Source organism: Coptis chinensis, chromosome 9 (assembly GCF_015680905.1).
Source record: "Coptis chinensis isolate HL-2020 chromosome 9, ASM1568090v1, whole genome shotgun sequence".
NCBI lineage: Eukaryota > Viridiplantae > Streptophyta > Magnoliopsida > Ranunculales > Ranunculaceae > Coptis > Coptis chinensis.
Window position 1 is genome coordinate 52,232,024 of NC_141464.1, and position 72,089 is coordinate 52,304,112.

The window sequence follows — 72,089 nt, forward strand, 5'->3', positions numbered from 1 at the left end:
GGTGTAGACAATCGATCGCCTTGTTATCTGAATCTGCATTATCTTTGGTTCCAAGACGGATAGAAGGTCAACATCCGGTTTATGTACTTTCTTTGGGTCACACCTGATATCTTGGAAAAGTAAGAAACAAAATGTTACCTCGGATCTTCTCGCGGAGGCTGAATATCGTGGTAATGGCTCGAGGAACCCGTGGAGCTTCTTTGGTTACGTTCTCTATGGTGAGTTAGGATTTCCAAGTAGGGCCTTCTTCGGGTTATTCTCAGCGATAACAACTCGGCTATCATGCTTGCTTCCGATTCGTGACTTCATGAGCGGATCTAAACATATTGAGGTAGATATACATTTCATACGAGAAAAGGTCAAAGCTGCTATTATCATTCCAGTGTTTGTTCGATCTGTAGAACAAACGGCTGATATGTTCACCAACTAAACTACTCAACTAAACTTTGTTTGGATCCATTCCTGCGTCAAATTCCTTCATGATGAAGAGATGACCAAGAACATGGAGAGGCTGATCAATAAGAAATCTCATTCTTTCAGTGAAGTTGTTAAAGTTTAACATAAACAAATTTATCTTCTAGAACAAGGATGTCCATTCCATTTTGTTTCTTCAGTTGTGTTCGGATTGCAGTCATGGCGTTGTCAACATCAAACGGAATTGTTGTGTTGAGTTTACCGATAATACTGAAATTCCATTTGTTGTGATTTTGGAGTAGAGTCCCATGTTGCATCAACATTTTTCCTTGGTTTATGCTGAGAGTCTTGGAGAAAGATTTAGTAATAAGATTTTCTATTTATGTACCCATCTCTGTTGAGAGATGCTTGTTGTAACTCTATGGCGGTGAGTAAGGAACTAACTATATGTTGATCTTCTGGGATTCTGTAGAGGATTAACCGGCCTGCAAGCATAATCAAAAAGAAATCTAAGAAGTGGAAAATATATATTAAAAAATAGTGTCAGCTGAGATGGTTGTAGAGTTAGAAGTGGACAGAATAAGATATGGTCAGAGGAAGGATCTGTTGTATTAGGTGGTTTTTGTTGGCGGTTGAAAAGTTTTCCTAAGCTTTACCCCCGGGGCGGAAAGCTATCTCGAAAAGAGACAAAAACTTGGTCCCCATGAACAAAAAACTCATATAGTAATTAACACTTATCTGCCACTAATAATATATCTTAGACATCCTCAGAGTGGCAACTTAAGATTACAAATATTTTAGCAAACTACTTGATTCAAGTGCATGCAGTAACAATAATATAAATTCAAACTATAACCCACATGTTTCAACATCTACTAATAACAATAATAATATATCTATTTTGCATTATCATATAAGTAACATCGCTCACATGCCTGATTCTATAAATATTAGGTTTGACGTTGCTTTCAATAAGAGATCTCTGTCAGGATCTACTACTGCTATGGCTTGGAATAGGAGCTTTACTTGCTGCTGCAGTGAGGAGATTCACAGTAAGTCAGTAGAAGAGAGTGAACTTCTTGCAGCCGAGGTAACTGTGAAGCTGGTCGCAACACTTAGGAGGAGGAAAATTTCTTTTTGAGGGGGACAACATCAACATTATCAACAGTTTGAGCTCCCATGAGTCTAGTATTGTTTGGTCTTTACAAAGCATTACGAAAGCAATTATCATAATTGCTAATAAATTTAAGTTTTCATGTTTTAGATGGTTAAGAAGATGTTATAATAGTGAGACTCATGATGTAGCTAAATGGGCTTAGCTCTTCTGATATGAGTACTCTACCAAAATGTTGCTCAGACTTTCAGTGTATCCCTTTAATTTTATAATATATAAATGTGTGATTTGTAGTGGAAAAAAAAATGCATACAGTAACGGTGTGCCGATTATAGTGGTGAATGGTGTTCCATCAAGGCCCAAACACTTTCAATGGATATCATCAGTACTCACAGGCCAGTAACCTTGAGAAGTATGGAGTACATAATAGACTATTAAAGCATTAAGTACCCCCTGTACCAGCATCAGTCTATAGCTTATATGGTGAGATGTTCTAGAACAGTTGAACTGCTTGATTGCTTACAATATTATGATCACAGATTACAGATTTGCACTAATATAGACGTATTACACTTGATCACACTCATACTGTTACAGTGTTACTCTTACATATTGGCATATTGCACTGGTATTGTAAGTACAAAACTTAAGATGCCCTTGATCTCATATTCTCAATTCTTGTTTTACAAAATCAAATTCAAGAAGGCAGCAATTATTTAAGTACCAACGGTAGTAGATGACAGAATCACCGTCCACCACCGGCTCCAACACCAACACCTTTACCAGCACCAACTCCTACTCCAACTCCAACACCAACACCTCCACCCCCGCCATGACCACCACCGACCCCACCTCCTAAACTACCTCCACCACCTAAACCAACACCACCTCCTAAGCCACCACCAGCGCCAAATCCACCACCATGACCGGACCCTCCTCCAGCACCACCCCCACCCCCACCGCCTCCACCACCACCTCCTCCAGAAGCACCCCCACCTCCGACACCCCCACCTGCACCGAATCCTCCACCTTGACCCGATCCCCCTCCAATACCGCCGCCGCCACCTCCTCCTCCACCACCACCTCCTCCTCCAAGGCCTCCAGCTCCACTTCCCACACCACCACCAGCTCCAAAGCCTCCACCATGTCCAGAGCCACCTCCAATGCCACCTCCACCGCCACCGCCAGCACCACCTCCTCCTCCTAGACCTCCTCCAGCACCACCACCTACACCACCACCAGCTCCAAAGCCTCCACCATGTCCAGAGCCACCTCCAATGCCACCTCCACCGCCACCGCCAGCACCACCTCCTCCTCCTAGACCTCCTCCAGCACCACCACCTACACCACCTCCAGCTCCAAAACCACCACCACGTCCAGACCCACCTCCAAGACCACCTCCACCGCCTGCACCACCACCTCCTCCAATGCCGCCTCCAGCACCACCACCTACACCACCCCCAGCTCCAAATCCTCCACCTCTTCCTGAACCTCCACCGATACCACCACCTCCTCCACCCCCAAAGCCTCCTCCACCTCCAACACCCCCACCAGGCCCACATCGTCTACCTCCAACACGACACCCATCGTCATCTCGTCCACCACCAAAAAGTTGCTTATCAACTCTATCATCTCCAAGAGTAAGTACACTCAATTGCAAGAAGGCAATGCTCAAAAGAAGCAACAAAGACCAACATTTGTGAGAGACACCCATGACTCAACTCAACTCAACTCACAAATATACACGTTACTGATGCCTCAAATCTTTCTTTCTTGCCTTTCTACTTCTTCTGATCTTCTGCTTTTATAAGCTTAACCCACTTGTTTGCTTGAACCACTACACCATGGTTGACTCCATGCATTAATAAGGTTCATATCCATGATGAACGCGTACGAAACAGTTGGGGAATTGGCGGGAGCATTAAAATGTAAAATTGGTCAAAAGTCAACCATACCGACTCGAACCTTATTAGGCGCGCTTTGGTTCTCATTGGGTAGTTTGAAAATGAATGAGAAATAAAACAAGTAAATCATTTTACAAACATTGTGCAAATTCTATAAACATTCAATTTCTCAAAAACTGTAAAGTAAGCACCTTACAAATTATTGAAGTTTTATTTTTTTGCACACAAGTAAGGAGTAGTATTACGAATAAAAGAATGTGTACAGAGAGATAATAAGATTACATTTCATCTGACTTAACAGAATCTAAAATAGGATCGAAAGGGGCACTCCACTCTTGGGACAAAACCTGGTCGAATGTCACTCCAAACAGCTTGTCTATTATCAAGAGTTGAAGCATGCCTTGCTGCAGCTTTTACCACATAATATATGTCCATTGAACTTTGTTCATCAAAGGAGAACTAGAGTAAAATCCGTATATTTTGAGCGTTAGATTGTTTTTCCCAAAAAAATTAGCGTAAAAAGTAGAAATCTAAAAAACTGGGCTTCTCTTGCATTTCTGTACTCCACAAGAATTGTAACTTTGTTGGCTGCATAAGCATTCGTGCATAACACAAGTTAGTTCGGATTCAAGGCGCCTTTCTGGAAATTTTACTGTATAAATTTAGTGAGAAGCTGCACCAAATTCCCCCAGCATCAAAAAGTCTAGAATTAATTCTTTTTCGAACCACAACAGAAGATTCTTTGAACTAGACATTCAGAATTTCCGATAGGTACATACCTTTGGCCTTGTGCCTCATAGACGAGACTAAATAATTCTACAATAGTATATGCAAATTAGATACAAGTCAAAGGATTGAAGGAAACAGAAATCAATATATAATAGTAAGCCATACACACTAAACTCTAAGATGAGTTGTTTTCTTTCTTAATAGTAGGCCGATATTGTGTATATGACAACAATAGGAACATCCCAAAAACTTGTTATTTATTAGTTACACAAATACTTGTCCTTACATCAAACTGCGTTATGGAAGAGATCGCCAATCTACCAATTGAAACAGATTTTAACGCTACGAAATGAACTAAGGTCATAATATTTTGTCCTTCTTTCTCTGCTCATAATCTATCTTTGAACTCATGAAGACTCTGACGATGAAGGGGTTCTCCCACCTCTTCTCAAGCTATCTATGGCTACTTCTATCATTAGTGGCAAGCAACAAAGCATTGCCGACCTCGGAAGAAGCCCAGACTTACATCGTCCACATGGACCACTCATACAAACCAGCATCCTTCTCAACACATGAATCATGGCATCAATCCACCCTGGCATCACTCTCATCATCTCACGCTACCTACAATGAAGACACATTAATTATATTACTCTACTCCTACATCTATGCGATGCATGGCTTCAGTGCCAGACTAACACCATCTCAGCTATCTGAGTTGGAGAAACTACCAGCTCATATTGCCACATATCGTGAGGCATATGGTAAGCTATTCACCACTCGCACCCCCAAATTCCTTGGCTTGAAACATGGTTCTGGACTATGGCCTGCAGCTTCATATGGAAAAGATGTGATTGTCGGAATACTTGACACTGGCATTTGGCCAGGCCAGAAAGCAATAGTTTCAACGACAGAGGAATGACACACCAGTGCTAGAGAGATGGAAAGGCATCTGTGAAAATGGAACGTCATTCAGCCCTTCCAATTGTAACTTGAAGCTTATAGGGGCTCGGTCCTTCAGCAAAGGACTCCAAGCTTGGGGTATAAACATATCCAAGGATTTTGACTATGACTTGCCAAGAGACTTCAAGGGACATGGAACTCACACATCCTCAACAGCTGTCGGTAACACTGTAATCAGTGCAGGACACTTTGGATATGCCATGGCCTGGGAACATATAGAGGAGTAAGCCCCTGGTGCACCCCTTTGCCATGTACAAAGTCCTTTGGCAATGGACTTTAGAGAGTGCTGCAACTGATGTGCTTGCTGGAATGGACCAAGCAATTGCAGATGGTGTCGATATCATGTCTTTGATGTCATTGCCATTCGTCACTTTCAGCGATTGAGAAAGGTATTGTTGTAGTCTGTGCAGCTGGTAATGATTACTATCCCAATACAACATACAACGGAGCTCCATGGATAATAACAGTGGGGGCAGGCACTGTTGATCGAAGTTTCTTAGAATATTGACTCTTGCCAATGGTCAAACTCTAGAAGGAACATCTTACTTCCCTCGAAGCATTTCTATCACTAATAACACACCTTTGAACTATATATGGAAAAACCAACATAAGCAAGCAAAGCAAACTGTTGAGTTCTCTGCTTTGGATACAACTGAAGTAACTGGTAAGGTGTTTTTGTGCGACACCAATCGTGGTGAAGACATTAGGGGGAAAATGTCAGAGGTTGGAGCTGGCGCACTTGCTGGTATATTTTTAGCTGATAAGCCAACTCTAGCCCTGGACGCAGATGGGTACTCCATGCCTACCTTTATTTTAGAAATGAGAGTTGGTTCTCTAGTAAGGAATTATGCAATGGGTACAAATAATTCAATGGTGAGGGAGATGAAATTTGTGACAACAAAGGTAGGAATTAAACCTGCACCTCAGGTTGCAGATTTTTCTTCACAAGGACCAGACCCGATTAGCCCAGGTGTTCTAAAACCGGACATCCTAGCTCCAGGACAGGACGTGCTAAGCAGCGGTAGTCCCAAATAAACCAGTTATGGATGTGGGAATATATTCTTTGGTGACTGAATATGCACTAAAGTCGGGTACATCAGTGGCGGCACCTCATGTGGCAGGAGTAGCAGCATTGCTGAAGGCCGTTTACCAATATTGGAGTCCAGCAGTGATTCGTTCGGCAATAATGACCACTGCAAGTGTCACTGATAACACACACACAACAATAAAAGATTCGTCAACTGGATTGCCGGCTACACCTCTTGACTTCGGGGCAGGCCATATCAACCCAAATAAAGCTATGGACCCTGGGCTAATATATGATATTTACTTCCTAGATTACGTTGAGTTCTTATGCAGCCTTAATTACACAAATCAGCAGATGAGTACTGTCCTTAGACGAAGCCAATGGAGTTGTTGAGACAACACACCTGATCTAAATTATCCTTCTTTTGTTGTTGTCACTTCAAAAGATACTATTTTTCCAATGGTGAAAAACTTCACCAGGGTTGTGACGAACATTGGAGATGACAATTCTGTCTATCGAGCAGCAGTTTCAGAGTTCCCTAATGGAATGAGAATCCACATAGAGCCTAAGTGCCAAACACTCTTATATTCACCAGCAAAGACCAAAAGCAAAGGTTTGTTGCAAGTGTAGTTGATTGACGAAAAAGAACAAAGCCCAATATATGGCTACCTCAAGTGGGTTGATGACAAACATGTAACACCACCTCCTTTTGATGACAAACATGTAAGCTCTGATAAATTTGCTTTTCTATAAAAGCTAGCTGGATATCCCAATTACAAGCACGAAGAACATGGTAAAAGGAATTTTCACAACTGTTCCAAGCATTACTCGAAGCTAAAAGCACTTGGAATTACATTGAAGAGGAGAAGGATTGGTTGATTATACAAAAGCCTAGCCATATATGATATATTCTCTGGTTTCATTGTCTGCAAGATTAAACCCTTGTTTTTGTTATTATATAAAAAATTTAACGAATTTTTTTGCATCGTTTTTAAAATTTGCCTTCACTGTTCAGATTTGGCTCTCATTGGCACTGTTCTTCTTCTTCTTCTTCTTCTTTTTTGGAGGGTTAAAGCTATTGGGTGCACCACACAGTGTGCCTTTGTTTAGTTGGGGACATATCTTTAGATATCTGTACTGTGTGTTATTTTCTTCTTCGCTAGAAACTTCACCTTTAACCACTTTTATTTGTATGTTATTATCTGACCATATTGAACAGAAGATTATATATACCAAAATAAAAAACGTGTACCTGCATCCTTTGTGTTTCAATAGAGGTAGAAAACTCAATAGTATGCTCCTGCAAAAGCAATCACTCCTTCACCTAAGATATTTAAGGAACCATACACGGCACTGATCAACTGTATCACTATAGTTCTAATTCTAAAGTCCCAGAGCCAAAACCAAATGCCATCTCTCATTTTAAAAATGGGTTTTACAACAATAAAGATACAATAGGAAGTGTTACAACACGTAGAAACACGACATTTCTGTGAGCATGTCTGTAAATTAATTAAAATTATTAGAAATCCCAGTAAAACATAAGCTCCAAATTCCACACAAAACAAAATAATCAGAAATTTATCTTTAAGACTAAGTTTTCCAGCAAGTAACCACTAACCAAACACGTACACCTTATCAGGGTTTAAGTAAAGAAGTGATGTAAATTGTGATAGGTGAAGATTAGTACTTTAGCATCTATATTTTAGGCAGACAACCTTACGAAGATGGGCCCAAAAAGGGCTTTTAAACTCCTGTACAAAATCCAAATCCAGATCTTTCCATTTTCTCTTTTTTCACCACAAAAGTCCAAAAACTGTGAAAAAAACGGAAAGAAGTGTCATTATTACCTTTTTCTCTTTCTGGACACCTGCTGAAACTTCTGGAACATTCCACGCCCTCCACATTAATTCCAGACATACCCTCACTGCTGCTGTTAAAACAAGAAGAGATATAGCAAAAAGATTATATTTTTATTAAGAAAGAGAAGAAAAAGAAGATATGGGTGTTGATTATTACAAAGTATTAGGAGTTGATAAGAGTGCTAAAGATGATGACTTAAAGAAAGCTTATAGAAAACTTGCTATGAAGTGGCACCCTGATAAGAATCCAAATAATAAAAAAGAAGCTGAAGCTAAGTTCAAAGAGATCTCTGAGGCTTATGAGGTATGTTTTTTTCACTCTTTTTACTTCTTTAATTTGTTCAAAATCTTAAATTTGATATTGCTAACTAGTCTAGTCTGTTGTGTGACATTTTATAGGTTTTAAGTGATCCACAGAAGAGAGCTGTTTATGATCAATATGGTGAAGATGGGCTAAAAGGCCAAGTTCCTCCACCAGGTGCAGGTGGACCTGAAGGGGCAACTTATTTCCACACTGGAGATGGACAGACAACTTTCAAATTCAATCCTAGAAGTCCTGATGATATTTTTGCTGAGTTTTCGGATTCTCAGGACCCTTTGGAGGAATGGGAGGTGGTGGAGGAATGAGGGGTGGTAGGTTTGGTGGTATGTTTGGAGAAGATGTATTTGCCTCGTTTGGAGGAGAGGGTGGTTCGATGAGTCAAGGTGTGAGGAAGGCTCCTCCAATTGAAAACAAAGTGCCTTGTACTCTTGAGGAGCTTTACAAAGGGACTACTAAGAAGATGAAGATATCTAGGGAGATTGCTGATGCTAGTGGGTGAGTGCTTCTGCTCTCTTAATCCCAATATCTTTTAATACATAATCATGCTTTATGACATTGTTTTAATAGCCTTTTTCATGAAATTAAGCAATTGAATCTTTTTAGTAGTCATAGTTTCTGCTTATTTAGTTGATAATATATGGTTTTATACGTTTGGAAGATACAGGGATTAAATGGTAATTTGATTGACTGAATTGTGTATTGGCTCATGCTTGCTTGATTGGAATTTCTATATGCAACATCAATGGTCTCAATGATTAACTGGATTGGGTGAAATTCTAGCTCTATGTTGTTTAGACATACTTTACATTGTTTATTTCAGAGTTTAGTTTTGACTGCTTTTCTTGAAAATACCGTAGGATCTGAATCCCTCATTCAGACTATAAGATCGAGCATCTCTGGTGTTGGATCTGAATTGCTATATTTGGTATCAAACTATCAATTTTTTTTTTTTTTTTTGCTCCAATGGCAGTACCCCAAATTGGCACCATTCAGTTGCAATAAATAGAACCTGTTGTGTTTATCCTGATTAGAATTAATATGTTGGTCAGATTTTCTTAAATTGTAAAAATCATTTGTTGGGTATCCAGTTCTAGATGCTAGGTGCTGGATTCTGGGCATGGAAAAGTGTTGCAGGACACTCTTCAGGGTATGACCTCCTGTGGTCTAGCCCGAAAAGTGACTTCTATACATGATGATAGCTGGCATCCCTCGTGTCCCAGGAGTATTAGTCCCTCTACAAGATTTTTGTATACCCTTGAAGATATTTCAGCATGAAACTATTTAGATTATGTTCCATTTATCAGTCCAGTCTTTAGCTTGAGGATCGCATGTAAAAATTGTATCCCTTTTGAGCAGGAGTGGCTATTGAAAAAGTGGTCATCTCAAGTCCAACCAGGCGTGAAGAGTCTAAACCTAAGTTACATTGTCCGTGTGTCCGTATCCAACACGGATACGTAGTGTCTGACACGGCTAAATATCAGAAGTTGAGGTATATCACATACAATGTGTCCGTGTGTGTCCGACATGGACACATGGATACATATTCGGCACGGATTTTTTTAAAATATGGAGTGTCCATGTAACATAGGTCTAAACAATTTTGGCACCGATTGATGACTTATTATTTATTTATTTCCAATTTCTGGTGTTGTATCGTTATTAAGTTAAAGCTGTTGAATAACAGAGTTGGTGACAAGTGAGAGAGCTGGGATTTCTTCAAACTTGTTGTGTCTTTGTTCCATCTCTTCCTTATGTTTCTCCTGCATTTGTTATTTACTACACCCACTTTCTTCACCTTTAACTAAACATAGGCTAGAGTTTAGGTAATCAGAAACACAAACAAACAGTAATGTTGTGTACTTTAGGTGTTGTCACTTATCAGTCTATGACAATCTTACTAATTCGTCCTCCAACTGGATGTTGATCAGAGGTCTTAATGGCCATTACAATTTTGTACATAATAACTTTAATTTGAATTTGTGTTAGCAACTTTGTGATTTTATTAAGAAAGGGAATGGGAGTGAAAGAGCTGCAAAATTATTGAACTATCTATGTCTTCTTAATATAAGATATTGGTGTTCTTGTGTTGCTTTCTGCTTGATCAGTATTTTTTTCATCGCATAATTTCCCTGGGCTCTTTAAAGGAAATAAACCCTTCTATTTTGATTTTAGTATCTTACCTGTATGTGTTTATTTTGTGCAGGAGAACGATGCCAGTTGAGGAAATATTAACTATTGACATCAAGCCTGGTTGGAAGAAAGGTACAAAGATCACCTTCCCTGAGAAAGGGAATGAGAGGCCAAATGTTATCCCAGCGGACCTTGTCTTCATCATTGATGAGAAGCCACATAGCCTGTTTACAAGGGATGGGAATGACCTTATTGTCACGCAGAGGATTTCATTAGTTGAAGCTTTGACAGGATACACTGTGCATCTCACAACACTGGATGGGAGGAACCTGACTATTCCCATAACAAATGTGATCCATCCAACTTATGAGGAAGTTGTACCAAGAGAAGGAATGCCTATTCCAAAAGACCCCTCAAAGAAGGGTAACTTGAGAATCAAGTTTAACATCAAGTTTCCTGCAAGGCTTACAGCAGAACAGAAGGCTGGAATGAAGAGACTGTTGCCTCCAGCTTGATTATCGTCACCAGTAATCAAACTATGACAAGAGAACTACTGTGAATATTCTGAGTTTGGCTATAATTTTCTGTTAATGTGTTGCTTGTTTCATTACATTTGTAATTTTATTAGTTAATAAGCAGAAAAATGATTGCTCGAGAACATGTATTGCGTGGTTGCTATTGAGGATCCCATTTTCGCCTCTTGAGTGCACAGAGGATAATAGAAACCTATTAGAAACATAGAGAACAATTTTCTTTTCAGAGTATTCTTTCTGGTGAACCCGGCTTTGTGCTGTCCCCTTGTCTGCGGTGCCTACTGAAGTACTGATACATTGCTAAGTACACCAACCTCCTGCTATGCCTACTGGTAGTCACTTGACCTGTTCTTCAGAATAGCTGCAAATTGTAGATGGCCTTGTCAATACAGAATTATACTAGTTGGGACGAATTCTGCTTCTGTGACCTCATTTTAATGATGCAGCTTGGGGTCTGGAACATGTTTGATAGTGATCCGCCCAAAGGTTCCTACAAGCACGAACTCCACCTGCTTGCCCATTGCCCATGGGAACCTTAAAATTCGTGTATGCTTTTTTTGTCCCGTTTTTATCCTTTAATCAATTCCAAACAACCGATAAAACATTTAATTGCTATGGATAAATATGTAATTCCATGTTTCCATCCTTTTAATTTTCTCGCACAAATTGCCTCAAACCACTCAGTTTTCTCGTAAGTCATGATCTACTATGTTTCTCTCTCTTTTTCCAGGGTTCTATGTGATGTTAACTGAAAAGAGAAAACTATGAAAAAAAGAAAGACAAAAGAGAACACAGAAGACGTAAACAAAAAAATAAGTCCTACTTCCCATCTATATATTGCGGATGGACTTGAAGGTAGGACAAAGTTAGCCGCAAGAAAACACTCACCACCAAATCTTGTTCGCCAAGTCACTACATACGTACTGGAAACCATGAGGAACAAAAACAATAAAAATAAAGATTCATCACACAAAACCTTAAACCCATTAGAAGTGATTAAACAAAGACAAGCAGAAGAAGAAGAAGAGGAGCAGATTCAGCGATACGCTTTTCCTTTCGATTGTTGCTTATCTTGAACGGAAAGGTTCTACTAGAACCCTAGCTGCACTTCAGGCTGAAGCTTTTTTTGCTTGGTAAGTGAGAATATATTAAAACTTGAAACAAAACAAAGATGTTGTATAGGGTGGCCAACATGCTGACCCCCCATTGCATGCTCCTAGCTACTTCATGACTATAACCATAAACAAGTACGGTGTATCAATATAAACAAGTACAGCTGAAGCTGATGAGGGATATATGTTTATTGTGATTAACTTTAGGAGCATCTATTTTTTTGCTTAATTTTAGCAGATCTAAGAGGGCTTTGTTTATTGTTTTGAAAACCTTTAGGATCTAAGTGATGATGAATGTGGTGGTGAAGACGAGATTAAAGGCCAAGTTCCTCCACCAGAAGGGGCATCTTTCTTCCACACCGGATACAATCCTGGAAGTCCTGACGATACTTTTGTGAAGTTGGTCCGTATTCTGAGCCTACTTGCAGGAATGGGAGATAGTGGTGGACGCCAGAGGGATGATAAATTTGGTGAAGATGTGTTGATTGCCATGTTAGCCGAGGGTGGTTCGATGGGTCAAGGTGCTCATAAAGCCACTGCAATTAAAAACAAAGAACAACATTGTAGCCTTGAGGAGCTTTATGAAGGAACTACTGAGAAGATGAAGATGTTAGAAATTAAACCAAAGTCATATTGTAGCCTTGAGGAGCTTTATAAAGGAGCTACAGAGAAGATGAAGATGTTGAAAATTAAATCAAGGTCATAGATAAAGTTCTAGGTATCCTAAGAGGATCTAGGACCTTCTAAGTTCTAAACAAGTACGTCTTGTGATCAGGTCATTTTGTATTAAGAACTTCAGAATAATTCAAGAGTTTCGTCTCTTCAATCTCCTTGTGTGTGTGTGTGCACTCATCCAAATTTCAGAATATCACAACTGAAGATATGTAGGGAGATGGGTGATGCAATTGCAAGTGGGTAAGTATATGGCTACTGCATCTTGTTACTCTTATATCTTTTGGAAGCAAAATGATGCTTTGTGGCTTTGATTGCTTCAAGTAGTTAGATTTGTATGTTACAGCCTTGATTCATGAAATTATAGTTTTTGGATTCTTTAATTAGTTCATCAATTCAGAAAGTACATTTTGCTTCTTTAGTTGATTATATTATGTCGTTTGTATGTTCTGTCATATGGCCTCGTTGTGCTTTTTGTGAACTTGCATGCTGTAGTATTTAAGCCTTTGAGGGGAAGATGCTCGAAAGAAGGTATATATGGGGTATACATATACCTAATCATGAACTTACGAGAAAACTGAAAAACAACCAAAATTTTACAGTAGAAAACTCTGCTCAAACTATGAAAAGAAAATAAGAATCAAGAACTGGTGGGTCAATCTGCAGCTTAAATGATAATGTTGACAATGTTCTATTCACAAACATGTTTCTAACACTGCCAAAAAACTCTTATTAACTCCTGACAGTTAATGCATGATTAGAGATAAATACTGCGAGACCCTTATTTTCTGTCCGCATGGGAGTGTATTCCAAATCAAAGTAAGCAAAAATTACAAATAACTGTGAACCACAAAGATGAGATTCTGAAATTTACACCACAAAATGTTTCTCCGAATACATATAGCTCGTTTGCTCTCAGGTAGCTTTCTTTTGCTGCCACCATGAAAACAAAAAGTGTAAGTTAGATGCCTGACCCAGTGACCTTTAGGTATGGAGTAAGTGATCAGTACCCTGAAATAGTATTCTGTTTATAGACAAATTAAAAAAATCTGTCCGGAGTTCAGGTATGTAATTCAATTATAATGGGAACTCAAAACCGGAGTACTGCCAAAGGCACTAAGAATCCAAGCATATACGGAGGATGTGTGCTGATGGGAAGCTCATGAGGTAAACCAATAAAAAGGTTGATAAGTCAATTTCACCCTTTATAGGTCTTGGGGCACCTATATATGGAAGGAAACAAGTGTCAAGACTTACCCGCTTCTCTTCTTCTATCTTGGCCTTGAGGTATGAGTAGATTGCTACTCCAGCAATTGCAATGGCTGTTCCAATGCCTGTTTGTGTCGAAATCTTGTTGCCTGTACAAAGTTTAGGGTTAGCCTGTTCGGCACCTCGTTTGTGAATATTGACGAATATCTGGGGATCAAGCAGAACCGAAACTGGAGAACCAAGCAAGAGAAAAGTGGATCTTACCAAAGACAACAATTGAGAAACCTATCACAAACACACGTTTCAATACATTGCCAACTGCGTGAGTAAGAGGTGCCACTCTCTCGAGGGTGTTGGTTGCCAACTGAAACAGTCACGGGGGAAAAAGGGGTTCATCGTTGAGATCATCATTCGAAGCAGATAATACAACATTATGCATCATGAGACTACTATGACAGAAGATAGTAATATCATCTTTCGGTACAGAGATATGTATAAGTTTGTCATGGTTGCTTTCTAAATGGAAACTTAAATGTCCAGGTAAATATATTTGTCCTATCCCTTAAAATGAGGTTGCCAACATTACCACCATGTTATCAGTTCTTTTTACAATTGTGTTGCAGTATACTAGTAAGATAAATACCTGATTGTAAAGGTGGTAAAACATTCCAACCCAAAAAAGATCCGAAATGAACTTGGTCATACCAACTTTGGCTATTGCATCACTAATGCCATGTTTCATCAGTTGAGGTCCCTCCAACTGTACATCAAAGCCAACAAGAATATTCGATCAGGAAAAATATCTCCATTATATAAGAGGAAGACATCCTTTGAACTAGGAAGTATCATTTGTAGTAGGAATAAGTACACATTAATTGTAAGACTTATGAAGAAAAGCTAAAACTTAATTAGAATGATAAATTAAGATCATTATCAAATGTGTATAGACATATGTCTAATTAGTCAGCATATGAAAAAATCTGACACGGAGAATTGACTGAGGATACTCACAATGATAGCGATGGAATACAGACAATAAGAGCAATGATGGAAATGTAAGCATACAGATTGGTGCTATCCATATCAGTCTGCAACAAGTAAGTATCAGCAAATAAAATGAGAGCAAGTAAAGTCTAATTAGGTAATAGAAAACATAAAACATAAAACAATACAAATCATATGGGAGATAACCATGGCTTTCTTTGAGTAGATACTCCTGTAAGTGAATGAAATATTTGAAATCATTGCGCTAATGAAGCCAAGCCAGTTGAATGAGAGCTCAGTCAAAGATGCCATAGACACACCTGAATTTCCCGAAGATACAGTTCATAGAAAAATAAGTAACCTTGCAGTTAATTTTTACCTATAACAAACTGAGAAACGCTTTTAGCTTCTAAAGAAAAACCCAGTTGTTGCCAAGACACAAATAGATACTCTCAGGTTTTAGTACAATTACTTAAAATGCATTAGAATAACATTCTTAGCATCAGGCATGTCTTCACACATACATATAGCCCGACTACAGAATAGTTACCACCGTAGAGTTAAACCACGAAGGTCAGGTCAGGAAGGATCATGTAGTTCCTCTACACCAAGGACACCAGAAATATCGAACCTTGATCGTAGGAAGGCATGACTGACAACCATGTCCCCATTCTTACTAGAGGGGGCACCAAGTGCCCCTGTCCTTGAGGGAGTGCAGAGCTTTTCGTTTTTTTTTTTTGTTGTCAAAGAGTTGAAGAACGATGATAGATGACGATATCTGAAAAATATGTTGGTATGGATTGCAATGTTTTTGGCCTGATAAAAAGCTAACAACATTGTGGTTCACTAGTACACCGAGAAATATTTTAAAACTTCCAGTGAGAGGAGGGGAGTACAACATTGGTTTGAACACCAGACATAGAAATCGTTATAATTATCTATTTAGTTTCAATACAATCTTGTCAAAGCTCGTTATAGTATGACTCAAAATTTTCAGAATGGAAACAGACTTGACCACTAAAAATCAATGGCTTTCTGAAATGTATAGATGCCAGGATAGATAACAAAAAGTTTCCAGCTTACCAATCACAACGGGGGCTAAAGATAGCCACAGTGAGAGGGTATCTGCTGTCCAAGTATGAACTGAGATGCAGATGCATTGAAGAAGGGCTCCAAGGCTGCAATGAATTGAAGTCAACCTGAGGAAGTTTCCTGGAGAGCTGAATTTGCTATAATTTCAATCATAAGTAAGGATTTTATGCGTACATTTGATTGTATGAGTGAATGAAACTGCAACTGCAGCAAGCGAGGCGTTGCTAGTCACATGACCCAATGCATGGCATACGGCAACAGGAATGAGCAATTTGAGTTGGTTTGAGTCCATTGGCTACATTTACAAAGGACGTTAAATGACATTGTACATAACATATGAGAGTATAAAATGATGCAACATCCGTAATAGGGAGACTGAAAGCCTTGGGGGAAAGCTATCACCAATCCGATAGGCTTATAATACACAGTTTCACTGCCAAACTTCCACAACTTTTCTAAACCCAACTTATCTGTCCATCAATATATTCTACAAAATAACAATTTCTTCAACATTAGAATGAACTACAATCTCACTTACAGCACGCTTTGGAAGTCCCACAGCCCAGCTGACCAAACAGTATACCACTCCAACAGCCAAATGAATCACAGATACAAAACTGCACATTCCCATAGTAGAACATATTAATAGGTCTATACTAGAAACGTAGAGAATAGTCACAAAAGGCCCTAACAAATGCATTTATGAAATAATAACGAACTCTAATATCAAACCACAATTTCTCTGATACACTTGACACTGAACTAGGTAATGATTTTTTAGTATGATGATAAATATTAGTCTTACAAGATTGAATTTCTTTAAGGTACGATATATATTATACTAAGAATACCATTGTGAATTCCTAACTTTAGGAGAAAAACTTTAAAATCCATTAAACAATTGTGGCAATTGCCAAGTCATGCACATAATAGGTCCAAAAAAAAAAAATACAAAAATACAAAATTGAACTCGATAAAAAAAATAGATACAAGAAAAGGGCAGAGAACACATACTAAGGGTATGGGAAGTAATTATAGATCTTCTTGTTAAGTATATTGAAGATCACATTCAAAAAGTACCTGCAAAACAACAAAAGTCAATTCTGTCATTTCACCAACGTAAACAAATATTAAATCACACAAACACACATAATAACAATTGACTAATTATAACTAAAAAACAGTGCTAACATAAAATAATGAATAAAAAAATAAAATAAAATTGCACATACCACATGAAGAAGAAGAATCCAGTAATTAAAAATGGGTACTTCTCCAAAAACCCAACCTTCACTACCCTACAATAAATAAACAACAAAAATGAAGCTTGGGTCAGATTAACTAAGCTGAAATATAGACTTGTACTAAATTCATCAAAAAAACGGACCTCACCCTCCATCGCTTCCTTCAGCCGGAGAAGAAGAAGACGCAGCAGCTAAACGTTTTACAGATGAAGTCTTAATAACTGGTGACTTCTCAAGTAACAATGCTGGTCGAAGTTGTCTTCCCCATATTAAATTCCCACCACCAGCTACCTTAACATCACGTGCAATGGGTTTCACTACTGTAAACGTAACACTTTTCCCTCGAACTGGTTTTCGAAGACGAAGTAGACCAGTTGGAATGGTGGTAGTGTTAGTTAACACTTTTGACTCCATTGAAGAAAAATGGATTGAGCAAAAAAAAAAAACAGAGTGAAGAAATAAAGAGTGTTTTTTTAAGACTTGCAAAAACGGTTGGTTAGTTTTAACAATAATTTCATGATCCATTGGTTTGTGTGTTATATTTAAGTTACAACCTTCATCTATGACCGTTGGTGTTTGGAGATAAAGGTAGTGAGGAAGCGGGAGTAGTTTAATATGGTGAGTGAAGGAGTTATGGGATAGGAATGGGATATTATTGGTTGGGGTGGGCCATGGCCTTATCTTGAGGGAAAGGTCCGAGTGAAAGGAGGTGTTTTGTTCTTCAAAATCTGAAAATCCTTATCACCTTTTTTGGTTCATGGGAGTAATGGGAATGGAGTTTTTGTGGATAATGAGATATGAGATATTTACTGTTATTATCTCAAATTTTGTCAATCCCAATTTGGTTTAATTTGCAAAGAATGGGACCATATTAGGAGGTTGCCACATGTTAGATCAGACAATATTTAATACACTCTTTTTGTTGGAAGAAAATAGGAAGGCTGTGTTTGGTTCTTTGAATTTTGTTTCAAATGGAAATCAGAAACCCTGAAATTGAATTCAAAGAATTCGCTTAACAAAAATATGTTTTCCAGTTGTTTGGTTGTTATTTGAAAAGTGGGAAAATCTGTTTTCTTAAGTTATATACTTAGGGTGCGTTTGGAAACGAGAAATGGAATTCTCGTGAGAGTTAAAATTCTAATGGAATCCGATTCTCATGATTATGTGAGAATTATAGTTGTTTGGCAAACTGTGAGAATTCTCGGTAATTCTCACTGTCAATTTCCCACATGTTGTTTGGCTGCTAAGAATTCTCACATCAATTTCCCAAACCATTTTTGTTAATTTTTTTTTTGTCAAGTATTTCACAAAACCAAAATAATAGTCTTTCCAAACACAATATATAAATCTGAAGATCAAATTTTATACAGTACAACATATTATACATCGTCAATTATAATTTATCTAAGCTAACATATAAAATGGGCATTGTCAAAATTATAGAACATCAATTTATTTAAAAATAGTTGTAGCATAAAAATAAGAAACAAATGTCCTGTCATAGAATTTTTCACATACTTTTAGACAGAAGTACATAAAAACTTATTGAAATTAAAAAAAAATGGTGAAATTCAAAATCAACTAAAAATATTTAAAATAGAAGGGTATTTCTTCAATCGTCGGGTTGCACTTGATCTCCAAGCTCCTCGGATAATTGGTTTTCAATAGGGGTTCATTCTCATTCATTATTTTGATCGTTAAAAAATTCAAAAGCGTTGGTATGGAAGTGATCTTCCAAGATATCGTAGCAAATGCCTTCTCTCTGTTAAATTTACAAAATGTGTCAATCATATGTGTATTAACTAAAATGGCATGTAGATAGAATATTTGTATATATAATTTGGTAGTACCGGCATTGTTGATAGAGAGCTCCAAATAGCTTCCTCGGCTTGTACGATTTGTTTCATCATCCCATGCAAACCCGCAATTGACATCAATTTTTGTATATCCTCATTGATCTTTTTCCATTGACGAACCGACACTGTATCTTGGGACCTGAGGCGTCAACACCGCGATATGCAACTCACTTTATTGGCAATACAAAAAGAAATAATTCTAAAGCCCCTTCTATTTATGTCATCTTCCAGCTCTCTCAATGTGTCCACCAAAAGCGAGTCCATTTCGGTTGTCCACATAACACCCACCGGCGGCGTGGTAAAAAGTTGGCATACTGTCTAAATAAGTATTAACACCAAATATTTATATATGTAAATATTTCATATAACTAAATAATGTTTAACAAAGCAAAACACAAACACTAATAAACAAACATCATTAGCACATCAATTATTTTAAAGACTTAATAATTAAAAGACTACTTATTAGCCTAAGCAATGTAACCATCTCCTAACGCCAGCTAGGAATAAAAAGTTTAACGAACCTAAAAATCATAAATCCTAAATGTTAAACAAGTGTTTTCCACACTACTTTATTCTACTAAACTGTAGTTCCTTAGTTTATACCAAATGTCAACTAAAATTGAGTTGGATATGGCATCGGGTTGTAATTAAACTTCCTAACGAGCCATCGTTGGCGTTGATGTTAGATCCATATTGAGAAACATTCTTAAGCTTCTCAACATCTTGAGCAAACCACTCCATAGCTTCAATTTTAATGTCTTCATCCACATCAGCAAAGGCTTTTAATTAAAGCTTCCCTCACACAGGGGCCCGAGAGAATCATTCATTTCATTTGTCGACTCCATAGCACCTGCAATGCGACCAATTTCCTTACGATTCCAACCATCTCACGTTGCACCCCCTGCAATCATAGACCGACGACCCTTTAGTTTGTCATTTGGTTGAGCAAGGATTGGGTTGGATGAGGACCGAATCGGGGAGTAAAGCGACATTGTGTCCTCATCCCCAACATTATCATCGGCATCCTCCATGTTCACATTGTCTTACAGATCATCATTAGCATGCATGTCTTCATCAGCCATGGTTGTAGTTGTCTCTCTCAAGCCATTTGCTTGATCATTCCCTACCACTTCAAGAAGTTCTCGCATAATTCTCAATTCCCTTGCCCTTTAGTTTTTTCAAATGTTTCCTTCCTGTCAAATATGAAATAACAAGTGTTAAATGTTTACTTCTTATTGGATATTAGGAAAAAAAATATGACACGTAATACATAAAACTAATACCTTCAAAGCATCAGTCCAAAACGGACTTATCGGCATAGCAGTTTTCTTCTGATCATCCCAGCCAAAACCACTCAAACCTAGTAATTCTCACTCCGCTCACAATTTTCTTCCATGTCTTCAAACGGTTTCTAGCATTGGTACTTTCGTGATTTTCATTCTCGCATATGTGCAACACATTGTTAACCACTGCTGTATATGCTACAACTTTCCATCCCCTTGGCCTTTGTTACCAAGCGGCGCTTGTTCACGGCGTGTCCAACATCACTGGTCCATCCTGTCATTCCAAAATAAATGACCGAATTGTTGAAACTTCTGGTCCGAGATTCAGATTGGGATTCCATACCTATTTAATAAAATAGTTGAAAATATATTCATCTAATTTACAATGTAAAATTAGTCCTATTAATTATTACCCGACCCCAACAAATAAATGGATAAAAAATGAAACCAATAAAGTTGTTCAAAATAATAATAAAAAATACTATTAACATACCACAAAGATGAAATTTCATAAAAAATATTTATCATAAAATCATATCATATAAAGACAAACTAATTATTTCTACGAGGGGGCGTTCATTCCACATTGTCGTTGTAAGTTGATTCCTAAAATTTGTCCATCATTATTTGGTTCAAGTCTTTGCCATTTCCTCGGCCATTTACTAAATCATTGTGTTGCTCCTCAGGCTCGTCTACCCATTCATTGCCATTATCATTTGGATCATCATCTAGTATTATGTTATGCAAAATACAACAAGCAAGTATTAGCTTTATCTGTGTATCAACAGGATAAAACGGGGTTGTCCTCAAGTAAGCGAAACGTTTTTTTAACAACCCAAATACACGCTCAATCACATTGCGCAAAGATGAGTGGCGATAGTTGTATAACTCCTTGGCTGTTTCTGGTTCTCGTCCTAGACGTTCAGCCAGATGATATCTAGTCCCACGATAAGGCGTCATAAAACCAGGAGCGTGTGGAAAACCCGCATCACCAAGGTAATACTTGCCTACGAATCGAATTTAGGAAAATATATGTGAACATGAAATCGATTATATATAATAAGTTACAAAAAAAAAATACAGTTGAGAGGTATACCATTTGGAACAATTAACTTGTCTCTAACTCTTGTTAGAGAGGATCTCAACATCCCTCTTGTCATGAACTGATCCTTCCCACCCAACTAAAGCGTATGTTATCTTCATATCAAAAGAGCAAGCAACCAAAACGTTATGTCTAATATCACCCTTGCGGTTCTATGCGTAACGTGGTTGGTCATCTAAGGGTACCATTCTTTGGCATGAAAGAACCGTCTAGTGCACCAACACAATCCTATAAAAATTTAAATGTGAATGGTCTCTAAGAATTTGAGTGCCCTTAAACTTTATGATGTACATAACTAGTATTTACCTTGAAATATCTCACGGCCCAAGGTCTTGGGTGTACACTATGACCCATTTGTGGAGAAAAACTTGCACGTGCAGGCTTCACAACTTCTTTTCCAAGTTTTAGGATAGCTTGCAAGACATTGTGAAAATGCCGATGCTTGTTTGTTTAAGATCTTATGACACCAAATGCACTGTGCCTATTACGTGTGTCATGGCCAACAATGAGAAGGAATAGAGCCACTTGCTCCTCTACATCAACCCACCTACTAGATTGCAAACCCTTTCCCTTTAATCGTGCACACAACCTATGAAATGCAATCCTATTCATTCTGAGCATGTCATGACAATTGTTATCACTTTCCATGTAAAGCCTCCTAAGAATTTGATGTCTCTCTAAATCCCTATTCCTAGATGGTTCTCGATCTATGTATACAATAGACAATCCAATCTGATAATAAATCCATGCAACAATACAACAAATCCATGTAATAGCTCGGTAATCATTTGTCATTTCCCTACATTTCCAGAGCATATATACAAAAGTAAGTAACAAGTTATGAGAAAAAAATATATAAACAGTAGAGCATATCATCACTAATAATTTGGCTGCAATATTATTTAGTAAGTAAGTAACAAGGTTGTGATAAGCTAGTCAAATGCAAGGTTCAAAATATCGCCGATATATCCGATATATCGCCGATATATATCGGTATTTTGGTACACCGACATCGATATTTCCGACATTTATCCACCGAATATAGTATCCCTTTTTTTCCGATATAAAAGTTTATATCGCCGATATAATCGATATATCCGATATTTACGATATATATCGATTGACTTTTTGACCATTTTTTAATATAAATCCGATATTTCCAATATATTTCCGATATATTTCCGATATTTCCGATATTATATTTCCGATATATCCGATATTTCTGATATTTTAAATAGTTTGGACTGGTCATCAAAAAAATGGATATATCCGATATATCCGATATTTCCGATATATATCGGTTTTTGGGTACACCGATATATTGATCGATATCGATATTTTGAACCTTGGTCAAATGTATATCTTACTTTCTTATAACATGATTGACTAAATGAAATGTAGACATTGTAATAAACAGTAGAAACAATGTTCATATCTTATGATCATTCATTGGTTGATTACCCTTGCTTATCGCATTTGAGGTAAGCTATGTTTATTTTTCCTGCGTTGTTCAATTCTTGATTGTCTTCACTATCTTGCATGTGCATTAAAGGCTTAAAGCCATAGTTCTAAGACAAAGTTTACAAGATTACTTTTCTAGTATTCCGGTTGTTTAGGTTCCAACTTTAGAAGTCTTAAGTGTCTTTATATTTCCTATGATCTAATATTTGGAAGTTATAACAAGGGGATCCGAGAAACAAGTTCTTCTCTTTCGAACCCGGTGATCTCATATTAGAACTAAACATTATACCGAGAATCATTGAGAAACAAGTTGTTACATTACAGCCTTACAGAAACACCGGTGATCCTTAGTATTTGAAGCTAAACCTAAACTTCATCAATTATAGGCTATATGACAAGATATCAAAAGTTCAAAACAACCCCACGCATTTCGGCCTTTCAAAGAAAAATGAAAATGAGCTTAATCCTTTGAGAAAGAAATAATTAAGTGTAAATAAGCTAATCTATAGGAACGTTTCTTATCTTTGGAATCCAGTCTAAATGATGTTTAACTAAAAAGTACCTATGTTGCAACGCTAACTCATTGAATATAGAACCCGTAGTAGAAGACAAGGGTGGCTATAAACTACCCTTTTGATTCCAAATACTAATCCCGGATAAAGAAGGACCACAAAGAAAAAGATAATGCGGATACAAAAACAAAATGTTGATACTTGTAAAGTTTTAACTCATTGCTAAGTTTTAAGGTTGTTGAAAAGTTATGGGAGGTGCCACGCAACTCCATTGTATAAATAAGACAAACGGTGGACCGAGTAGGTAGGACTCTCTCGCCAGTGGCGGTTCCAATACCATATGCTTATATACTTTTTTTAGATTTTAAACAACACTATCGGTAGCACTAATTCAAGAGTGTAAATCTTGTGCTTTTGTTTCTAACCTATTTGATTTCTTTCATTATATATAGGGGCTTCAGTTAGTTAGGAAGACACTTGATCATCTCGGTGGCTCTAAATGTTTTCTCCCCTCGATAACCTGGCTCCAAGTTTCAAGCATTGGGGAGATGGCCAAGTACATTATGACACAAATGTCCACATTCTTGCTAATAACCTTGTGCATGCTCGGTGCCCTCACAAGAAACAACGATAATGGCTTCCGGACAACCAACACAAATACAAAAGAGCGGTTTCCACCAAGTCCAAATCACAACAATTATGAATAAAAAAAATAGGAAAAACTACCATTACGGTGATCGTTCTTATAATGACTACAATTATAATCAGCACCACACTTATTCTAAGCATGCCAACATGAAAACAGAGGGAAAAAATACCAAAACAAAATACCAAAAGAGTATCACCGCTACTACAAAAACGATTTTTGAACCCTCACCCTAGTATTTTCAAGAAGAAGACTTTGCATATCAATGAAGAGAAAACAATGAAAATTAAAGAAGAAGACTTTGTGTATCAACAAAGAAGAAGACATACAATGGGAAAAAAAAAAAACTTTCTTGTACCTTGTTGAACTTGTTGGAAAAGAGAATATGTTTGAGGTAGGCTGATGAAGCTTGGAGAGTGGAGTTGTTAAATAGATTTGAGTGTAACAAACCCAACTATTCTCCGAACTAACTTTATGAGAATTCCCCAAAATCTTATTCCGTTTCTCACGCAATTGGGTGCGACTTCAAATACAAACGAACGTGGTAGTCCTATTCTCATGGGGATTCTAATTCATGCAGTTATTTTTACCAAACAGCCCATGAGAATGGTAATACCCACAAAAATTAGTTAATGTGAGAATTCCGAGAGTTGCCAAACGTACCCTTAGACTATTGGATCAAGGCCTACAAAACACCGGATCAAACCTTTGACAAAAACCAATCTCGTAATAGTATCTCTCTCCTCAAAGTTGAAAACAACTTCCTCTTTCCCGAAAAAGGATATTGAATTCCGTCATCTTGACCTCTTTGAAGAATTCATTTTCCATTTTTTTTGCTTTCTAGGGTTAACCAAACAGCAAGAGGATTCCTCTTGTAATTCCCAAGAAAATGCTTTATTTTCACTCATTTTCTGCGAACCAGACGTAGCTGAAGTGACGATCGAACATTTTGATTTTTGATCGTTTTCTGAGTTAGGATTATGGCCATAATATCAATGTGTTCTAATATATATCTGAAACTTGAAAAATTATGGCCATCATTTTGATTTCGGAAACTAGCACGAAATCCATGATCAATAGGAAATCGGAAAATTACCTATAAACTGAACTTTCGAATTTCTATGACCAAAAACAAAGTAGTTTAACTTTTTGGACCAGTCAAATGGTAATCAACAATTTTTAATGGTAATCACATTAATGCAATGCACTGTTTTATTACATTTTTTTCTCAAAAATACACTTTTTTCAAAATTTAAAACGGTGCATGATTCTTGATATTTATAAGAAACACGTTTCTATCCTAACAAATAATGATTTTGCTAGGAACAAGAAAACACGTTATTCTACGTTTGTATCAAAGTTTCTACTCTCGATTATCTTGCAATAATATGAGTAAAGATTCGTTCCACTCCTAGTTGCTTAGAACTTAATAATTTCATTAAACAATTCTACAATATCAATGAGAGCAATGGTTTAATTATACTAATATGGTGAAAATAACTAATTAAAATATTCTAAATTATACTATTGCAATTTAATAAGATGTTGTGAATGAGAAGAAGGGATTAGGGGGATTTGATATCCGCCTTGAATTATTCCTAATATCCTAGTATAGATTTTTGCAATCCTATTCTTTATGTTTTCACCAAGGGTTCAACATAAAGGTTAGATTTTTAATTCTTAATTATTCATGGCATCTCTAACCAACTAATAATTAGCATGAGAGGAAGTTTAAACTCATTCTCATGGTGAATGAACTACCCTCTAGATTGAAACTCTTAAAAGCAATTAATCTACACTAACACATCAAGTCTTCCTCAAAGCATCAATCAAACCCCTCTAATGGAGGTTTAGCTATGAATAATGGGACTATCATGAGTAAAAGAATAAGAATAAGAAGACATAATAAAAATAATAACAATAACTTGGAATTTATTAATGGTGGCTAGGCTAGAAACAATAATTAGGTTTAGACTAAGAGAGAAAGAAATAGCTAAATTATTCTAACTAATGGGAAGGAGAGAGTGCTAGAGTTTCCCCTAGACCTCTTTATATAGGAGCGGTTAGGTTTACAATTTTCGTGCATGGGCTTTGGAGCCATGTTTTGGGCCACTATATCAAGCCCAAAACCTAATTACATAAGTACAAAAAGGGTTTCTCTGCTGGAAATTACTACACCAACCTTTTCGTCCACTTTTACTCCTCTGAATGGGTCAAGGCTTGAGGCATTAGAAAGCCCTTTCCGAACTGGTCGTTTTGACGTATAATAGGCCTAATTCCGAGGTCTGAGTCTAAAGATACAGCCTGCAGAAGTTCTGGTGACTTTTATGCTTTAATTCTGCCCGCGTTGACTTTGACTTTTTAGCTTTGACTGGGCTTTAAAAATGTTTTTTCTCCTTGAAACTTGGTCTTTAACCATAGAACTTCTTATCAACCAACCTTGCTTCTTTCTCTTGCAAAAGTGACATAATTCTTCACATATTTGATTCCAAGACCTGAAATACACAAAAGCTCATAAACAGTACTAACTCTTATTTATTATAAACATAATTGGTATAAATATAATATTCTTAAGGGGTTAAAACTACAGTTTTGGGCTCTTATTAATTCTATCCATTTTCTTCTCTGTTTTTGTTGCCATTTAGCCTCTTTATTTTTCAATAAGAAGTTAGAATACTACATTCACTTCGTTTTCATTTTGATATCAATAATTGATATAAGTAAACAACATGTTCAATAACTTCAAAATCAATAAAAGAAAATTTAGAGTTTGTGTAGAAATTTTAAAGTAACATTTTATTTGGAGGAAATACATTTAATTAGAGTGTTTATTGGTTTGATAAAATGAAGAGGAAAATGGTGAAGTGAAAAAGCGGATTGACTAAGGAAAAAAAAAATTGACACAGATGTGAGAATATTTGAGTGAATCATTTTCCAGATTTTTAGATTTGAAAAAAGGTAAGGTTGTTAGTTGTTACCGCCAAAAATAAAATAATAAATAAATAAAATTGAGATATTCAGGAAGAAGGACCTTCTTATGGGGTTAGTTCTTAATGTGGCTAAGACTGAGGTATTTTGGCCATCACTGGATCCACGTCGCTCCACTCCCGGTCTCTTTCCTTCAGATTTATCCCATCCTCATATGGGGGTCAGGTTGCTTGGAGAGGCAATCAGCGTTGATTCTTCTTTTGTCATAAGCCTTGCTCACAAGGGTGTTGAAAAGGCTATAACTTTGATGGACCGTTTCGCTGTATTGAAAGATCCACAGTGTGAGTTAGCACTCTTACGAGCTTATGTTGGGCTCTCCAAGTACGAATCGCAATGATAGTAGTCTAGAAGTTTCATTGTAGCTCCTAAATTAGAATAGTTTTTAAAAATTTAGGTTAATATGTAGGTAATAATCATTGCATCTTTCTATAAATATATTGCATAAGCATTTATGTTTGTATTAGCAGTAAATTTCTGAAATCTAGGTTAGTATACTTATTCTACAAATCCTGTGAGAATATAGCCTAAAAGTCTTATATAAGTAATATCTGAGTAATAACATAAGGGAGAAGTAAATTCCAAATAGAGAAATCACATGTCCACTTTCTTTATCATTATACCATATCCTAAGTGAGAATTTAGGCCCTTTTTGGATCGATATAGCCAGAAATTCAAACCTATATGAAATATTTTCCGCTAGTCGCCCCTCTGAGCTTTTCTTTAGCCTTTTCATAAATCACAAATCTTTTACCCTTTTATAAACACAAAATAAAAAAAATAATATCAGCATACCCAATTTTGCATGAGTCTGAGAAGTAGAATGAAATAGAGAAAAGAGAAAGACCTGTGGAAAACAAAGAATGTGTTAGTTGCTTCAAATAAGAAAAGAAACAAAGTTTCATCCAAAGAAAAAATAAATAAATAAAAGAAAAAGTTAGGACTCCAAAAATAGAATCAAATGAGTTAAAAGCCAAAGAAAAAAAAAAATGGCTAAGGATGGAAACAAAGTGTAGAAGCAAATAATAAGAATAAGGTTTTCTCTAGTTACATAATATGAAGACCACTATTTTCTCGGACTTGTCCTTTTGAATATCTATTTCCTTCATTCTTAAACCATCACCTAATCCCCATGAACACCTAATAAAGACACCTAGCTCAATTAGGAATATGTTAGTGTGATAGTAAGTGGCGGATATGTTTGATCGACTTCCGGCTTCCTTTGCGTCATTGAATTTGTAAAGGTAAAGTGTGCTCATCACTAGACTAGAGTGAGAAAACTTGAATGGAAAAATCGAGTGTTTTGTCTTGACATATTTGTAAGGACCTACTTAAAGGCGTTATTCTCAAGTTCAGATTCGGACCTGTTATTGCATTTCATAGCATAGTTCATTATATATATGTTTATCCATAGATGATTGATTATTATGCACGTATTAGCTTAGATTTCAAATTGATTATTCTATATTCATTGCTAGTGAGATGTATAGATATCTGAGAATAAATAAGAAAACAATAATTTAATTTCTTAGTAATTGTAGTATAGATGAAGTTTGTGAGTACCTTATCTGGAAAACTCTCATGAGGCTATAACTCGTCCACTAGGAAATTCCTAGTGGTTTAAGGCCTTATTGCATATTGTCAATGCAATTGTACTCAGCGAAACGAGATTAGTTAGAACTCTATTTTTGGTCACTTATTTTAATTTCTCATATTTGCTTGAGGACAAGCAAAATGCTGCTTTGGGGTGGTTTGATAAGTGCCCAAAAATGTGGTTTTAACCCCTTAATATTATTATATTTAGACTAATTATATTTATAATAAATAAGAGTTAGTACTGTTTACGTGCTTTTGTGTATTTCAGGTATTGGAGTCAAATATGTGAAGAAATATATCCCTTTTGCAAGAGAAAGGAGCAAAGGTTGGTTGTTAAGAAGTTCTATGGTTAAAGCCCAAGTTTCAAGGAGAAAAAACCTCTTTAAAACCCAGTCAAAGCTGAAAAGTCAAAGTCAATGTGGGCATAAATAGAGCATAAAAGCCAACAGAACTTCCGTAGCCCGTATCTTTAGACTCAGACATCGGAATTGGGCCTACTATATGTCAAAACAACCGGCTCGGAAAGAGATTTCTAATGGTCCAAGCCTTGACCCAATCAGAGTAGTAAAAGTTAACGAAAAGGGTATTGTAATAAATTTTGCAGAGAAACCTTTTTTAGACTTAAGTAATTAGGTTTTGGGCTTGATTTAGTGGCCCAAAACACAGCTCCAAAGCCCATGCACGAAATTATAAACCTAACCCTCTCCTATATAAAGAGGGTTAAGGTTAAACAAAACTTCGCTACTCTCCTTTTTAGTTTAATTGTTAATTAGGGTTCTCTCATATACTTAGACTCCTTCCTATTAATTAGAAGCCTCTTAATTAGCTTTCTCTCTCTCTCTTTAGTATAACCTAATTATTGTTCTAAACCCTAGCCTCCATTAATAAAACCAAGTTATTGTTATTGTCTTCATTATGTCTTATTCTTCTTATATTAATGATAATCTAATGAATCTTAACTAAATCTCCATTAGAGGGGTTTGATGAAGACTTACTTGATGTGTTAGTTAGAATTATTGTTTATTCAAAAGTTTCAATCTAGAGGTTAGTTTATTCACCATGATAATGGGTTAAACTTTCTCTCATGCTAATTATTATTTGGTTCGAGATGTCATGAATAGTTAGGGATCAAATACTTAATATTTATTGGTTAGGGTTGTAATAATCTACACTAGCATATTAGGAATTTATCTAGGTGAATATCAAATCTCCCTAATTCCTTCTCTATTCTTCTCTATATTTTATTCAAGTCATATTCAATTACTTAGTTAAATTATTATAAGTTAAATTCATACATTCAGTTTCGTAGTATAAATTCACATCCATAAATATTGCTCTCACCATTGTTTCCTTAAATTAAATTAGTTGAATTCCATTTATGTCTTGGTAGTTTAAGAGTTGAACAATTCCGTACTCTATATATTGCATGAATATATATGTGAAAGTTGGAAATAAATAATTGATAACGTAAGATCAAGTTAGAGAAATCAAGTATTTATTTTACGGGTTATCATTTGCTATTCAGAAAGGACTTGTGGCGCAACTTGTTGCACGCTTGTCCTAATTATTTGTAAAATTCCTTATCATTATCAATAAAATTTCCACTTAAAAAATAAAAAATTTGTTATGACAGCTGGCTCTAACGAGTTTGTTTTTCGAAGGATATGATTTGCTATTCAGAAAGGACTTGCGGCACAGCTTGTTGCACGTCTGTCCTAATTATTTGTAAAACTAGTTATCATTATTAATAAAATTTCCACTTGATTAAAAAACACACACACACACACACACACACACATTCTTAGGAGTTGTGGTCCAGTGCCTTTGGATTAGATTCTTAATGTTGCTAGTAGTCCATTGAGTCTCTGTCTACCCAATTTTGACCTCAATTCTCTTACTGCGAATGCGGCTCAAAACCACAAAAAAAATTTAGCGGAAGTATTTTATGGTAAGATTGTTGTTGGTCTTGAGAGGGTGTTTGAGTTATCTGCTCGTCAAAAAGCAGTCATTGGATGTTTGGAGTCAGAACATGCAAATGATTTTCTACTTGCCATTCCGATAGAGGTACTTGGACAACATATGTCGCCAGTGGAGTATCGTTCTATTCTCCGGTATTGTCTTATGATTCCTTTGTACTCTGACGGTGGTTTATGCCCTGTTTGCAAAAATAGTAGATTAGATGCTTTTAGAAACCATGCAGCACATTGTAGACATTTTCCAGGTTTCAAATATCAACATGATCATGGCATAGACATTTTATGTGATGCATTTTGGAGGGCTGGAGTACAAGTGAAGAAGGAGGTTCATGTCAATTTGTTCACTGATCAGAATGAAGGTAGATCAACATTTTGGCCTGCGGATGTATTGATCTACAGTTGGTCTGAAGGGAAGCATGTGTGTGTAATGTAAGTAGAGCATCTTCGTTGGTAGGGATTGGGAATAGAGTCTTTAAGGTGGGAGAAACAGCTAATAGAGCAACGACAAGGAAGATTGAGAAACACGAGGATGCTTGTAGGGCTAACTAGCATTGTTTCATCCCGTTCAGTTTCGACATTTTTGATTTCTTGGCACAACAATCTATTGAGCTCCTTAAGAGGTTGCAGAAAGTTATGGACAATAACATAATGACAGTTGGTTCTAACGAGTTTGTATTTAGGAGGATAGGATTTTCCATTCAGAAAGGACTTACAGCGCAGCTTGTTGCACGTCTGTCTTAATTATTTGTAAAACTCGTTGTCATTATCAATAAAATTTCCACTTGCAAAAAAAAATGGAAAAAAAGATTTGGAGAAATAAATAATTTACGCTCCTTGAGTTTGTTTTACCCGGCTCCCCTAGTTAGTTAGTTAGTCTGGTTTTTGGTAACAAAAATTATAGATTACCATTTGACTGGTCCTAAAAGTTAGACCACCTAGTTTTTTGTTATAAAAATTTGAAAGTTCCACCCATAGGTAATTTTCTGATAGGAAATCTCAAAACAAGTTTTGACTTTTGAAGAAAAGGAAAGTTCATCGAAAAAAATAAAAATAAAATGAAGAGATGGTACTAGACAAATTTTTATTTTTTGTGCTCAGGGTTTTGACAATTGGATAACTATTTGTATTGGGTAATTTCCCATAACATACCACCCACGATAATGTCAATTTATTCCAATTTAGTCGATGGAACCACCCCTCAAGAACGTTCATACAAAGGAAACACTAAAACTTTAAAAAAAATGCATGAATGGGTAACGAACTACACACGAAATCAAACATTGGTGTATAAACTCTTTTTTGAGCAAATTTGGGTAACCAAGTGTACCAGGTTTTGCAACGTTGGCTTCTGTTTCACTTCCGTCCATTGTTTTTCATATGTGGCACATTTTTTTTCTCTAATTATGTGTCCCTTATTTTTCCTGTGTGGCTATCTAAACTTGGTACGTGGTATTCCAACACAAAACTAAGTTTAAGGAAACAGATCCAGCGGCCAAATAACAGTCATGTGCATCTAGTGGACCATCACTTCAATCCAACGTCTATTGTTCCTCAACAATCATCTTTTTCCTCATTTACACCCACCGCCCACCACCTCACTGTCACCACCAACCTACCACTTTTTCTCCCTAATTTCATTTTTCATCACACCTCCACTCCACCAAATTTGAAAAAAAAATAAGATAAAACATACCACACAAAAACAGTGAGATGGTGGATCATGGTGAAATATAATAGTCGGAAACCCAACACAACTCAAACTCATTATCAACTTAAATTTGAGGTGTGACTTCATCATGAGCAATCAACAGAACACAACACTAATTTTTATTGAAAATTAGATGGAGTGTGCATATAGTTGTTCTTCGACAACACGATGTTGGAATAATCAAACAAACCGTCCAAAGCCAAAAACTCACCATTACTGAAATTATCATTCTCATCACCACCGATTCCAAATTCATAATTTTGGAACTTATCTTCAAACTTCGGATCGGATCTAATCTAACCGTGAATGATTGAACACGGGTATGATTTACAATAACATTTTCTTCTTTCTTTATCACATTTAAAAAAAAAAAAAAAAAAAAGGCAAAATGGGATGCTTGCGGTCGGAACACATAAAAGATTTTCTACTTGCTATTATGATGGAGGGAATTGGATAGCGTATATGTTGTCTACTTGCAAAAAGAGTAGATTAGATGCTTTTCGGGGACCATGCAACACATTGTCGACATTTTCCAGGGTTTCAAATACCGACATGATTATATCGAGACATTTTATGTGATGCATTTTGGAGGGTTTTGGTGAAGAAAGAAGCTCATGTTAACTTTCTCACGATCCGAATGAGGAAAGATCGACTCTTCGACTGCGGGATGTCTTGATTCTGAGTTGGTCTAAGGAAAACATGCATGTGTTGATATAACTGGAGTCTTTCCGTTGGTAGGGTTAGGGAATGGTGACTTTGAGGTAGGAGAAACAGCTAAGAGAGCAGCGACAGGAAAGATGGAGAAGCATGAGGAAGCTTGCAGGGCTAACCAACATTGTTTCATTCTATTTAGTTTCGACACTTTCGGTTTCTTGGAACAACAGTCTGTTGAGCTTCTCAAGAGACTTCAGAAAGTTATGGATAATAACGATATGACAGCTGGTTCTAACAAGTTTGTTTTTAGAAGGATAGGATTTGCTATTCAAAAAATACTGGAGGCGTAGCTTGTTGCATGCTTGTCCTAATTATTTGTAAAATTTGTTATCATTATCAATAAAATTTCAACTTAAAAAAATAAAAATAAAAAATATTTGTAGAAGACCAAGTTTGTCATTTGAAGCTTTAAACAGTACCCCAATTCCAGTTGAGATTCACCCAATTCACCCCAATGTTAGATCTGTATTATTAGATTGATTTGGAATAAAATTTCTTCTTCGAAACTTTTCATTACTGAAGCAAGATTTTGTGTCGTCGTGTTAACTTCCGAGTCATTAAGAATTTCCAGTAGATCGTCTTGAAATCTCTTTGCTTCGACTGAGTCACAATCTGATTCTCCTAAGTCATCTCGGTTGGAAGAACGAGGGGGATATAGAGCATGTGGTTTGTGCATGGAGGAGTGCTTAATTAACCTTGCCATCAGAAGTATTCTATACTCTCCCATATGCCACATAGGTAAATAACTAGAGAAAAAAAAAAAGTGTGCCACGTATGAAAAAAAATTGGATGAAAGTGAAACAGAACCCAACGTTACAAAACATGTTACACTTGGTTACCCAAATTTGCTAAAAAAAAAAGTTAATACACCAATGCTTGATTTCGTGTATAGTTCGTTACCCATTTATACTTTTTTTTTCCCTAAAAACTATTATCAAAAGAAGATAAGAGATAAAATGAACAAATTTCGAGTTTACATGCAATTCCATTTAGGGTCTGTACATTTCAAAGTTTTCATTTGGAATTAGAATTGAAAATATAATTCCAAAACTTACAATTTCAAGTAGTTAAAATTCCTCAAAATATGGAAATCTCAAGTTTCTGCCCCCAATAAAAACTTAAGATTCCTTGATTTTGGGGTGTTGGGTTTTCCATTCTAGCTCACAAAAGATTGCCAAATGGAGTGGGGTGATTCTTAATTCTCATAAATATAATCTGAATTCCCCCCTCAAATCTGGTAGTCCAAACACACCCTTAAGTTTTCAACAGCCTATTTTTGTTATAAGTTACCAAAAAAAACTATTTTTGTTATAGACCGAAAGCCCCAAAGAAATTGATTGAAAGTAGAGTTTAATTGTTGTGAAATAGGGGAGGGGGGGGGGGTTCAGAATTTGGGCTTAGCCTGATTAGACATCATAATTTAGGCCTTCAGGATGTCTATGAAGAGGGTGGTTTGGGGATTAGAAGACTAGGGGAGTTGAATCTAACTCTTCTAATGAAGTTGGCTTGGGACCTGATGTAATATAAAGGTAGCATGTGAAAACAGCGTTTTAACATACTACTTCATGCATTTGATCAATTTATTATACTCTCTAAACATGTGTTGAAGAGGAGAGTAGTCGTGTTCGAACCACTCTTGTTGTTACGTACTTGACACGAATCTAAACTAAACTACATACTATTAACTAATGAGAGTAATATGAAAACAATAAAGATTATGCTAAAACAGTGAATTCAAAGATAAATAGAGGGGAAAATCCACCCCCGTGATTCAAATGGCTATTAGTTAGTCATTGAATCGATTTCCTTGGTCCCTAGCAAACCTATGATTATCTCTAATCATTGTTTTGCTAGCTAGAGAGATTGCACCCCCACAAATCTCTTTGATGGGGCTACAAATCTCTAGCCCATTGTTATGAGGTTTATCTCTAAACCACATCCCAATGGACTTGAAATTCTATTCTAAACAACAACCAAACTAATTAACAAATCATCCTCATTTGTCTTCTTTAACCCCCTCTAATGGAGGTTTAGCCTTATGTCACCGGATTTATTATTCTAAAGAAATAAAAGAAAGACATAATAAATTAGAGACAAGATTTAAATTGAAAAAACTAAAGCTTTATTGAATGGGTTTTAATGGAGGCTACAAGAATAAACTAATTCTAACCCTAAACTACACTAAAACGAGAGAGAGAGAGAGAGAGAGAGAGAGAGAGAGAGAGAGAGAGAGAGAGCTAAACTAAACTAATAAGGGTTAAGCCAAGTTTTGTTTAGCCTTAACCCTCTTTATATAGAAGAGGGTTAGGGTTACATTTTCGTGCATGGGCTAAGAAAAGGGAATTTGGGCCTCTAATGTGAGCCCAAAGTCCATTATGTTAAAACTAAAGAGGCTATAGTTGTTAGAAATTACTTCTATGCCTTTTTCGTCCACTTTTACAGTTCTGATTGGGGAAAGGTTAGGTTCATTGGAAAGATGGTTCTGAGCCGGTCGTTTTGACATAACTTAGGCTCAATTATGATGCCTAAGTCAAAAGATATGGCCTGTTGAAGTTCTTTGACTTTTCTGTTCCTTTTCTACCCGGATTGACTTTGACTTCCCAACTTTGACTGGGCTTGAAAAAAGCTTTTCTTTATGATTCTTAGGCTTTAAACGTAGAACTTCCTCGACAATCATCTTGACTCATTTTCCATGCGAAAATGGTGTCTTTAGTCACCTAATCAGCTTCAAGACCTGAAATACACAAAAATACGTAAACAACACTAACTCTTATTTATTATAAACATAATTGGCCTAAATGTAATACTATTAAGGGGTTTAAACTACACTTTTGGGTGCTTATCAGGACCTTATGCAACAAACTTCAAAATGGAGTGTGTACATGCACTCTTAATTCACCATGCACAATGGGCTTTGGCTCACATATTACAATGCATCATCAATATGGCATGGTCTCAAATGGGCTCTAGACAAAATGAAACACCTTGTAGGATGGGTTGTAGGTCAGGGGCATGATATCGAGTTGTGGAGGGACCACTGGGCTGGTGTGGCTATTGTAGACATATTACCTAATCTCAATTGGAGAGGGTTCACAACTACGGTAGCTCATATCATTGCTGACAACTAGTGGTGTATACCAACGGAGGTGACCCAGATTTTTTCTAACTTAGGGGTTGATTTATCGCAACTTCAACTTCATAGTGGGGATACTAATGACACTATGATATGGATCGGAAGCCTGCAAGGGATGGTGATTTCACTATTAGTTCAGCATTTGAAGCTATAAGGAAAAAGGAAGGTAAGGTTGCTTGGCACAAATATGTTTGGGCAAAACATGTGCATCCTAGAGCATCGGGGCTTGCCAGGAAAATTATGCACAATATAATGCACTTCCTACTGATGATGTAGTTCAAAAAAATGGTGTCAAGCTTGCATCTATGTGTAGAATGTTAAAACAACACGAGGAAATAATTGCTACATACACATCTCTTATAGGACTGCTGCGAAGTTAAGGTGCTTTGGGACTGGTTGGCTAAGCTCTTTCAAGTCTCAGGTTATAGATATTCTTTTAGTGGCATGGTGAATGCAGTGAAAAGCAAAAGCTCTCTTGTCCAAGACCTTTGGATTGCGGCTGTGATGCTATTTCAAGTTTGAATTGGAACACAAGGAATAAGATGAACTTTGAGGATATACATGTGAACAAGTTCTTCATGAAGAAACAAGTCTTCAAAAGCATCGGGATTGCGGGCATGTTATCTCACAGATTCATGAGGAATGACCTATTGGAGCTTACTCTTCTGCATAAGCTCAATGTCAGGTGTTGATTTAGACCCTCTTCCATTATTAAACATGTATTGTGGATACCGCCAGATGGAGATGTCATAAAAATGAACACAGATGGATCTTCTCTAGGGAATCCGGGATATGGAGGTGCTGGTGTGATCAGTAGAAACAGTGCAAATGAAATTGTAGGGGTGCTTGCCCAAAGGCTTGGAGTTGTTATTAACTTCGAAGCAGAGAGTATGGCCATTGTACTTGTAATTAAGATTGCAGCACGACACAGATGGATCAAAATATGGATAGAACCTGACTCTTCCGTAACTATTTGTTCCTTTAAAGAGGATAAGGTACCTTGGCAACTGAGGCAGAGATGGGTCAGGGCATCCAACAAGCTTCAAAAGATAAGGATTACACATATATTCTGAGAAGCGAATTTTGCTACAGATGTAACAACAAAAAAAGGATCACCCTTGCCCAAAGATGTGTCGATATGGAGTATTAGTAGGCCTGAGTTTGTAAGAGTTATAGAATGTCCTCATAGAACTTACTTTAGGTTCACCTGAAGGTCCTAATGTTGTAAAGGGATCCTCCCTACACTCTGCAACATTCTTCTCTTCTATATAATATACCTTACTTGTGTGCAAAAAAAAAAGGTCGTAGTACCAATGTACGATACCCAAAAGGTATATAGGTGGCATGGTGTTGTTGTTTTGTTTTTCAAACTGTTTCAACCATTTGTTCTCTAATGGAGTGATTGCTATTATAGTTGAGATATCCGAAAAATCAATATTTTATTTTATTATAGGGATGTTAAGTACCTACAACACGAAATAATATATGGAGTAGGTTCCGTTTACCACATTTTTTATTATATCATGGTTCCCGCCCCCTAACACACACACGATCTACAAGATGAGTGTTTCGACCCCCACCTACGTGGCAAACGTCCATTAGTAGGGGTCTTCACTTTATTCGTTTAATCGACAGGGCTAAAGCCCAATTTGCAATATCATGGATCAATAATGCGGGGACATTAACTCATGTGTCTAAAAATTTGAACCTTAGCCACATGGCTTTACCATTATGTACATTAATTTATGTCTAGATTCGTTTTCTTATCAATGAGATAATTATCAATTAAGAGTTATGTTCAATTCACGATTACTTGAGCTACAAGAAATCTCTACTCTACACATATAAATACAAAACTATTTTTCATACGAACTACGTTCTTGAGACTTGATCCCACCGATAATTTGGAGTGCGTAGGCAACCGCAGGGATGATCTCATCATTCCCCGATCACCATCATTTTTCTAATTACACTTTTCTCGTTCTTCGTCTTTTTTCATCAACACTTGGTGTTTTGATCATATTTGGTCAAAACATAATTGGCCCGTCTGCGGGTTCTTATGCAAAACCGGCGATCATGTTCTACCAAAGTTATGATGAATACTCGACAAGCCTAAGTTCTTGATGCACTTATCGATCATCATCGCTAATGTGGGTTCCAGTCAACTGGCGATATCGAACTACTCCTCCTATTCCTTTTCAACATCCGATTGCATCACGATTCGACTCTGTTCCATCGATCGATCCCAATTATTCAAAGAAGTTATTGCCTCGACGATTCTTCATCATCATTTGCGGGATAATGTCCGTCATATGTCTCGAGGCATTCTTGTATTGAAAATATTACACCGCGCCTTATTTCATCTTTGTCGGGCGTCTTAAGTTTATTTCAAAGAAGGAATAGTCGAAGTTTATACTTGTCGAATATCCGTTGCGCAAGTTTTTTCCAACGCGTCTCTGGATCGAAGTCGCGAGAATGAAAAAAAGTTACCTTAGCATTTATAATATTGTCTCTGACACTCATACAATTAAACAGAGACAAACTTTGGTTTTGCTAATGACTGATTTTCTTATTGATGATATTTCTATGTCGAAAGCATTACTCGATGAGGAAAACGTCGATCTCTAATTGTCATTACCTCCTGGGGGCAATGACTTGAAATATTTATCGGATATATCAGCTACTTGCTAGATTTACACCGATAGTTCGCATAATAAGTCTGCCTTCGGTCTTGTTTGTGTCATCTTGAAGCTGAATGAAAACATAATTGAGAGGTCTCTACATTGGGGATTTGACGCGTCAAATAATATGGCGAGTCCGAAATTGTCATTTGTGGTATAATGACAACTCTTCAAATTGGGCGACTAAGTTACGATTAATTATTCTAAGTTAGTCGTTAGCCAATTTGAATGATAATATCGCGACTCATGAATGATAGAATGAGACGTTTATTTAGACTTCGCTTCACGAATTGCATAAAATTTTATATCTATCATTACTGTACAGTATCCGCGTTATGATGTAAGGCATCCTGATTCTACCGCATACTTATCCGAGGAAAATCAAGTCGTCACTGTTATGACAACACTGGATTAACCACTTATGCTGTAAGATGATTCCAACGAGCTTGGCACTGATAATGTCTTGGTATCTACCGACGACGATCATGCAGCTGACGATGCTCAAGAATTCCTGATGAATAAAAACTTTATCACAACAGCACAAGTCTCAATCCTATCCTTCGTTGTTTGGGCAGAACGAACAATTTACTAGGCCTCGAAGGAATTCATTCAGGACTATGTGAACACCACTCCCGGGGGCGAAGTCTCGCTCACATAGCAATGACCCAATGGTATTGGTGGCTATACATGCCAAAGGATGTTAAGCGTTTGTCCGAGAAGTGTGTGCCTTGTCAAACACATGATATATGATATGGGTCAACTTCCCGCGACGAAGCGTCATCCAATCCATAAACTTTGGTCATTTGCGAAATGGGGCCTTGACATTGTTGGTTTATTTCCGACAGCCCCTGACATTATTCGTTTCTGGCTCGTCGCAACAAATTATTTTACTAAATGAGTAGACAAAATTAACAAGTTGAACGAAAAACCTGAGTTCTAATGTTATAATTTTGTTTCCATTGCAACGTTACTATCGCTCCGACAAAATCTGACGAAATTACCACGTTTAATTTCGTCAATCTAAGTTGAACGCTTTTACGCTCGCTTAGTCGTTACTATCGCTACGACAAAATCGTGAAATTACCACCGCGTTTAATTTCGTGGGTCTAAGATGAACGGCTTTTAAATTTACGCTTAGTCGTTACTATCGCTCATTCGAAAAATCGATGAAATTACCGTTTAGCCGTCGATCCTAAGTTGAGCGTTATTCGCTTAGTTCGCTACTTATCGCTACTATCATTAACAAAATCGGCCAGAAATTACCGCGTTTAATTTAAAATCGGTCTAAGATTGAACGCTTTTACGCTTCGGCTTAGTCGTTATTCTTATCGCTATTCTGACAAAATCGTACGGTTACCGCGTTTAGTTTTGTCAGTCTAAGTTTGAACGCTTTTACGCTCGCTTAGTTCGTTATTATCGTTACGACAAAATCTGAAGAAATTACCACATTTAATTTCGTCAGTCTAAGTTTGAACGCTTTTATGCTCGCGTAGTTCGTTATTTTCGCTACGACAAAATCTGACGAAGTTGCCACGTTTAGCTTCGTCTGTCTAAGTTTGAACGTTTTTACGCTCGCTTAATTCGTTACTATCGCTACTGCAAAATCTAACGAAGTTACCACGTTTAGCTTTGTCAATCTAAGTTTGAACGTTTTAACGCTCGCTTAGTCTAATTTTGCCAAGTTAAGTTAGCATTGGGGGCGTTTTTCTCTACATGGGGCGTTTCATTCTATTTCGTTTCATCTACATAACTCAACAACATTGTCAGTTTTTCACAGGTATGTTATCTGACATCACAACAATATTCAATAGCAAACCTATTTTTATTTTTATTTTTCATCAAAAGAAGTTTTAGCTCTATGATATTACATTCACACAATTACCTAATTAATTGTCTATGTCAATTGTCTTACGGTTGTTCGATTAAATCTTCATTTTCTTCTTCGAAATCTACATTAAGCCGCTTAGCTTTTGGTTAACTATTTTCCGCATGATCATTCTTTTTCTAAGGCATTGTGCAGCTCTTTCTCTCAACGAAACTTACGTCGACTTCTTTAATTCTTCTAATGACATTTATTGGCGTTTTTACGTATAAACTTTTCTCCGTCGACTCTTTATGAATATAATTTGCTTGTAATACTGTTGTTTCTCCGTGCGGTGAGAATTCACATTACGTCAACTGTCTTCGCGAAAACTTTATCCAGCTTCGTTATTTTTTCTAAGGCATTAAGTCGAACTTTCTGAGCGTAACTTTCTGAGTTAATCTTTCCGTCAGCTTCATTATTTTTTCTAAGGCATTGTGCCGATCTTTCTACGATAAATTTTCCGAGCGAAAATTTTCGTCAGTTTGTTATTTTTTCTAAGGCATTGTGCCAATCTTTCTACGATAAATTTTCCTAGCGATAATTTTAGTCAGCTTCGTTATTTTTTCTAAGGCATTCTGCTAATCTTTCTACGAGAAATTTTCCGAGCGAAAATTTTCGACAGCTTTGTTATTTTTTCTAAGGCATTGTGCCGATCTTTCTCCGAAAATTTTTCCGAGCGAAAATTTTCGTCAGCTTCATTATTTTTTCTATGGCATTGTGCCAATCTTTTTCTAACAAAATTTTCCGAGCGAAATTTTTTGACAGCTTCATTATTTTTTTATTTTATTTTTTTTTCTAAGACATTAAGCCGAACTTTCTGAGCGAAATTTTCCGAGGCTCGTACAACCGTCGTTTCTCTGTGCGGCAAAAATTCGCATTACGTTAACTTTCTAAGCGAGCACTTTATTCAGCTTCTTTATTATTATTATTTTTCTACAGCATTGTGATCTTTCCGTTCGAAACTTTTCGTCAATATTTTTTGCCCGTAATACCACCGGTTCTACCTGCGGCACAAACCACAAAAAATAAAAATAAAATAAAAAAAATCGACAGATCAGTTCTTCCTACCAACGTCAACAATCATATTAACTAAACGCAAGCAAATCCAAACAATTCAACACCAAAAAAAAAAAAAGAAGAAACAACAACAAGTAGTTCCATCTCGTCTCCACCATCGTCTCTTCAACGAATTTCTCGTTCTGACTCAATCTTTTTATTACTTCCAACCTTGATTGGTTTCTCCACAAGAATCGATGGCGGCCGTTCATTGTCATGCATCATTGAATTCTAATGAAAATTTATTTCGATCATCAAAGAAAACTTCCTCTTCATCGGCTATTGATTTTCTCACCTTGTTACCGTCTCAAGACTACCCAAAGGAAGGGATGGATAAACCACGGGATAAAGGGTCTTGAATCTATTGCTTCACTGTTCAAAGTTACGGCGTTTATCACTTCCTACGGTTTTAAATTCGTACCTTATCCAATCCAGATTGCATGTGCTTATCAACTTTTGTCTTTATCTCCTTGAGACACAGTTCTAGCTTTGATTGCATGTGATTATCAACTTTTGTCTTTATCTCCTTGAGACACAGTTCTAGCTTTGTCTTTATCTCCCTGCCTCAAACACTTGCGACACAGTTCTAGCTTTGTCTTTATCTTTTGCCTCAAACACGGACACAGTTTCAATACACTGGACCGATTTAGTAGCCACTTTTTACAACTCTTGGAAATTCACCATGCATGTCAAACTCTTCAAGAACGAAAACCTTTTAGCCACATAGTTTATTGATTCGTTCTCTTTACAGTTTTGGTGTTGCTTTTTGTTTTACTGTGATCACCCCACCGGCACCGGCAATAGTTTTTCGGCCGCTAAGCTAGCTTTTTTAAGCTTCCTTTACTTTTTTCTTTCCTAAATATAATCACACCCGGAGAAAGCTCGATCCAGTTTTTACTGGACCTCAATAGTCCGAGTTGTTTGTAATTCCTTCACTTCACACCCAACTTCCAGCTTATCTTATCGACAAAAACAAAAAACGAAAACAAACACTTCGAACTTATCTGCTGCTAGTAAACAAGGTTCCGGTAATTAAGCAGTCTAACTGAATTAGGAAACTAAATTTAATTTAAAGAATTAAAGTTGCGTGTCTAAACCAACTCGAAAGCCTTGAGCCCTAGACAGCTAGACTATGTATGCAGACGAGTATTGGACTTATTGACCTCATCAACATGTTTGTGAGCCAACACAACGTTTGGCTTATAGTCACGCAAGTTCTTGCTACCATGTGTGCTCCAAGTCAATTTGCTTATATAACACTCCTCTTGCATGTGCGCTCCAAGTCAATTTGCTATTAAGTATTTTGTTCCCTTATTTACTTATGAGGACTCTTTACTTATTTATTTGTCACTTCATCCTTCATAATTCATTGATCCAAGTATCGCTATTCCGTTGGCCGCGCGTCGTCAATTCAAATTTAAGTATTTATTACGTGATCGATTCGGATACGATTTTAAATAATCGATTTTTTTTTGCAATTTTATTTCTGTGCATATTTTATTTTTTTTCTGTGCATTTTCGGCCATCTTTTATTTAACTACATTGCGTCCCGTATACGTTAGTTTGACATTATTTCGTTCCCGATAATTCACGAATTTTTTTTTTTTGACAGTCAATTTTCCAATTATTTCTTTTCGCACAACACTTCGTTATACATTCCGGCTCATTTTTTTTCTTCTTTGCCATATGAACTTTGTTAAGCATGTCAAAGAGAGGGATGTTCGACCCCCACCTACGTGGCAAACATCCATTAGTAGGGGTCTTCACTTTATTCGTTTGACCGGCGGGGCTAAAGCCCACCCGCAATATCATGGATCAATGTACAAACGCCCATTAACTCATGTGTCTAAGGCTGAACCTTAGCCACATGGCTTGCCACTTATGTACATTAATTTATGTCTAGATTCGTTTTCTTATCAATGAGATAATTATCAATTAAGAGTTATGTTCAATTACGATTACTTGAGCTACAAGAAATCTCTACTCTACACATATAAATACAAAACTATTTTTCATACAGAAGTACGTTCTTGAGACTTGATCCCACTGATAATTTGGGTACGTAGGCAACCGCAAGGTACAGTCTCATCATTCCCCCGATCACCATCATTTTTCTAATTACTTTTCTACGTTCTTCGTCTTTTTTCATCAACACTTGGTGTTTTGATCATATTTGGTCGAAACATAATTGGCGCCGTCTGTGGGGATCGAACCCACGACCACGTATTATTACGTGACGCATTCGGTACAGTTTTCGCCAATCGATTTTTTTGCAATTTTATTTCTGTGCATATTTTATTTATTTCTGTGCATTTTCAGCCATCTTTTATTTAACTACATTGTGTCCCGTATACGTTAGTTTGACATTATTTCGTTCCCGATAATTCACGAATTTTTTTCGACCAATCAATTTTCCATTATTTCTTTTCGCGACAACACTTCGTTATACATTCCGCTCATTTTTCTTTCTTCTTTGCCATATGAACTTTGTTAAGCATGTCAAAGAGGGCGGTGTGTTCGACCCCCCCACCTACGTGGCAAACGTCCATTAGTAGGGTCTTCACTTTATTCGTTTAATCGACGGGCTAAAGCCCGATTAAGCAATATCATGGATCAATGTACGAGGCCCATTAACTCATGTGTCTAAAATTTGAACCTTAGCCACATGGCTTGCCACTTATGTACATTAATTTATGTCTAGATTCGTTTTCTTATCAATGAGATAATTATCAATTAAGAGTTATGTTCAATTACGATTACTTGAGCTACAAGAAATCTCTACTCTACACATATAAATACAAAACTATTTTTCATACAGAACTACGTTCTTGAGACTTGATCCCACTGATAATTTGGGTACGTAGGCAACCGCAAGGTACAGTCTCATCATTCCCCCGATCACCATCAAATTTCCAAACAATATTTAAAATAATAATATTCAATCATTTGGAAACCCGGGGTGAAACAAAACCCAATATCCGGTTATCAAACACGATATATAAAAAAACTGAAATCAAAAGAAAATTTAAAGGAACAAATCATTATCACATTATTAAACTACAAAGAAACTAACCAACTCTATTACATATGTCTCAAAATAAAACCGTACACTTCAGAAAAACTTAAACCAGAAGACTCCAAGAGCAACTCCAAATCACATGCCCTCATCCACTGCACTCCACCATCTATGTTTCCAAGAACACACCCACGTTGCAAAACAAAGCAAACATGGGTCAGCAAATTGAATTTTCTGGTATGAGTAAGACTAAATATAAAATAGCAATACATTCATATCTTTCGAATAAAGAAATATACTATTCAATCATTTCAACTTGGAAGACAAGTTAGTTTCGTATTCTCAAAACGGCATGCAGTTTCTTCCTAAGTAAAATTTCAACCCCCAATATACATTTCCAAAAAACCTCATATAACAATATTCATCATTCTCACTTTCCAAAATAACTTACAATATAATTTCCATTTACATTCCACTTATTACATACACATATGATAACTTATTTAAATATGAGTTTGATATACTTTACCTTTAAGCCAGCATGTCGTCTTAGGGTAGGACAACGTCTCTACATAAAAAAGTTAATAAGTCCTACCCTCCTGCAAAACAAAGTTAGATTTCCCAAACGTAATCATTTATAGTATACATCTATTTCACTCTCACTACAACCATCATAGGTATATATAATCTGGCATAATATATCGTCAATATTAACATTAATGTCACACCACCATATCCATTATATCATAATATATCACCAATATTAATTAACATTCCTATCACACCACCATATCCATCATATCACGCTAACCATATTCACATTCCTTCGTAAGAAATTATATGCATCATATCATAATATATCACCAATCATATCCAACCACTCGCTCAAACTTAAAGCCAATATTTTTCTTAAAAACCACTCGTCTACTTATGAGAACAAGGAAATATATCACAACTAGGGAGTACATTCATCCCTCATGAGTATCAACTCACACAAACCATGCATACATTTCCTTGTAAGAAAATCATGTAGATCATAATGCATAAATATTCATATGCAATAACTCAGTCACACATAAAATCAATATTTTACTTTAATATCACTCGTCTACTTATGAGAACGAGGAAAAAAGTCACAACCAGATAGTACATTCATCCCTCATGAGTATCAACTCACACAAACCACATAAACATTTATCATAAGAAATCATATACATCATATGCAATAATTCTATCACACGTAAAATCAATATTTTACTATGCTTATTAATTATCTCGTTGACTCATTTATTAAAAGACACAGCCCAACCTTTAGTTCCTACTCCACGATTTGCACTTCACACATTTGCCAAATCACACATATCCATGTGCCTCACTCACACAAAGTACCACTACAAGACATATGTCCCAAGCGGGGATATCGCCTCCAGGAAACATATTTTCATCTTGTAAACTTCGTAACTTGTGAGTCCGCGATCATCTCGGGCTTTCCATACACACAATCACAAAACCTCTTTTGGGCATAATAAAATATCAGGTCATTCATGGCACATTGAATGAATACCTTGGGTCATTCCCGCCACATTCAAGGAATACCCATCATAACACTAACAGGTCATTCATGACACATTCAATGAATACCTTGGGTCATTCCCATACATTCAAGGAATACCCATCATAACACTAATAGGTCATTCATGGCACATTCATGAATACCTTGGGTCATTCCCACCACATTCAAGGAATACCCATCATAACACTAACAGGTCATTCATGGCACATTCAATGAATACCTTGGGTCATTCCATATATATTCAAGGAATATCCATCATAACACTAACATGTCATTTATGGCACATTCAATGAATACCTTGGGTCATTCCCACCACATTCAAGGAATACCCACCTACATTCTCAGACATTCAAGGAATACGACCAACCCATGGCCGAATGCCTTAGTTCCTCTTTAAGGCGGCTTTTCACATGACATCATTAGTCATAAATATTTCTTTTTATTTTTTTTCATCAAAGAGGCGTGGAGAGATCTAAAGATGTGGGCGACACATTAAATTTTTACCGGACACTTTTACACCGGATTTTAACACTCAAAAGTTATTATTTATTATAATATTTTCATTATAAAATAAACATCGTATCAAGCAATAGAATCATTAATAAAGATTCTAAACACAATAACCAATTAACTCACCTCATTATCCATTATATAAATCATAGATATCCCGATTCTCAATTATGATTAACACGTTAATTAAATGCCTCGTGAATACCTTTTAAACCACCACAAGCCCGTACACAATTAAGTATTAATATTGTACATATATAATTATCATAATCACTACTATATAATATATAATATATAATATAGTATAGTGTAGTGGCTGTACTTTTGCTCAAAGTTGCCTACGTATACAAATCTTTCAAGATTGGAATCAAGCCTTTTTAGTTCTTATCAGCCATATTGTCAAAGTCAAAGAACAATAAGAATTCCTGCTTTAAGGTTGCAAACTTCATTTCCCTTTCATTCCTCAATTTTATATATATATATATATATATATATATATATATATATATATATATATATATATATACTAAACACAAATTTTAATGTAACATGTCACGTGATATAACATAAATCTAGACTAACATTTAGTGTATATGTAACAATTGTACTTGGAATATAATACAAATGTGAAATTAAGAAATCAAGATTCAAGACACTCATATGTCTAAGTAAAATCATTTATCTCATTACAATAAGAAAAATTAACTAGAGCTCTCCTAAAAAGAAAACATGGTAGGTTATCTAGGTAACTTCCCAAAACAATAACATTTTCTATAGCCATCCAAATGATACCCCACTTGATTATTTGAAAACTAGGATAGGTATACTTACTTTTTCGTGTAGAACTCAAAGTCCCAATGTCATTCTATCTCGGAGTAAAAATAGTTCAAACTTGGTAAAAATCCTAATTTTCAGCAAATTAGATTTCTGAAGGGCTATCTTCTTAATGACACAAATCTTTCCACAGGTGTCCAAATTCATCGAGGCTTTTTGCGTTGAAAATCTAACACATAGAACTTACTTTCTTATGCTTTACAAAAAAACTCAATCTCATTCTAAATGTCCGAAAACTAGGCTCGAACACAGTGCGCATAAACTGATTTCTAACGCACTATTTTCTGCCAGTCAAACTTCCAAACAACATAATTAATTTAACAGACCTCAGAATGTTATGAGGCCAATTGGAATAGAAAGCAGACTTCCAAATCTTACTTTTTCATGTTTTCATAAAAATCTAGTTCAAATTCTAACTAAATTAAAACTGGACTTGAACACAGTATGCAGAAACTGATTTCTAACGCACTGTTTTCTATCAACCAAACTTCCAGACATTATATCTACCACCACAGACCTCAGAATGCGATGAGGCCAATTGGGTTGGAAAGAAGACACAAAAAACTCACTTTTTCATGTTTTGCTGAGAGTTTGAATCTGACCCTAACTAGGTGAAAACTCTATTCCAAACCAGGCACAGATTCGGCCCAAAAACAAACTCTAACCCAAAGCCCATCTAAATTAATAGAATCCGGTCCATTCAAACTCAACAGACTTGGTCCACACAAAAACTGATCTGGCCTAACTCAACAAAACTTAGGCCCAAAAGTCTTTAGCCTTTCCCAAGCCCAACTAGAACTAAAGCCCATATGTGAATATCTAAAACAAAACAATTAAGCCCACAAGTGAAAATCTAAACCAAACACTTAAGCCCACAAGTTGTTTCGGCTCAAGCCCAAACAAAAAAAAAAAAAAAAAAACTGGTCACCTTCTTCTTCCTCACACGGTAGCCTCCACCACCAAAGCAGCCACCACAAACCTCCACTCACCACCACTATAAACCGCTTCGGTTTTCATCCTTACTAAAAACCCAATATTTTGACACCACTAAAACCCAATTCCATCACTTTCGCCAAAAATCGGCGTTCTCGACCGCCATTAATGAATCTTGGGAGCTTGAACGTCACCTCTACACACCACCAAACACCACTGAAACAGTTTGGTTTTGGGTTACTAATAAAACCCCGCACTATAATATAATAAAAACTCAATTCCCATCACTTACCCAAAATCTAGTTTGACTCCATTAACACCTTTACAGAGCTTCAACAGTTCAACCACACCAAAATTCAAAACATCCAACTCAATCAACAACCAATAACTAACCGACATAAATCAACAACCCATTTGATCATCCAAACAATTTTGTTCACACAACTAAAGATAGTATAATATAATATAAAAATTTTGGGGCAATATATCTCCATTAACAATTTATAACAATTCAAAAATGGTAACATGGACAGCATTTAAACCATATATTCGAACATACGATCAACAATATGTATTTCAAATTCGACATATATATACGAAAAATGAGTAGAAAGAATACCGAAGTAGAAACCTTATATATATTTGACCGTTTTTAAACAGAAGTAAAAATCTAGGTTCATTGAAAAATAAAAATAATATCTACTCACCTCTGTTGTGTTTACGAGCGGCGTGAAGGAATAAAAACTTGAGAACGAATAACGCCCCGTAACAATCGTCAGAAAAACAATCATAATAATTTTCGTCATTCTCTCTTTTTTCCACTCTGTGTAAAACTCTCTCTCCCTGTTTAAAACTCTCCGTGTAAACACCATTTTTTTCCAAAAACCCCTTAAAATAGGGAATGGGGTTTATCCTCTTTACCTTATCTCTTTCACTACAACAAAAGGGATCTGTTGCAACGCATTCTTTTGCAACGCCTACTTTTCGTTGATAAAGCATAACATTTGCAACGCCTAATGGCACTGCTCAAACATTTTCGTCTTATTAGTACCACCTGATTGGGATATAACTAGTGTGATGCTAGCTGGTGTTGCAAAAGCATTTGTTTAAATTTTTGGTTTAAGTGAAATTTCATTTTTAATGAAAAAATTGAGCACCAGCTACGGCGTAGTGGCCGCAAAAAAGTATTTTGCCTTTAGCAACGCCTTACGCCTTTAATAAATTTAATATTACAATTTCTTTTTTTTCACCGAATTTCTATTTTTCTATGTGATTGTAATTGGCAGCGTCATTGGTGTCACCTAACAATATTGTGCGGGATGATTTTAGGTGGGAATTGTTTTGGCGGTCACCTTGCGCTAACAATTTGGGAAACCAAATTTCCCAAAAGAAACCCTACTCGAGAAAAGAAACTACCACTACTCATAAAAAAAAAGATAAAAGCAAGAAAAAAAAAACCATTCTTCATCGACTGAGGAGGCCGAGTGTACCACAAAAGTTGTTTCTTCAAATTGCTAAAAGCGATTTCTTTGGTTACTGCGACTGGTACGTCCTTTAAATTTAGAAAATATATACTTCAATTTCTGATTTTTGGTTTTGTATTTTTTGGAATTAAAGTTTGAAGCTTTGGTTATTACTTCAAACTCGAATCTTTGGTAATGTAGTATACTAGAATACGCTGCTTCTAAAGAACTAGAAATTCATAAAACATATTTTTAGGATGCAGAAATAAGACCAAGGTAACCTACTTCCCATGAGTTGTTTCTCCAGAGAGCATAATAGCATCAACACCTTCTCTCACTGCTATTGCAATGTCAGAAACTTCTGCCCTTGTAGGAGTTGGATAGCTTATCATGCTTTCCAACATGTTTGTTGCCACTATCACTGGTTTCTGCATGCTATGACACTTTCTAATGATTTCCTCCTGTTTAGAAGATAAAATGATGATTACTGGTGTTGTGACATAGATAATTTCTTGTTTCACCTTAACAGATTCAAATCACAATCAGGTATGACCCACTCTCAGTCTTGCAACCAACATATATTAAGGTCCTTTTAGACCCTTTAAGTAAAACTAATAGTAACGAAATTAGGCCACTTGGATAGAGATAACCCAGGAAGCATCCTTTTGTGTTTCAGAACATTGACATATGCTCTAAAACAAGACCAACCAGGAAACCAAACAAGACTTACAGAACAGGATATCAAATTATCGTACTAAGCTACTGAAGTAGTAGAATTCATCTTATGGAAATAGATTTGACCAAACAAACTAGAACCGTGGGAATTCCAATTTTCTAAGTTAATTCATCAATTGAATTGGACTATTTGATTGGGAGTTCTTTAACATATACTAGCATACATCCTTCCATGATCAACAAGATCCTTGACTTTTGGTGTTTGCAAAAATTATGATTTCATTTTTGGGACGATCACCGCAGGAAAAGCTATCTCTGAATGAGGAAGACGTCTTTAGATTAACCAAAAATCAATACTAAATAAGATCATTTTCAAACAATATGCTCCATTCTCTGAGAAAATACTACTAGGTGATGTAGTATTTTCAAACAATATACTTCAAAGAGAAAATATACAGGAATATACTACGGGAATTTTAGATATATTCCATTCTCTCTTATCCCTAGTTGTAATTTATTTACCTTTTTTTAGTGTTTATCTACAGGAATTGAGGTTCTCACCACTGTTTCTATACACAATTCCCGCAGTGTTTCAGGTTCTCATAAATTTCTTTGTAATATTTTCGTTAATTTATGAGTATGATTGATTTTTTGTCATTGTTTTGTTGTATGATTATTTCGTTGGGTGTTTGGTTTTTCATTATTGAATTCTTTGTTTGATTCTCCTTACTTTATATTCGTTAAATTTATTTTACTTCAAGTATGCCAGGTTGTATGATTATTTCGTTGGGTGTTGGGTGTAGAAAATTGTTCGTTGGTTTTCACTGTCACATACCACGTAACCGAATCATCTTGCTAGCATTTTTTAGTATTTGTAATTCTGTTATTCTATATCATATTAACTTGATGAATTTTTTTTTTCTTTTGAGCTGATGGGATCATCAGCTACAAGCATTTGCTGCTTGTAGGATCATATGTCCTCTCAGTTTTGTTCTTATAAGAACCTAAGGAGTGAAATTTGAACATGACATCACTAAATCCCCTTTTGCACTTGCACTTGCACTTGCATCTCCACCATAACATACTCTTATTAGGCACTTGGTTTAGTTATATACAATGAGATTTCCTCTACTGTAGTGTATTTAATTTCACTATTTCTATTTTGATTGAAAAAGTTGTAAATCTAATAAACTGCCATAACTATTGGAAAAAAAACTGGTTTCCGTAAATTGCCATAGTTATAACAATGAGCTTATGGTGAATTATGTGCTTGTTGGTTTCCGTAACGTGTGTGCATGCTTGCTAAGATGACTTATGTATTAGAACCGAGTTACAGTGATGATTGCTGGCCCTTTTTCTTTGATTTTGGTTGCTTATCAATCTTTCTATCATATGTATGCATTTTAAGGACAGTAGAAGTCTGGTTGAATGCAAGCTTGAATACAAGACCACTTTGTGAAGTTAAATTACACACTGTTTCTGGTAATTGTTCGTATATTCTTATATGCATGCCTAAATTAATTTCTATCAATAGTGGTGTAGGAAGTTGGATTGTTAATAGACTTTCCTTGGTTAGTTTAAATGTTTGGGTTTTCTTATTTTGTGATGTACAATTATTATCTCGTAGTAGGGAACATGGAAATGGATAAGAGTTGGATGCAATTGCCAAATAGGTTTTGGCCAGCGTATCAAAAAGGAATTAGGGATTAGCTTGAGAAGTAGTCATGAAGAGCTACTATATAAATAAGATATATACATTTCTTACCTTTTATGATTAAATTTGGATGCATCAAGTCAAATATAAGTTATATTGTGGATGCAGCAAGTCAAATTGTCCTTATACAGTAGTTTCAATTATTCATACCATCTTCAGTATGATAATAGATCGAAAGGATTTGCGATATTTTTTTCCTCATTTTAATCTAGTAGTGTTGTTTTTTTCTACCATGTGACGTGTACAAGTATTTTTTTTTCCTTTGGTGAGATATGTTTCCTATGCCATATTTATTAAAGGTGCAACATACTTGATTCATGTTGTCTTCTTTGATTACTAGAAATGGATAAGAGTTGGATGCAATCGCCGAATAGGTTTAGGCTTGACTATAAAAAAGGAATTATAGATTTTGTTGAGATTGCTCGTGGTCATACGCATTTAATGGGGGCGACTAGATGTCCATGCAAACAATGCAAAAATAGGAATTACAAGCACATCGACGAGGTAAAAGACGATCTAGACCATTACGGTATGGACAAGAATTACACCCGTTGGGTTTTTCATGGAGAAGACTATGAGGAACAAAGTGACGATGATGACGATGATGTTGGTGAAAGGGTACAGTTTGATGGACTAGATGACATGTTTGAAGATTTGCAGGCTCCAATACACATTGATAATCTGGTGCCTAATGTGGAACATAGGGAATCAGGAGGTAATAGAGATCCATTTGATGAAATTTTGAGTGAAGCACGTCAACTTTTGTATCCAGGCTGTAAATCTTCAAAGTTAGATTGTGTCGTGAAGTTGCTTCATTTGAAGATAATCAATTGTTGGAGTAACAAATCATTCACTATGATTCTCCAATTGATTAAAGTAATATTGCCTGAAGGTGAGACACTCCCAAAGTCCCATTACGAGGCGAAGGAATTAATGCGTAACTTGGGACTTGGTTATATCTCAATCCATGCATGCAAGTATGATTGTGTGTTGTTTTGGAAAGAAAATGAAAATCTTCAAAATTGTCCAGAATGTAGTGAGCCGAGGTATCAAGTTTTCGAAGGCAAGACTAAAAAAATACCACAAAAGGTGTTGCGTTACTTTCCACTTAAACCAAGGCTCAAGAGGCTATTCATGTCGAGGGTTAATGCTTTGCAGGATATGAGATGGCATAAAGAAAAAACTTGAGCATGAGGAGAACATACTTAGACACCCAAAGAGATTCTAAAGCTTGGGGTGATTTTGACAAGGAACATGAATGGTTTGCCAATGATCCTCGCAATGTTCGCCTTGGTCTCGCAAGCGATGGATTTAACCCGTTTGGCAATATGAGCAGCCAATATAGTATGTGGCCTGTACTGGTTATGTCGTATGATTTACCACCGTGGAAGTGTATGAAAGAACCATTCACCTTCATGTGCCTACTGATCCCAGGGCCTACATTGCCTAGGAATGATATCGATGTCTGTTTACGACCTTTGATTGATGAACTAAAAGAGTTATGGAATGATGGGGTGGAGACGTATGATGCAGTAGCAAAGGAAATATTTTGGTTGCATGCTGCAGTGTTATGGACTATAAATGATTTTCCAGCACTAGGTAATTTATCTGGTTGGAGCACGAAGGGGAAACTGGCTTGCCCTAATTGTAACAAGGATACAGTTTCCATGTATTTAAAGAATGGCCGAAAGTTGTGTTATATGGTCAATTGTCATTTTCTGCAGCCAAGGCATCCTTGGAGAACTCGTGGCAAACACTTATTTGATGGAAATAGGGAGAGCAGGTTGTCACCTACAGAGTTGTCTAGGGATGAATTGTTATCACAGGTGAACTATCTGCGAACCTCTTCAGAATTCGAAAGCCGCTGGCCAAGAAGAGAAAGCGTCTTGAGATGGAGTTGAATTGGACAAAGAAAAGCATATTTTTTGAGTTACCGTATTGGGACACTCTTAAGCTACGACACAACTTGGATGTTATGCATGTTAAGAAGAACATTTGTGACAATGTAGTGGGGACATTGTTAGATGTAGATAGCAAAACAAAAGATTCAGTAAAAGCTCGATTAGATTTGGTCGCATTGGGTATAAGAAAAGAGTTGCATCTAATCCCAAGAGGTGATAAGTTTGTAATGTCGCCAGCATGCTACACATTATCATCTTCAGAGAAAAAATCTTTTCTGAAAGTGGTTGAAGTCGGTGAAGTTTCCCGATGGCTATGCATCTAACATTTCTAGATGTGCAAATGCTAAAGATGGTAAGATAACAGGAATGAAAAGTCATGATTGTCATGTGCTCTTGCAATAACTTCTCCCAAATGCAATACGTGGTTTTGTGCCCAATGATGTATCCATTGCATTGGTTGAGTTGGGAATGTTCTTTAAAGAGTTATGTTGCAAGACTTTAAAATTGGAAGTATTAGAGAAAATGGAAAAGGACATTGCGGTGATACTTTGTAAGCTCGAACAAATATTTCCTCCTGCATTCTTTGATGTAATGGTCCATTTGGCTATCCACTTGCCACATGAGGCGATACTTGGAGGACCAGTGCAGTCAAAGATAGGTGGATGTATCCTATTGAAAGGTGAGGTTTACGGTTTGTAATTTATTTAATTTGAAATTAGAATGTTCACATTTTTATTTACTATATATATATATTACATGTGTGTTATATGTAAATAGGTATCTACACACGCTAAAACAATATGTTCGAAATAAAGCTCGCCCCGAAGGTTCAATTGCTGAAGCGTATGTAGACACCGAATGTCTCACGTTTTGCTCCATGTATCTTCAAGGAGTTGAAACTTCGGTTCAATCGCGTGAAGAAACGAAACTATGATGGTGGTAATGAGAATCAACGGGTTGGATTTCGTGTTTTTCACAACGAATGTTCAACCTTTGGGAGCCTATACAAGTTCCATTCTTGATCCAAAAGACTATGCCAAGGCTCATTACTATGTGTTGAATAATTCTGAAGAAATTTCAACATATTAGAATAAGTTTTATTGCATTTAGCTTACCGAGTCTTTTTATCATCATTAACTACTCTGAAGTTATTAAGTTTATATATATTTTGATATGCATCGCAATCAACACATGACAGAGCTTGAAATGCAAATCTCACACAACTTACATGAGAGACAAGAAATGTTGTTTCCTAGTTGGTTCAAAACGTGTAAGAGCTCAGACGCTACTTTTTATACAATGGTTATGAACTTGGATAATATGCTAATTATGTTTTCCTAATTTGGTGTACTAATTTTATGAATAGATGCAAGTATTGCGCAGATGAGAACTCCTCCTGGGCGACAAATGAATTATATTCATTGGCATGTAGGCCCCGATAAACGTGTGAAAACGGTATAGCGGATGCATTGTTAATGGGATTAGGTTTCACACCAAGGATCGAAAAAAATCTCGAACCCCAAAATAGTGGTGTTGAAGTAAAAGGGGAACACCAAGGAGAAGAGATTGACTTTTTATGGTGTGTTAACCGATGTTTTTGAGGTTAGTTATCTATTTGGGAATCGAGTTTATCTTTTCAAATGTGATTGGTATGATGTTGGTAATAGAAGGACGGGGATTCAAACGGATGGTCACTTTACTAGTATTAATGGCTCCAAGACGTGGTATAAAGATGACCAGTTTGTCTTAGCCACGCAAGCATGTCAAGTCTTTTACGTCGATGATACCAAATTAGGTGTTGGTTGGAAAGTTGTGCATAAGACAAAGCCTCGAAACGTGTTTGATGTTCCAGAGAAAGAAGAAGCGGGTAGTGATGTAGCATATCAACAGGAGGAGCAGGTTGGGGTGAATATCGACAATATCCAACTTGATCAAACTCATGAAGCAAGCAACAGCGGGGTTCAAAATGCACCATTCACACCCATACGTCTAGATAGGGAGGATTTGGACCCAAACAAAGTTGATGCTAATGTGGTTGTGGCCGCTATGGAAAGTCATCAAATCGATGACAATTTCATTATTGACGAGGAAGATGATGAAATAGATGACACATTAATGGAGTATTGTTCTGAAGAGGAGCATGTTGTATCCAGTGATGATGATACAGACATTGACTGAATGTTAATGAAAAACTTCATTATCCATTTTGTATGTGGGTAATCTATATCTATATATATATGTCATGCATTCACATTAAGCGTTAAAGCATATTATAGCTAGGACAGGTTGTTTGGATTGCATTACATTAAGTGATAGTTTTGTTGTTGGATCTATTTCGTGCACTAAGTCAGGTACATGCTTATATATTAAAAATTGAAACTCTCCATTTTAATGCTATATTAATCTTTTTATATATGACTTTTAATGTGCTTTATTATTGTATTTAGATTATGTGCCATTTGATATCAATTGTTTTTTATCAAATTTAAGTTTTGCATGTATAGTTTTGATGCCAGGTGTAACTCGACGAGTGAGGGCACAACCAATTTCAGCGGTTAGTGAAGTGAACACATCAAGTATTGGTAATAAGATTATATTTTGATTTGTTTAATGCATTGGATAGTTCAATAATAAAAGACTAGGCATCTTTTTTTTTTCTTTTTTTTTTCTTCTTTTTATGAATGTTTTTGTTAACAACTCCAACTAAGAATAAAATAGGCAAGGCTATGAATAAGAAACTCATTGATTACAAAGCTGCTACTGGTAAAAAACCTAGGATAGAGATCCACAAAGATCATGCAATACCTGTGGGAAGTGGAGTACTCAATTCGTGAGGGAGATTGGAGTAGTAGCGTGACAACATGGACCTCTTACAGGCAGTGATTGGGATAAAGTGAAAGAGGACGTGAGAGGACCATTACGTGATCACATTAAGGTAATAAAGTTTTTATTCTAGTTGCATGGCATATCAGAATGATTCCTTGTAACTTTGTAATGCATTTCTTGTAGGACAAGTTTGATGTGGATATGCAACTTCCACATGTGAAGTACGTCGTGGACAAGATATTAGGGGAGCGCTTAAGAGGATATAGGTGTCTTCTTCACTTGCACTATAAACGTTTTGGAAATTATGCAATGGCACAAAGAAATCCTTATAGTGGCGTGGCGCAAGATAAATGGGATGCTTGCTGTGATTGGTTTCGAAGGGAAGATTTCAAGGTATGATAGTTTACTTATTGGTCTCCTTTAAATGGTTATTGTTGTTGTGATTGGTGTCATGTGTTTTGAGGAAATTAAGGAAATCTAGAAGAGGATATAATTATATTTTTGAGGTTGAAGTGGTAGTTTAGCTATGTTCCAAGGAAAGGATGTTCTAATTTTTTTTTTTATTAAGGCTGAGACCTTTTGTTTTCCTCCTGACTTGAGATTAGGCAATAATGCAGCTCTTTGCATCTATCCCATCTTAGTTTAAAGTTGAGTCCAATGAGCCACTAATTATATGATTATATGATTCAAATACAACTTGTAATACAATATTCATTTTACTTCAGATAATTAGCGAGCAGAATTCAAGTAATCAGCAAAAGCTCTCAACAAACCATTGTGCTGGTTCGAAGTCATTTCTACATTTCTTTGAGGAATCGATACTATTTTTTATTTACATAATTTATGTTGCTTTGGAGTTGTGTACTATTATTTAAAATAAATTATGCATTTTCAAATATTTTTCAGTGCGACTCTGAAACCCAACAAACTGTGGGAAAGATTGAGTTCTACCGTCGAACCCACTTTAGTAGTAAGGGATGGACTAGTCCTGTAGCTCAAGAAAATTATGTAAGTTAAATGACTCTTACTTGCTTTTACCATTGCACTTTAATTTCATATATTTATCCCTAGTTTCAACTTACGTAACGGATCGACAACTTAAAGTTGAGTCCGGGCGTAAGGTGGTGAGCCAAAGACTGAGGATGAAATTTTTAGTACAGTATTGGGTGTAAGATCTGGATATTATAAAGGCCTTGGGCATGGTGTCATTCCACCATCAGCTAGAAGGATGAGATCAATTCACTTAGAAGAGGAAGTGCAAAGGAGCAAGATCTTTGAAGAAGAGGAAGTACAAAAGGACGGGGTCGAGGAAGCTGAAAAACGTAATGACGAGCTCACTGCTGAAATGGTATCCCAAAGAACTAAATTGGAAGAGGTTTTGGCCGTTCAAGCTAGGATGGAGGCTTGGATGCTACAGTTCAGTGGAGATTCTCAATGGTACGTAGTTTGAGAACTTTAAGCAAGTAAGAAATATTGGTATCTTATCTTCTGTTAATAATGTATTGGTTTTTTTTTTTTTTTTTTTTTTTTTTTTCACACAATTAGGGATATATGATTGACAATTAGGTGTACACATCGAGGCATTGATAATTCCTTGAAAGCTTGGTGTGTCTGAACTTTTAAGACGTCAGATAACTAGCACTAATTCCTACACTTGATCGGTCTCATATGTTACCTTAAAAGAGCTGGTTTAACATGCACGACTTAAATGCTATTCTAGATCCCAGCCCTTCCTTCGAGCATTTTTGTTGATATGATGGTTGAGCTTCCAACCTTCCCCGATCCTAGCCTATATCCATCTCGCCCTTGTTCCTTTAGCGGTAGTACTTGTTTTTTGAGCTTAGGTTCTTTTCCCGAGCCCCCCTATTAAACAGTAGCAAAGGATAGAAGGAATAGCCGAAGGATAAAGGATAAATGTCGATCATTTTGTCTCCCTGCACTAGTTGCCTTCACAAGTCCTATATTTATAGCTTCTGCCGCCTCTGCTTCCTTTGCAACCTCTTCAGCTTCAACCATAGCAGTTTCTGATCTCGAAATCGCGACGCGGCGGCAGATAGCCTCCCCTGGGCGGTCATGTTTCTCAACTTTGCAATCTCTCGGTGATCAACTTGGGATTACAGAAGAATCCGCATCTTGTCTTTTCAATGCCAACATAATCCCTCCTGCTCTTCCTCCAGGGAGTAGCATCTCGAATTTCTTCTTACTTCGAGAAAGCTGAATTTGGAGCAATCCTATATTTGCAACTTACCTTGATCAATTTTCCACTTGTTGTCAAATCCTTTAACTTTGCCGACAAGATCCTTTTGAAATGTGGAGGTGCATAGTATTGATCCTCAATGTACATGGCAATAGTATAAGACATCTAGAAAGAGAGACTAAGCTATAAGTAGATCGCTAGAAATAGTGCCACTCATCGATTCTCAGAGGACCAACTTCTTCTCTAACAATCTAGTTGAAATATTTGTTTTAGTGACTCTAGAAAGACAACAATCTGTTCCCTCTCTATCCATTTCACTAACAACTTGTGGTACTTCGTCACACTAGGATCATTATGGTGCAAAGCCACCGAACCGGATCGAGATCTTCAACCACGTAACTAGGTGCATCGACCCGCGTCTAGGTGCATCAACAACCCAAGGTGAACCATCGAGCAAGTTCCCTAGCATTACTTTGCATTCAAAGAACTTGTGAGCTCCTTTGATTTTCTGTTTGTCCTTCAAGAGTGTTAGCATTATCATGTTCCACTTCTACCGCTAGAGCTTGGCATCTATTCACCGCTGTGATGTTTTCGCATTAATCGCCACAATAGGCTTAAGAATCCAAGAGACCTTTGGATCAACATGAGGCTTTCTTCTTGTGTCTTCTCTTCCTTTCTTCTCTTCTACAACCTTTTAGCCCGCTCGGTCCCCCTTACCTAAGCTCACTTTTTTTCAGCTACACACATTGGAAAACTCAATAACTGTTTTCTTAGACGAGAACACGATTTTACCTAAATGACCAATCGAGGCCCCATCTATCATTAGAGTCATCAAACGTAAGATTTATAGTTGGATAAATGTTATTTCTATAGATCTCGAAATTCCTTGCATTTTCTCTTGGCACCCCGGCCAAAAAGGTATTCCAATGTGTTTTACCGAAAGTCTGAAATAGCATTTCCGCACTTCAGTGGGAAAAATAGTAGGAAGACAAGATCGCAAGGGAATCACTAGTTCCATGCCTTCTACTTAGGCAATCCGAATCCGCATATACCTACTCTAGCAAGAGATCAAACTACCAACGGATCCTTCCACTTCTGTAACAGAGGCAAAAAGGTGCGAACGAAGAAAGCTTGTTTGGGCTTTTAAAGGCATCCCACCTACTTGTTGTGTCTCCGCCATAAGACAAACTAGCCGATATGAGGGATTGACTTAGGCGCAATAGCCTGTTTGAATAGAATCATAAACTAAACTCACTCTATCGCTACACCTGTGTTTGCCCGCTACACCTGATCTGTTTACTTACTTTATCTTTATGCATACTTAACGCCTTTTGTCAAACAGAAACTTCCGATCTACTACTACGCGGGTTGGTTGCTTTCGCTTCCAAAGCCCTAAGAAACATGTCCCATAATCGTCTGAACTAGAACAGCTAACTTGGACTCGGGGACTTCCGACTTGTTAGCTGCAGTGCCTAACGTTAGAGTTTGTTAGGTCCCATCTGGTCTACAAAAATAGAACTAGAACGCTAACTACTAGCTTTAGCTACGAGGGGACAGCCAATCACCGACCCAAACAGCCAATAAACTACAGCTGGAATCATCCTATTTATTTCCACTTCCTTATAGGCACCTCTAGAAAGCTTTGGTACGGACTCCAATGATGACTCCCATAGCCCCAAAAAGGCGAAGGGAGTAATCCATTGAGAGTCAGTGAACAAGTAAAAGAATGTATGTAGCTCCGGATTGTTCTTGTTCTCTTTGGACTGTCTGTCCTGTCGAACAAATAGGTTTACTTTGAGTACAGGTTCCACACAAGCCTAGGTTAGGGCAAGAAAAGGATAAGTCAACCCCTAAGGGATATTTTATCTTAACTTGCCAGTTTAGGGGTATGGGTTTAACGTCACAGTACACAGCAGTGATATCTTGGCTTCGATGCTCGTCGAGGAGTGCCACCGTATCCGCAGGCTATAACCAAGAGTTAACGGAGCCAGGTTACCGCGATGTCTACGAGCCACGCTCAATCAATGCCTTCTTGTCATTGAGTCCAAGGTTCGATTCATGTTCTTGGGAATACTAGTCCTCCTAGGCAAGCTATTGTTTTAGGTCGGAGCTCATCATGCAGCTATCTTTGAGACGCATGCTTGTCTCAAATAATACATTGCTTAGCTTGAAATGAACACTTCGGTTTGATCACTCTACGAATAAGAATTTGTGTTTCCTTCCCGAAGTATTCGGGGTTTAAGATGAGCTTACCCAGTCTGTTTTAAGTTTCCTAATGCCTTTTCCTTTCTTCATAGATAGTATGCACCGACATTCGCTTTTCCTATTCGAAACTATGCATTAGCTCGTAAAAGCTTCTCCTTCGGCTTTCTCTTTAGTTTGACTAGTGAGACTAACACATTGGCTTTTGAAGGCCTAGAAAACGAATTAAAAGGACACTTCGGGCGGGTTAAGGGACCGATAAGGTATAAAACCGTGTTCCAGGCCATAAACTACCATAAACTAATAGGCATTGAGTTCAATAATGTGTGTAGCTTCTTTTGTGAGCAAAGTACAGGGGACAGAGCGCCAAAAAGCTAAAGAAAGGGAATAGGTAGTCAGACGCGAGCAAGTAGTCTTAGCCAAAGAAGGGATAAGAGCTTACTTCTTTCTTGCCTTTGAAAAGTGAGGTCAGGAGTAGAAGTGTCAGACTTCGAATAGAAGGTAATAGAGTGAAGGACAACTGAAGCCCTAAATGAGCTAGAAGCCCATTTCTACAACGAGAAATATCTCGTTTTCAGACTCTAATGATAGATGGGACCGATAAGGTCAAAAACGTGTTCTAACGATAAGAAAGCAATTATTGAGTCAAACCAATGCATGTAGCAATGTGTTGACAAATATACCACACCTCCCTCTTATGTTGTGCCTAGAGTTGGGAATGAGCTGCTATGCCCACAGCTCTTATTTGAGTCCTTTTATTTTGAGTATACAGGAAGCATCCCACACCCGATACCTTTACATCTGACTCTACCATCTGTTGGAACTGCTTTTTGTAGTTGAGCTTGTTTGCTTGATTTACTTGATGTTTAGCTATGCTTATTTTATTGTTTCATTGGTGATAACTTTATGACACTAAGTTTTTTAATGGTTTGTCATTTACATGTACAATTTAGTTCAAAATCTATTAGCTTTTGGCTATTTTTGTCTTCTTATTTGATCTGTACCTTCATGAATGTGATCGAGTTATAACTTTGATAAGTTCTTTATAAGCTTTTGGCCATGGGCACCAATTTATGCATATAGGAGGTGCATAGTTTCACATGCATTGCCAACTTGTGTATATTAGGTTTATTAATGTTTCTAATAAATTTACTAAAGTGATTTTTTTTTTTTAATTTGTTGTGCCAGATTGGTCGATTGGTCGCCAGAAGTAGTAGAATCAAGAAGAAGCTTCGAGTGGATGCTGCTCAAATTAGCATGCTATAGACATTATTTGTGGAATTTTAGTTTTGAATAATTCATCTAAATTTAGTTGAACGTTGTTAAGATTATGTGAGAGATGACGTTTTTTCACAAAAAATAGTTATGTGAATTCTTTAAGATCTTTTGTATTGAATGATTTAGTAATGAAATTCATTTTGTTATGATTTGTGGTGAATTGTTATAGGGTTACTGTGTTCTATAAAAATTGTTTTGGGTAGGATTATGTAAATGAAAATGTACAGGTATATGTATGAATTGCACCATTTGTAATGCTAAATGCGTCCCAAATAAAATGTGCTTTTCTGGAATTTATATCATTCGCAACAATTTTGGTGTAGCTAAAAGATTTGATTCTACCGTAACAAAAGGTTTTGCAACACCATCCTAGTTGTTAGAAGCTCTCTTTTGCGACGCCAAGCGCTGCAAATAGTTTAAAATAAATTTTCAATTAAGTTAATTTTCATAAATGAAGTAGCAACGGAATTAGTGTATTAGCAGTGCCCTTAGGCGTCGCAACAGACTAGGGACATTTTCCACGCCACTTTTGGCGTTGCATTTAAGTATTTAAGACACACTTTTTAGCCACGCCTTTGCAACGCCATCTGGTGTGTTGCGACAGATCTTTTGCCACGCTCAAAGACACCTTTAGTGATGGGGTATGGCGCTACTAAAAACATATTCTGTTGTAGTGTTTCTAATTTTTATCCTTTTTATTTTTATCTATTATTATTATTATTATTTAACTTTATATATATTTAATTAAAAAGGAGAATAAAAATAGGGGTGTTATAAGTTAAGTGTCAATATACATATAATGTGGTAAGTTAATCAGGATTCTAATTTATACTAAGCTTCACATAAGAAGTGCAACGGGTTTCTATGTATCTTAGACTTAGTTATTAATTTATGCCAAGATACTGAACATGTCTTCTTTATCCGCGCCCAATTATTAAGATCTATTTCAGTAGACTATTGCATTAACTTTGCCTTTTATTTAAAGTTAATAATTGGACATTAAATACTTTAGAAGAAGATCAGATAGACAATCAAGTGATCCTATTTTATGCAATCAATGGAGTTGAAAAAAGTCGATAGTGGTCAACTTTTGTGGTAGCAAAGCAGTAGCAATTGCACATAGCCAATGTTAAAATGGAAAAGAAAGAAACAATATACATGGTATAAGGCACATATATTTATCACCAATATATTCTTGACACGTGTCATTGTCGTTGATTAATTAACGTATGCAAACCTATTGGATCGTAGCAACAAGGCAACCCAAAAGGCATGAGTTATACATGGAGCACCAAAGGTCAATCGATCACCACATCAACGGAGCACTTAATGTCATTTAATAGGCTACCAATGGGGCACCAATGGTCATCCAAGGGATGGGCTACAAAGGACAAGTGGTGTTATAAGGGCAAGAGGAAGAGACATCTTCTACATTCTCTACCACCATGGGAACTTCTACAAGTTCAATCTCTATAGAACTACATTTGACTAGTACACCAAAACAGGATATTAGTATCGCACACATTTTTTGGTTCCTTAACGTTTTTCAAGCATAACTAGCTAGGTTCCTAATAACCGTGTTAAGTTAATTTTCCCTGATTTGAGAATTATTTTGTAATGTTATTTAAAAAGTTTTGTTTTAGAAAATAATTAAATGACTTCTTCTTCTTCTTCTTCTCTTCTTCTTCTTCTTCTTCTCTTCTTCTTCTTCTTCTTCTTAATGACATAGTAAAAACTGAAATTAATCAGTGTTGTCGTGAAAAATGACATAGTAAAAACTGAAATTAATTAGTGTTGTCATGAAAAATGACATAGTAAAAACTAAAATTAATTTTGTTTTGCATTGGCTGGGTTGGAATTGCATGAGATACTTACGTTCTTTTTTGTTTGCTTTCATCGAATGGTTACATTCACCTCGGAGATTGCCATGTCGTGTTAATGAACTAGATTTTCCAACTGTCTTTCAATCTACTCTTGAGGACCAACAAGTTAATTTGGAAAAGTTGATGCAAAGCCTCACCTGATTGTAATAATTGCATATATATATATATATATATATATATATATATATATATATTAGTGAGAAGCTGAATTGCCTGCAAAGTTTTGTCAAATAGTAGGCCATTTTATTAGGCATTAATATCAGTCATAAAATTGTTCTTGAGTTGTTGCATTTGTCATGAAAGTCCAGTCTGTTTCTTTGAAATCACAATTCATTCATGCCATAAAGATAGTAAGACTGTTATTCTTTGCATTTGCTAGCACCAGAAAATGTAAGATGTCGGAGTAGAAGTGATGAACATTGCATATAAACAAGTATAATCTATATTGGTGATGACCATTCTTATCTATATGCTATGGCAGATTTGCATACTAAAAGAGTAAACATCTGCAATATTCCTCTATACTTCGTTCATGTTGTTGTGATTTTCTATTTATGCATAGGAGGTCTATGCATGTATGCTAAGCCAAGTTTGGACAACTGCAGACTTTACTAGTGTTGTTTGGAGAGTGTAGCTAATAGCAGTTTTTAATTATAGTTGAGTCCATCTAAATTAGTTATAGTACATCAGATTATTCGCAGTGTTGCTCATTGCCATTCTCAAAGTCTTTATGCCAATTCTCATTCCTAAAGATTTGTTCTCATGTGTTTTAGTCGTAATATTGTTACTAGGTGTTCCATGCAAAGGTCTATGTGACGTTTGAGACTAATATTTCTAAGTACCAACTTGCTTATAAGCGAGGAACCTAGCTTCTATAGTGGTGATCTTGGAAGTCCTTGCTGAATTGGTAAGTGTTTGTTATTTAATGGAGTTGAATGTGTACATGTGAATGTGTTATATGGTTTTCTTGTATTGGGTATTGAGTCTTTGTCATGAAATTGATTGTGTAAAGGTTAATGGGTTATAAGATTTGCTTTCACTGGTTATTGATAAGTACTTACACGGACGCCAGGAATGAACTTTGGTCGAGGACATTCTCGAAAAGGGAGATATTAGGTGTAGCTTAGACATGTTTATATTCAAGCTTATTAGTAGAATTGAAATATCAAAATGGTATGTAACTACGTATACATATTACTATTATGCCTCGTGGTATATAGTCTCATGAAACTACTTTGATTCGTCTTATTCATTTGACTTTGGTGTCACATGTAAAACCCCATATTTTGGGACTTGGGGTTAAGGGGTTTGTGGGCTAAAAAATCGAAGGTAGGAAAGAAGTCTCGCGGGGGGTTCCCTCTCTCAGGATTGGTCTTTTTTCAAGCTCTCTCACTCTCTCTCTCTCTTGGGATTCAAAGGGGGAATCTCAGGGAATAAATTGGGTTTGAACAAAGGGTAGGTTAATTTGGTTATGGAAAATTAGTGGATATTGATTGTTTGAAGGAATTGGGTGTTTTATGCTTAATTTGATTTCAATCGAAATCAACTTAGGATTGGAGCTATTATCTATAGTGGAGGAAAAGCCAACCAAAGATATTCGATACCAAGAGGTTTAATTTGTTGATACTGCTAAAGGCAAGTACATCTACCCCTCCTCTTCACTAGTTTAGGTGAATATTTGTATTTAGTTTGAGTAGAAATCCTATTTTATGTGAAAATTGGACTTTCTAACATGTGTATATGTTCTTTTACTCTCCTCACCATGAATTGCAACTTTGTTTGAAAGTGCAGCCTCTATCATGTAGTGATAAAATATTCTCATGTTTGTTTTGGACTGTGGAATTAGATGATATTTGCCTATCGGGTAGGTTCATATATATATATATACTTAAAATGACAGCCCATCTAACACCTCATCACGTCCATTCGATTATACCCGAACCAACGTCCAGATCTTGCACTAATTTCACAAAGCAAATATGAGAGGGTACAATAGTCATTTTATTTTTCTTTCACAAATTAGATTAGAAAATTGGATAAAACCGACTTTCTTTCTTCCCTCATCCTCTTTCTCTCTCCTCACTACTGTGGACACCCCACCACTAAGTTTTCGGAGAAACCCACTACCACGTTTTTCATGAAAACTCTGCCTGAAACTCAATGGAACCGTTAACCCACAATCAAATCTTAAGAATCAAAAGAAAAATATAATTAAAGTTGAATCCTTGAAACCCAACTCAATCAAGTTTGAAGAACTCATTTGAAAATTGATTACCTCCTCGCTTTCAATAATAGAATCAAAGAGATACAAAAACTCACCAAGATTCTCAACTCAACCATCCATATCTTTAATTCCTTCCAATGGTTTACATAAAAAAGGTGTCATAACTATATAAGGTATTTCTTTATCAATGATTCAATGGAAGTCAAAGAATTCACTTCAACAGATAACCGATCACCCACTTCATATTTATGAGGATAACTCCAAGGTAAATTAAACCCATCTCCAAATTGAAGAATTATACACAAATCAATACCCAACTATGAAATTTTATGCAGATGGCTTCATTAGGAGGAAGAAGAATGGGGTCGGATTTTTGTGGATCTATTTTTTTTTTTTTTTGAATAGAAAGTCAAATGACCATTGTACCCTCTCTTATTTAGGGTATGAACAATCACGCTCATACCCAATATGAGCTATGAACACTCATTGTTCATATGAACATTCATTGTTCATACATATTTGGGGTATGAACAATCAATGTTCATACCTCACTATATAAGCGTGTACAACACTATATAAATGAGAAAGTTTATATACGACAATGTATAAGCCGCGGCACGGTGGGAAGACTACCAAAATGGTTAGATCTAATCTCGATCACCCGATCTAAAAATAAATTAGATGATCTAATCTCAACCGCTTACCAAAACAAAAATAAAGATGATATTATTATCGGGGAAAAATCACTCCTCTCACTCGCAAAAAACAAGGGGGTATCTCAAATTAACCATTCTTTGTTCATACCACGGTCATGAGCTATGAACATTTTTGTTCATATCACAATTAAACTATGAACAAAGTGAGTGTTCATAGTCCATACCATCGTATTATAAACAATCAATGTTCATAGTCATGAGCTATGAATATTCTTTGTGCATACTACAATTGGACTATGAACAATGATTGTTCATAGTATGCGCATAATATGGACTATGAACACTCATTGTTCATAGCTATGTTCATAGCTCATAGCTATGGACAATGAGTGTTCATAGCTACCTAACTATGAACAATCAATCGCTTCATAGTCCAATTGTGATATGAACAAAGAATGTTCATAGCCCATAATATGATTAACTTTTAATATCACTGTTCATAGTCCAATTGTGGTAACTCTTAATATGATTAACTCAAAACCAAAACTGAGACTTTAATACAAACTACCAGCCTTTATATAGGCGAAATACCCTAATTTCCACAAAACTCAAAATTTTCCAAAAATGAAAAGTTTTGGGATAACCATATATTAAGAAACTACTAATCAAAATAGAATTAACCCAATTGACCAAATCGAAAACGGAATCTCCTATCAAAAGATATAGCAAAAACAAAACTTTCCTAAAACGGCAAAAACATGATTTTGAAGGCCTAAGTGATGGATTTAGGGACCGAGAGGGTGGTGCCCACAACAAAGCTGTGGGTTATGCTTATTTTGACATTTCCAATCAAATATGGGCACGTCCATGTCTTTCCGACTTTGTTACCCGCTTTTCCAGTTCATTGACGTATGTCAACTTCATTGACATACACATCATATGCCAACTTCATTGACATCATTGGCAAACTGTATTGCATCAACTATGAACACTGAATGTTCATAGTCTAATAAGAGTATGAACATTCAATGTTCATAGTCCACTAGGAGTATGAACATTGAATGTTCATAGTCCAACAAGAGTATGAACATTAAGTGTTCATTGTTGATTTTGCGATTTCTTCATTGGGTTCATAAACAATGGGAATTGGTGGCACTTCGTTACATTTTCTTTTTCGGGTTTGGGTGCTTAATCCTCCTCGTGTTCGTGGAGGCATGTTTAAAATGACGGTCCTTCCACACTGTAAGCTCCCAAAAAACTGGATAGTCAATTTAAAATTCAAACAATTCAAATTTTTGAGAAATTTTTAAAAAAATTTATTGAGAAATTTCGGTTTTTAGAACAATGCCGGAACTGTAGAGATTTGGGGTTATCAAAAGATCAAATTTTATCAAGGATTTCAGCTTTGGGGTTGTTAATATATACATTTTTTATCTTCTGCTATTGACTTTACAGTTGCTCGTTTCACGACAAAGCGTATTCTGAAGTAGCTTAAAGGGTTTGGAGGAGGAGGAGGATTGATTCCTTTGTTTATATGTTGTTCACATTAGTTCAAGTTGCAAAGGTATGTGGGATCTTTTCACTTTCGGCCGAATTTCATTCCACTTGTTTGTGCATTTGTTTTTAAAGCTTTTTTTTATTTGAATGTAGATCACTTATGTACCGGATAAAATAAGGCCATTGGGTTTCGCTTTGGAAGTTTGAGATCACGCGCCTTATATCAAAGATCTTATCATGTTTTCCATAAGTGAGAATGGTTTCCCCCTTCCCCCGTTGGTTCGTAGTTGGAGGTAAAAAGCACATTGTCTTTGTTTTAAACTTCGTAGGCACATTTTAGATCATTATTAAACTTCACTGTTTACTACCAAGCAAATGAAATGGAGTTGGTGGAATGGTTGAATGATATAGTTCCCAATTTAAGCCTTCCAGGTTGAAGCTTGCACGAAGAAGTGAGGTCTTGCTTGTTAGATGGTTTTGTCTTTTTGTAGCATCTTGAGCCGATGAATCCGGCTACCGAGTAGAAGAGGTTGTGACTACTTGTTTGATGCTATACTCAAGTAACTCGATTGCATTGAATCCAGAATTTGCTATTGACATCGGGATTCTCAGTTTGATAGGTTTTCTTTTGTAGGATGGAACCTGTGATAATTCATCTGAATCGCGATTGTGTAATCGTTAAACTTAAAGCTTTGTTATCGGCAATGTAAAAATAATTCAATGCTATGCTATTGTTTATATGGGTTCATTCATTATTGTTGTATTTGAATGCCAATTGGATCTGAGTTCTTCTTTGTGGACTTTTTGTGGACTATGAACAAAGAATGTTCATAGCTTATGACTATGAACAATCAATGTTCATAGTCACAAAGCCCACAATCAAAATACTGATATCAGACAAAGAAATTCTAACATTCTCAAAATACCGATATGCATAAAGCCGCCCATCGGGAACAACAATTGAATCACTCGGACTTTCTACAACCTAGGATCACCGCCTCATACCATTTTTTCTAGTATCAATTATCCAACATAAAAAAAAAAAAAAATCATTGGTGTAAGCTCCCAAAAATTGGATAGTTTTATAATTCTTACAATTAGAAAAAAACCCAAAAAAAAAGACAAGAAGAACATAACCAACGGTCCTTCCACACTCAACAAGCATGTCATTCCACACTCTTGTTTTTTTAATTTTTCTGGACAATTTCTCGAGTCGTGCTTTAGCAATCTTATTACAAGATTTACACATTCTTCCCGGATTCTCTAAGGCTTCCTCCCCGGGGCCTTTCATTCTTCCATTTTCTTCTTCCTCCCCTTCGCTTGAGAAATGTTGGGATTTAAAACCAAGAGCTGAAAAGAAGATTTAAGAGTTAAAATCAAATAGGATTTTTATCATTGCAAAGATAAAAAAAACAAACTAAATAAATTACCCGTGAGGTATCAACTATAGGCTCTTCAACCGAGGTGCTTCATTATTCATTGCATCCGCTTTTGTTGATAGTTTCCTTGAGCTCGAAACTCCAATAGACATTTCACTCATCTTCTAAATAAAATATGCATATGTCTCAACACTAGTTGATGCATCATAAGCCAATTGAGTTGCAACCTTGATACAATGGGCAACTCTTAATGGCTCATGGTCTTCATGACCGCCACTAGTCCACCATCAAACACCGCTCGTATGTGTTTGCCTTTTTGTGTCCACCGCTTTCAAAATAAAATGATCCGAATCTCTTCGATGTCATAACGCTGAAAAAGCTTTAAAATGTGAGCACAAAGTAATCCTTCAACTGAAAATTCTTACATTCACATTCACCCTCCAAAGTTCCTCTATTAAAAGTCACTTTCCAAATTGAAGTTTGCTTAATGTCTCTTGTCTTCACCGTATAAATTCCCCGTTCCATGTATGTCTATCTCTTCTCCAACAATTCTATACTTCATCTTAGCCTTTTCTAAATGTTTCTTGAATTTATTGAAAGCACTAATGGTATAAACTTTACCCGCATGCTTGAGGAGGAAAGCATCCTTAGCCACAATGCGAGAAGTATGTTCGATGCGGTAATCGATTCCTTTCATTCCCGGCTATCGATTCCAAAGACCTCTCATTACCATGGACAAATTCCATAAGTGTAGTCGTCGAACTAGCGAATTGATCATAATGAGAATTCATTGATTCACTTACCCGGTCGATGCATACCAAAGAAAAAAAATGTCATTGTGATAAGCCGGAACCCAAGACGACGGTTTTATATATTTCTCACAACCAAGTATTTTCGGTCAAGTTATACTTCAACAAGAGTGCACCCACCGCTTTCAAAATCAACAATCCTATATGACTTCCAAATAATATATGTAAGCTCAACACAAAGCATCGAGCCTATGGTAGACAAATGACAACTTCTCAAAATTTTCTGCATAATGTGCCAAAGACAAAATCGATGTCGAATAGTAGGGAAAACTCTTCTAACTGCTGCCGCATCATCGCTAAATCTTGGTCGGTAAGTATTGAAGTTGGTGGATCGACCACCCATAGCTGCAAAGCCATGTCTAAAACAACCACACAAATGTCTCTTACGTCTCATCAAGTAGCAAGGCACAACCAAACCGAATGGATCGCATGTGGTGGTTGACTCGATAAAGGGCAAATGGCATACCAGTAAACATTAGTTCTATATGTTGTATCAAAAGATACGACATCCCCAAAGTACTCATATTAGACACGGGACCTTCCATCAACCCAAAAGAAATTTACTACTACACCTTTTGTATCTAATTGAACGGCATAGTAGAACTGAGGATTTTCAACACTCTTCTGCCTAA

The 72,089-nt window shown here is 36.5% G+C and overlaps 5 protein-coding genes, 1 long non-coding RNA gene and 3 pseudogenes across 7 annotated transcripts in view; 5 read left to right on the top strand and 4 right to left on the bottom strand.

The window, feature by feature from the left end:
- Positions 1-1,874: 1,874 nt before the first annotated feature.
- Positions 1,875-3,349, bottom strand: LOC147476604 (uncharacterized). Its single transcript, XM_086583698.1, has one exon. It carries the CDS (start codon positions 3,240-3,242, stop codon positions 2,274-2,276), a length of 969 nt encoding a protein of 322 aa, XP_086439824.1. The 5' UTR covers positions 3,243-3,349; the 3' UTR covers positions 1,875-2,273.
- A 1,040-nt stretch (positions 3,350-4,389) lies between these two features.
- LOC147476605 (subtilisin-like protease SBT1.6 pseudogene) lies at positions 4,390-7,187 on the top strand (annotated as a pseudogene).
- Positions 7,188-8,019: 832 nt separating this feature from the next.
- Positions 8,020-11,203, top strand: LOC147476606 (uncharacterized). The gene is given in 4 exon segments (XM_086582971.1): positions 8,020-8,317; positions 8,413-8,598; positions 8,601-8,830; positions 10,539-11,203. Coding segments are annotated over 4 exon segments (1,023 nt in total). The 5' UTR covers positions 8,020-8,152; the 3' UTR covers positions 10,981-11,203.
- Positions 11,204-13,430: 2,227 nt separating this feature from the next.
- Positions 13,431-18,007, bottom strand: LOC147476607 (triose phosphate/phosphate translocator, chloroplastic-like; annotated as a pseudogene). Its single transcript, XR_015208377.1, has 12 exons — positions 17,460-18,007; positions 17,300-17,365; positions 17,082-17,147; positions 16,606-16,684; positions 16,242-16,362; positions 16,059-16,153; positions 15,183-15,295; positions 14,999-15,079; positions 14,635-14,751; positions 14,256-14,355; positions 14,040-14,140; positions 13,431-13,715 (listed from the first exon to the last, which is right to left on the bottom strand). The product of XR_015208377.1 is annotated as a triose phosphate/phosphate translocator, chloroplastic-like (transcript).
- A 3,197-nt stretch (positions 18,008-21,204) lies between these two features.
- LOC147476608 (uncharacterized) lies at positions 21,205-21,603 on the bottom strand. Its single transcript, XR_015209483.1, has 2 exons — positions 21,550-21,603; positions 21,205-21,460 (listed from the first exon to the last, which is right to left on the bottom strand). It is a non-coding gene; the product is annotated as an uncharacterized LOC147476608 (long non-coding RNA).
- Positions 21,604-32,492: 10,889 nt separating this feature from the next.
- LOC147476609 (uncharacterized) lies at positions 32,493-33,910 on the bottom strand. Its single transcript, XM_086585777.1, has 2 exons — positions 33,623-33,910; positions 32,493-32,735 (listed from the first exon to the last, which is right to left on the bottom strand). The coding sequence occupies exons 1-2, from the start codon at positions 33,887-33,889 to the stop codon at positions 32,559-32,561; spliced, it is 444 nt and encodes a 147-aa protein (XP_086441903.1). The 5' UTR covers positions 33,890-33,910; the 3' UTR covers positions 32,493-32,558.
- Positions 33,911-36,379: 2,469 nt separating this feature from the next.
- On the top strand, positions 36,380-37,359 carry LOC147476610 (uncharacterized). Its single transcript, XM_086585778.1, has 2 exons — positions 36,380-36,452; positions 37,025-37,359. Exons 1-2 carry the CDS (start codon positions 36,380-36,382, stop codon positions 37,357-37,359), a joined length of 408 nt encoding a protein of 135 aa, XP_086441904.1.
- A 15,588-nt stretch (positions 37,360-52,947) lies between these two features.
- Positions 52,948-55,205, top strand: LOC147476611 (uncharacterized; annotated as a pseudogene).
- A 2,027-nt stretch (positions 55,206-57,232) lies between these two features.
- The window catches only part of LOC147476612 (metal tolerance protein 11-like), a 19,305-nt gene continuing 4,448 nt past the window's right edge, over positions 57,233-72,089 (top strand). The window contains 4 exon segments of the mRNA XM_086585779.1: positions 57,233-57,269; positions 57,383-57,441; positions 57,516-57,725; positions 58,239-58,340. Of these exon segments, the coding sequence (XP_086441905.1) occupies positions 57,233-57,269; positions 57,383-57,441; positions 57,516-57,725; positions 58,239-58,340 (408 nt within the window).

Excerpts from the sequence above, each read along its gene's own strand:
- LOC147476604 (XM_086583698.1), bottom strand. The coding sequence starts at position 3,242 with ATGGGTGTCTCTCACAAATGTTGGTCTTTGTTGCTTCTTTTGAGCATT.
- LOC147476609 (XM_086585777.1), bottom strand. The coding sequence starts at position 33,889 with ATGTGGCATATGGGAGAGTATAGAATACTTCTGATGGCAAGGTTAATT. Across the intron at positions 32,736-33,622 it reads TATTCCAAATCAATCTAATA|ATTAGATCCGATCCGAAGTT; the intron begins ATACAGATCTAA and ends ATTCACGGTTAG.
- LOC147476610 (XM_086585778.1), top strand. The coding sequence starts at position 36,380 with ATGGATCGGAAGCCTGCAAGGGATGGTGATTTCACTATTAGTTCAGCA. Across the intron at positions 36,453-37,024 it reads AGCTATAAGGAAAAAGGAAG|ATGGAGATGTCATAAAAATG; the intron begins GTAAGGTTGCTT and ends GGATACCGCCAG.